General features: G+C 48.0%; 1 long non-coding RNA gene across 1 annotated transcript; it reads left to right on the top strand.

Annotated features, from left to right (window-relative positions):
• Positions 1 to 16,223: 16,223 nt before the first annotated feature.
• Positions 16,224 to 54,298, top strand: LOC102962453. Its single transcript, XR_001510914.2, has 4 exons — positions 16,224 to 16,310; positions 19,687 to 19,817; positions 53,260 to 53,357; positions 54,222 to 54,298. It is a non-coding gene; the product is annotated as an uncharacterized LOC102962453 (long non-coding RNA).
• The last annotated feature ends 2,521 nt before the right edge of the window (positions 54,299 to 56,819 follow it).

Here is a 56,819-nt window from a genome sequence, read left to right as displayed (position 1 = left end):
GATGCAGAGAAAGAGGATCTCTTTTGCGTTGTTGATGGGAATGCAAGCTGGTGCAGCCACTCTGGAAAACAGTATGGAGGTTTCTCAAAACACTAAAAATAGAACTACCCTATGACCCAGCAATTGCATTACTCAGCATTTGTCCAAGGGATACAGGTGTGCTGTTTTGAAGGGACACATGCACCCCCATGTTTATAGCAGCACTATCGACAATAGCCAAAGTATGGAAAGAGCCCAAATGTCCATCGATGGATGAATGGATAAAGAAGATGTGGCATATATATATACAATGGAGTATAACTCGGGAATCAAAAAATGAAATCTTGCCATTTGCAACTATGTGGATGGAACTAGAGGGTATTATGCTAAGTGAAATTAGTCAGAAAAAGACAAAAACCATATGACTTCACTCATATGAGGACTTTAAGAGACAAAACAAATGAACATAAAGGAAGGGAAACAAAAATAATATAAAAACAGGGAGGGGGACAAAACAGAAGAGACTCATAAATATGGAGAACAAACTGAGGGTTGCTGGAGGGGTTGTGGGGGGGGGGGGCTAAATGGGTAAGGGGCATTAAGGAATCTATTCCTGAAATCATTGCTTCATTATATACTAACTAATTTGGATGTAAATTTTTAAAAATAAAAAATAAAGTTAAATTAAAAAAATTTTGTTTTTGTTTTAAATTGCAGTGCAGTGACTCATGGGAGAGGCACAGCCTTGCTGTGGGTCTTATCAAGGAGGACCCTGATTCTCACAAACTACCAGTCTAAAGAAGCAACAGGAAACAAGAACAGAGCTGTGGGCACCATGCTGTGGGAACAGAAGAAGGCAGTTTCTCTGGAGCCACGCTGCCCTCTGTGGGGCCGAGGCAACCAGCGGAACCACAAGCAAAGATTCACCAATAGGAACTTGTGTGCGGGGCTGCTGTTGGTGAGATGATGTAAGTTATAATGATGTTGCTAAGCTTTTTTACAATGTGTGCAAAATTGGGATAAATGATGGGCACACGTTGGAAATGTTGTGGATCTGGTTCCAGTCCATTGGGATAAAGTGAATATTGAAATAAAGAGAGTGAAGTAAACTTTTTGCTTTCCTGGTGCACATAAAGTTATGTTTACACCGTACTGTAGTCTGTGAAATGGGCAATAGCATTATGTCTAACGACACAGTGTTCATAGCTTAATTTAAAAATATTCCAAAAAATAAAAAACAAGTAAAAATAAATTTAAAAATAAAAAATAAAAATAATCCATTGTTGGGGCGCCTGGGTGGTTCAGTTGGTTAAGTGTCCAACTCTTGATCTCGGCTCAGGTCTTGATCCCGGGATTGTGAGTTCAAGCCCCATGTTGGGCCCTGTGTAAGGCCCCACACTGGGCGTGAAGCCTACTTAAAAAAAAAAACAAACAAACAGGGGCGCCTGGGTGGCTCAGTCAGTTGAGCGTCCGACTTCGGCTCAGGTCATGATCTCATGGTTCCTGGGTTCAAGCCCTGCGTCGGGCTCTGTGCTGCCAGCTCGGAGCCTGGAACCTGCTTCGGATTCTGCGTCTCCCTCTCTCTCTGCCCCTAACCTACTTGCATTCTGTCTATGTCTCTTTCAAAAATAAATAAACATTTTTTAACAAATTAAAAAAAAAAACATTTAAAAATACTCTATTGTTGGGCCGCCTGGGTGGCTCAGTCGGTTGAGCATCTGACTCTTGATTTCGTCTCAGGTCATGATCTCACAGTTGTGGGATTGAGCCCCAATTTGGGCTCTGTGCTGACAGGGCAGAGCCTGCTTGGAATTCTCTCTCTGCCTCTCTCTCTCTCTCTCTCTCTCTCTCAAAAATAAATAAATACACTTAAAAAAACAAAAATAAATAAATACTCTACTGTTAAGAAGGACTAGCCATCATCTGTCTGGGTTTTCAGCGAGCCACGATCTTTTTGCTGGTGGAGGGTCTTCCCTCAGTGTTGAAGGCTGCTGACCCCTCAGGGCAGTGGCGGCTGTGGCCATCTCTGGAAATAAGACAACTGTGACGTTTGCCACGTTGACTGACTCTTCTCTCAGAACGATTTCTCTGTAGCACGTGATGCTGTTTGGTAGCATTTTACACACAGAACTTCTTTCAAACCCGGAGTCTATCCTGTCACACCCTGTCCGCTGCTCTGTCAGCTAAGTTCGTGTGATATTCTCAATTCTGTGTTGTCATTTTGACACTCTTCACAGCATCGTCACCAGGAGCACACTCCGTCTCAGGAAACCACTTTCTTTGTTCATCCACGGGAAGCAAGTCCCCATCCGTTGGAGTTCTATCCTGAGGTGGCCCAGCTCCCTGCCGTCTTCAGGCCCCCCTTCTGCTTCCGGCTCTCCTGTTGCCACACGTCTGCCGTCAGAACACACACGCATTTATCCACCCGCTTTGCTGTCACACGTGCATACTTTGTGATGCCCCCAAAACACCTGCAGTGATAACATCGAAGATTCCTGATCACAGATCCTTACGCCAAATATAGCGAGAGCGAGAACCTTTGGGATATTGTGAGAATTACCACGATGTGACACAGACACACGAAGTGAGCAGACGCTGTTGGAAAAAATGGTGCCAACAGACTTGTTGGACTCAGGGTTGCCACAAACCTGCGATTTGTAAAAAGCACGTGCTCCGCCAAGCACAATAAGGCGAAGCCATAAAACGAGGTGTGCCTGAACGAGCGCAGAGCGTCATCATCGTGTGATGTTGGGAAATGAGAGCGAATCTACTCGGTGGCACATCTGTATTTTGTGAGTGTCGGGGTTTCAGGAATGCGGGGTGATGCTCTGGGACACTCAGCAATCGCTTTCAGAAACAAGATTCTAATGAGTATGTTTCCTGGTACCAATTCGTTACACGCTCTGCAAATATTGTTTGGAGTGTAATAAATAAGGCAGGACTTAACAGAAAACTGTGCACATGACAGGCGACCATATGGAGGTTACAAGACAGAATTTAAAATTTTAAAGGACAAAGCCCTCACGCTTGTGTACAGCAATTAACTGCAGGACTGAGAACCATCTGCCATGACTCACTCGTCTGCCCAGATGCATATACAATCCTCGATCTCCCCTTGGTTTTTCTCGGTTCCCTATTCCAAGGAGAGGAGCATCTCTTCCATAATTTTCTCATTATGTGTTAATGTTACCATAATGTTCTCACCACGTCGCTGTGTTTCCGTATTTGGCTCAAAGATGGTGTGGTGGGTGTGTATGTATCTCAGCCTGCTTTCGGATTCTCTTCCTCTGAGTGTTAGTTTCTCTGTTCGGGCAGGGAGCCAAGTGTCTTTCCCCTTTTGTCTGTTCTAGCATCACTGCATCTCCCTCGGGAGGAGGCCGGGGACGCAAGGAGAACCACGAACCATCTCATGGTCGGCACAGCTTTCTTTGGACACAGGGCACAAGCGCACACGTGCCAAAAAGATGCTAGAATTTCTGTCCCCGCCCAGCGCTTCCTGGGCAAGTTGGATGAGTCCCTTCATCTACTGAGAACGGGTCTCAACAAGTCCCAAGCATTTAGCATTTCGTGTTAATCTCCCTAATGCCACATTGTTCTCCTCAGAGGGAGACTTAAGCTAAAAACACTAAGTCAAAGCCAAAAGGGAGTGTGTGTGGGGGAGAGGGGTCGGCCAGCAATTACCTAAGACATCTGCTCCCACATAGGAGACCACCCATCGGGCTCACTCAGTGAGGGGAGATGTTCATCTTAACCTCAGCCAACTGAGTGTGGGCTTCTGCTTCATTTTACTTGCATGGCTTAAAACAATTTTCTAAGGCACCACCTTCCTGTGATATTCTAACAAACACAACTGATAAACTTCCACTGACATCTAAAGAAAGGGTTTGAGCTAATTTACATGTCAGGCCACAGACAAGAAGTCTGGGACCCTGGTTAAGGGTAATTCCAAACGTTTATTTATTTTAAAAAATGTTTTTTTTAACGTTTATTCATTTTTTTGAGAGAGAGTGAGCAGGGGAGGGGCAGAAAGAGAGAGAGACACGGAATCCAAAGCAGGCTCCGGGCTCTGAGCCATCAGCACAGAGCCCGACGCAGGACTTGAACTCATGAACCATGAGATCATGACCTGAGCCGAAGTCGGAGGCTTAACCAACTGAGCCACCCAGGTGCCCCTATTTATGTATTTATTTAAATGTTTTATTTGTTTTTGAGAGACAGAGAGACAGAGAGACAGAGACAGAGCACCAGTGGGTGAGGGGCAGAGAGAGAGAGGGAGACACAGAATCTGAAGCAGGCTCCAGGCTCTGAGCTGTTAGCACAGAGCCTGACGCGGGGCTCGAACTCACAAACCGTGAGATCATGACCTGAGTGGAAGTCTGGACACTTAAGCAAGTGAGCCACCCAGGTGCTCCAAGGGTAATTGCAGACCATTGTCCATTTCCTGGTGACCAGTGACTGTCCAGCTCACGCTCTGTCCTTGATGCGTGGCCGGGCAGTGCTTGCTGCTACAGCGGCTGAACGGCAGTGAACAGGTGTGGCCCCACAGTCTGGAGCACCTCCTACTTAACCTCCTACAGGACACGTTTGCAGCTACTGCCCGTTAGGATCGGTTGAGAAATTGGAAATTCCCTTATTGAGTGAGAACTCCAGGTCCAAGACCCTTTATCTCCTATACGTATTTATCTTTCTTAATGTGCCCAAAATTTTCCATTTGAATTCAAATTCTCTCACCCTCGTTTGCAGCTAAGGAAACTAAAGTCTGGAGAGACTTTCATGAGACCACTCCTACCAAAAATGATCGTACCTTCCTTTTATGCAGCTTCAAACCTGCAAGAATTAGCCCGTCCAATGAAATTCAGGGCAACATTTCAAACTAATGCCTTAGGACTGGACACCTGCCACCAGGAGGGGAGCTAAGATACAGCCCAGCCTGGCAGGACTTTGCCTGTGAGTGTCCTGTCCACTTTAGCACACCATGGCTTCCTCCTCTAGACACGCGAATGACCGTTAGTGCCCTGCCTTCATTCGGACATTTGACTATTTCTAATCAATCAGGTGTTACTAATAAATTTTTTTCCAAAATTTTTGAGGCTCATGAGAAATAATGTCATTAAGTGGAGCCTGAGATGTTTCTGTAGCACACACGCGCACGCCCCCCCCCCCACGCACATATTTTCAATTAGTGGGCACTATTTTTTAAGGCAGTTGTAAGTTTACCAGAAAAATTGAGCAGAGAGTACAGAGAGTTCCTATATATTCCCTTTATTCCCTGCCCTCTGTCCGTGTAGTTAGCATCTTGCTCTGGCATGGTACATTTGTTACAACTGATGAGCTAATATTGGCACATTATTATTAAAATCTGCAGTTTACATTAGGGTTTGCTCTTTGTATGGGACACTTCTTTGGGTTCTGCCAAATGTATAATGTCACCATTACATATCACAGGATGGTGTCACTGCCCTAAAAGTCCTCTGCACAATACCTACTCATGCCCACCCCCAAATCCCTGGCGACCACTGATCCTTTTACTGTCTCCATAGTTTTGCCTTTTCCAGAATGTCATAGACTTGGAATTCTACAGTATGTCACCTTTTAAGAGTGGTTTCTTTTGGGGCGCCTGGGTGGCTCAGTCAGTTAAGCGTCTGACTTCAACTCAGGTCATGATCTCACCATTCACGAGTTTCAGCCCCAGGTTGGGTTCAGTGCCGACAGCTCAGAGCCTGGAGCCTGCTTCGGTTTCTGTGTCTCCCTCTCTCTCTGCCCCTCCCCTACTCACATTCTGTCTCTCTCTCTCTCTCTCTCTCTCTCTCTCAAAAATAAATAAACATTTTTTAAAAAGAGTGGTTTCTCTCACTTAGTAATATGCATTTAAGGTTCCTCCGTTTCCTCTTAACTGTGTCTTTCACAGATCAGAAGGGTTTTTTTTTTAATTATTTATTTTTTAATTTACATCCAAGTTACTTAGCATATGGTGCAACAATTTCAGGAGTAGATTCCTTAATGCCCCTTACCCATTTAGCCCATCCCCTTCCCACAACCCCTCCAGTGACCCTGTTCTCTATATTTAAGAGTCTTTTATGTTTTGTCCCCCTCCCTGTTTTTATATATTCCCTTCCCTTATGTTCATCTGTTTTGTATCTTGAGGTCCTCATATAAGTGAATTCATATGATATTTGTCTTTCTCTGGCTAATTTCACTTAGCATCATACCCTCCAGTTCCATCCACGTAGTTGCAAATGGCAAGATTTCTTTCTTTTTGATTGCCAAGTAATACTCCATTGGATATATAAACCACATCTTCTTTAAAAAAATTTTTTTAGCTCTGTCTCTCTCTGTCTCAAAAATAAATAAAAGTTAAAAAAAAAATTTTAAAAAAGGGGCGCCTGGGTGGCTCAGTCGGTTAAGCGTCCGACTTCAGCTCAGGTCATGTTCTCGCAGTCTGCGAGTTCGAGCCCCACATCGGGCTCTGGGCTGATGGCTCAGAGCCTGGAGCCTGCTTCCGATTCTGTGTCTCCCTCTCTCTGCCCCTCCCCCGTTCATGCTCTGTCTCTCTTTGTCTCAAAAATAAATGTTAAAAAAAAATTTTTTTTAATTTTTTTAATGTTTATTTATTTTTGAGAGAGACAGAGACAGAGTGCGAGTGGGTTAGGGGTAGAAAGAGAGGGAGACACAGAAACGGAAGCAGGCTCCAGGCTCTGAGCTGTCAGCACAGAGCCCAACATGGGCTCAAACTCACGAGCCGTGAGATCATGACCTGAGCCAAAGTCGGACACTCAACCAACTGAGCCACCCAGGCACCCCTAAACCACATCTTCTTTATCCATTCATCTTTTGACGGACATTTGGGCTCTTTGGAAGGTTTGTTTTCTTAAGTCCTTCTTACCAAATTTTCCCTTCATGGATCGTGCTTTTAATGTCTTAAAACTCATCACCAAATCCATAGGTCCCCAAGATTTTCTCCTATGGTTTCTTTTCCAAGTCTTACAGTTCTGTGTGTTACATTTAGGTCTGCAATCCACCTTGAGTTAGTTTTGTGAAGGGGTAAGATCTGTGTCTACATTTGTTTTGCATCTGGACGTCCAGTTGTTCCCGTACCGTTTGTTATAATGTCTGTGTCTAGGTTCAATTTTTTTAAGGGTTTAAATTTTGTTTTAATGTTTATTTTTGAGAGAGAGGAGAAACAGAGCATGAGTGTGGGAGGGGCAGAGAGAAAGGGAGACACAGAATCTGAAGCAGGATCCAGGCTCCGAGCTGTCAGCACCGAGCCTGATGCGGGGCTTGAACCCGCGAACCGTGAGATCATAACCTGAGCTGAAGTTTGCTGTTTAACCGAGTGAGCCACCCAGGTGCCCCTAGGTTCTTTTTTTTTTTTTTTTAATGTGGTTCTCCAGTTGTTTGAGTACCATTTGTTAAAAAGACTCTTTTTTCCTCTTCTCCACTGAATTGCCTTTGCTCCTTCGTCCCAGGTCAAATGACTCTGTCTGTGAGGGTCTATTTCTGGTCTCTTTTTCTGTTCCACTGATCTATGTGTCTGTCACAAAGACCACACTGTCTTCATTCCTGCAGCCTTACAGTAACACTTGAAATTGGGGTGATTTCAGCCTTCTGACTTTGTTTTTCTTCTTTAATACTGTTTTGGCTATTCCGGGTCTTTTTGTCTCTTCATATAAACTTTAGAATCAGGAGCTCAGTCGGTTGGGTGGCTCAGTCGGTGGAGCCTCGGACTCTCGATTTGGACTCAGGGCATGACCCCAGGTCAAGTCCCACGTGAAGCCCTGCACTGAGCCTGCATCAAACCCCACATCCAGCGCCATGTTGAGCATGGAGCCTGCTTAAGATTCTCTCTCCCTCCCTCCCTCTGCCCCTCTCCCCAGCTCGAGCACTCTTTCTCTAAAATAAAAAAATAAAACAAAATAAACGTTAGGACCAGTTTGTGGATGACTACAAGGTAGCTTGCTGGAATTTTTATTGAGATGGCATTGCATCCACAGATCAACTTGGGAAGAACTGACATCTTTCCGATATTGAATGTTCTTGTTCACCAACACGGATTATCTTTCCATTTATTTAAATTTCCTTTGATTTCTTCCACTGGAGATTTGTAGTTTTTCTTGCATAGACCTTGTACAGATTTTGTTAGATTTGTATCTAAGTATGTCTCTTTTTTCAGTGCTGATGTTAATGGTGTTGTGGTTCACCTCCTCCCAGCTTTAGTGAGGTATAATTGAAAAAAACTATATATTTAAGGTAAACAACTTGATGTTCTGACATGTTTACATTATGAAGTAATCATCACAAGCTAAATAATATAACCATCACTCGCATAATTACCATTTTCTTTTCTAAAAATGGTTTTTTGGGGTTTTTAGAAAAAATTTTTTAACATTTATTCATCTTTGAGAGACAGAGAGAGAGAGAAAGAGAGAGTGTGAGTGGGGGAGGAGCAGAGAGAAAGGGAGGCACAGAATCTGAAGCAGGTCCCAGGCTCTGAGCTGTCAGCACAGAGCCTGATGCGGGACCTGAACTCACCGGCTGCGAGATCATGACCTGAGCTGAAGTCGGACACTCACCCGACTGAGCCACCCAGGCACCCTGGTTTTGTGTTTTTAACTTCAAATTCCAATGCTTCATTGTTGGTATATGGGAGAGCATTGAATCTTACATAGCATCCTTGTATCCTGCAATCTTGCAGCCTTCTTTAATCACCCAACAGCTCCAGAAGTTTGTCATTTTTCTTGGTCAATTCTTTAGAATTTTCTACATAGACAACCATGTCATCGTGAACAGACACAGTTGTATTTCTTCCTTCCGATCTGTATACCTTACCCCCCACCCCCGGCCCCGGCTTTTTTTTGTCTCATTGTCTATGAGATATTTTCAGACCATTATATAACAACAGATAGGATTATAGCTAACAATGTGAATCCTTTATGGCAAGATCTATGCCGTTTGAATATAAGTTCTAAATGCATCTTCTACACATTAGTTAAAATTCTTAAAAACAGAATTTCTTAGAATTTATGTATCCCTACAGCCTACCACAGAGCCTGCTAATGGTAAGCACTCAATGAGGGTTTAGTGGGAATGAATTGAGGAATTAAAAATATTAATGTCTATATCCAGGATCCCAGCAGAAAATAGAATTTACATCTGATGGTTCAAATCTAAAGACTTGAACACAGTGGCTCTTGACCATGGCTGTCTATTAGAGTCACCGGGGAGCGTTCACATTCCCGGTGCTTGGGGGAGGGGCCAGGCTTTCCAGGTGATTCCAATGGCCAGTGAAGGCTAAGCATCAGTACAGTAATGACAAGTCTACTTGTGGAAATGTAGGCAGGGCTAAGGAAGCCAAACCAGATATCGACACACTTATTTTCTAGGTGGAGACACAGAAGCTTGGTGAGAAGTCTCGAGCTCAAGGTGATAGAGGTAGTAAGTGTTCAAATGGAGATTCAAGCCCGGAGATGTCTTATTCTCAACACCAAATAAAATAAATATTTTGCCATCCAAAATGAGTTTTTCTCTGGAACAAAACAAGCCCGAAGTTTAAAAACCCCTTCGAAGAAAGCACAAGAGCTCCTCCCCTTAAAACCAGACCAAATGGCTAAAGGTCAAAGTTCTCTTTGTGTTCTCAAATGACTTATGGCCTGAAATAAAACCTGTCTAGTTTCTGTGAACAATACAAGACATATGATGCTTTCCCCTCTCCTCCGCAGTTTGCAAATACAATTGTATCTGGACTTTTCTAGAAACAAATTAAACGGAAGCCAGAATGACAGACACTAAATCTGTGGGCTGGTGCCCTGGGAGAGAGGCCCCAGTGTGGCTGGGGGAGAGGGTCCGCAGGGTGGGAGAAGACGCTGACCTTCGATTAGAGCAAAAAGCCTGAGCGACACAGACGTGCAAACTTGGTTTCTTTCCACACTGCTGGAGATCATCAGTTCACCCTAGCTGTACCTCGTAGCGAAGGACATAATGCAGATATATTTTCAATTCATTTGCTACTCATTGTTGATTAGACTACATAACCTCTAAATCTTCTGGGACTGCCAGATGCCTCTTAAAGTGAAGCGGCCTTCTCGGGCGCCTGGGTGGCTCGGTCGGTTAGGCATCTGACTTCGGCTCAGGTCATGACCACACAGTTCACGAGCTCGAGTCCCGTGTCGGGCTCTGTGCTGACAGCTCGGAGCCTGGAACCTGCTTCAGATTCTGTGTCTCCCTCTCTCTCTGCCCCTTCCCTGCTCGTGTTCTGTCTCTCTCTGTCTCAAAAATAAATAATAAACATTAAAACAAAAAAGTTATAAAGTGAAGAGCCCTTCTGGTTTTGTGTAACAGTGATAGTGTTCGTTTTTAAAATCTTCACGCTTCTCAGAATTCCCTCTCAACTCCCACAGTCGTTCCATTTTGTACATGCTGTGTGTCCCTGAGCTGTTCATGCTGGGGCCTCTTCCCGTGGCAGAAGGAAAGATACAACTGCTAAGGTTTTAGGTGCAGCGCGCACCCCACAGCTCACACGGTGCCCGTAACTGCCGGCTAACACTTGGTCAGTTGGGTTACCCGCCTGGACGCCACAGGCACCTGAGTGGACATGTCCTGTCCTGCCTCAGCCAGCTCCCGGGGACAGAGAACGGAAGCAGAAGTGTTTGCGAGCACACGTGTGCTTTGGCTGGGGGTTTATTGTTTTGTTTTCCATGCAAAATATTTTCTAAAAATGACTCTGAATATTTGTACTTTTATAAGCATAGCTTTATAGCCCAGTTCTTACCCTCTAGATTGTGTGGTTAAATATTATAATATTTCATAATCATAAATGAAATTCAAGTGTGACACTTTATATGGAAAATTCTAAAATGTACCTAAATTAGATGGGTTGGGACAGTTTAGTATGTGGGAAATATCATACAGTTACATAGATTGAAAACTATATCACATCAGTCGGTTAAGCGTCCGACTTTAGCTCGGGTCATGATCTCGCAGTTTGTGGGTTCAAGCCCCTCATCGGGCTCTGTGCTGACAGCTCAGAGCCTGGAGCCTGCTTCCGATTCTGTGTCTCCCTCTCTCTCTGTCCCTCCCCCACTTGTGCTCTCTCTCTGTTCTCAAAAATAAACATTAAACAAATTTTAATAAAAAAAGCTACATCGCAGATACTAAAAATGTTTATTTAACTTTGATCAATAGATGGACCAAAATCAAATGGAAAAGAAATGGATTTCACATTAAAGCAGCATCCAGGCTGAAGATAAGGAAAACTTTTTTTCAGTACCATGCAATTGGTGAAGGAACCAAGTTAAATATATATATGCCTTCCCTGCCTCAAGTTATTTATTAAGAAAATATATCCAAGTATTGATCTACATCCTGTTATGTTATGTGAGTTTAAATTGAATAAAATTCGGGATACAACTTAGTAGAGAAAAGTAGACTATGATTTAAAAGCACTGAAGAAATGTGTGGAGACAAAAAAGAAGGAAGGAAAGGAGGGTTGCATGAAAGAAGGAGGGAAGGGGCACCTGGGTGGCTAAGTTAAGCATCCAACTCTTGATTTCGGCTTAGGTCATGACCTCACAGTTTGTGAATTTGACCCCCACATCACTCTCTGCACAGACAGTGCAGAGCCTGCTTGAGATTCTCTGCCTCCCTCTCTCTCTCTACCCCTCCCCTGCTCGCTCTCTCTCCCAAAGTAAATGAATGAACATTTTTTTTAAAGTTTAAAAAAAAAAGAAAGAAAGCGGGAAGGTGGGGAGGGAGGGAGGGAGGGAGGAAGGGAGGAATGAGGGAGGGAAGGAGTGTGATGGCTAATTTTGTGTGTCAACGTGGCTGGGCCAAAGGGTGCCTAGATATTGGGGCAAACATTACCCTGGGTATTTCTGTGAGGGTGTTTTTGGATAAGATTAACATTTAAATTTATAGGTGAAGAAAGACTCCTTAACATGGGTGGGCCTTATCTAATCAGTTGAAGGCCTGAATAGAACAAAAAGACCAGCCTCCCCCGAGCAAGAGGGAATTTTCTAGTAGATGGCTTTCCACGTCACTGGCACCACCAGCTCCCCTGGGTCTCCAGCCTGCCGGCCCCCAGTGCAGATGGAGACTTGTCAGACTCCATAATCGCCCGAGCCATGTCCTTACAATAACTCTCCGCACACACATCCTGTTGGTTCTGTTTCTCTGAGAACCCTAATACCCCATCATTCTCATTTGGAAAAAAACACACAAAGTCGTCCTGAGATCCTCGAAAGCGAAGCTTTTGCAAAAACCTCGTCCCAAACACACATGCCTTCACTTTACCCCCGAGAGAGAGGCAGCCATAAAAAGAGAAGTTTTAAAAACCAAATGGAGGGGCACCTGGGTGGCTCAGTCGGTTAAGCATCCGACTTCAGCTCAGGTCATGATCTCGCGGTCTGTGAGTTGGAGCCCTGCGTTGGGCTCTGTGCTGACAGCTCAAGCCTGTTTCAGATTCTGGGTGTCCCTCTCTCTCTCTGACCCTCCCCCATTCATGCTCTATCTCTCTCTGTCTCAAAAATTAATCAATGTTAAATTTTTTTAAAGAAATAAATAAATAAAATAAATAAAAACCGAATAAGACGTTAGGAAATGACTCTAAGACGCTAAGCTGTACGGAAGCCTCCGCCGCCCGCTCCCTGCGCCCACGGTCCCACACAGGCCTTGTAGGGTGCCCAAGGCAGCCGCCTCGAACGTGCTGGATCTCTCCTGACAGAGCATCCGGGCCAGGAGGTGGGTGATGCCCGGAGCGTCCCCCCTCTCCCCGAGGCTGGCACCTGCTTCTCGGCCGCCCTGGGCACCGGCACCCCACCTTCCGCGAGGATTTCCTGCGGGTCTGCGGCCGGAGACAGAGGCTGAGCGTGGCCCAACAGCAGGCACCCCTTGCTTTTCACGAACCCGCAGTCCGTCCAGACTCTCAGTCGTGTCCGGCATGTGGTCATCCTCCTTTCTGTTTTGTTCTGTAATTAATAAACTATTTTTTAGAGCAGTTTTGGGTTCACACAGCGCCCTCTGCTGCGGCCTCCAAGCACTGCGCCCCCTTGTATTTGCCGGGCCCACACCTGGCGGCGATGGGGGAGGGGGAGGGAAGGGGAAAGGCCTTGTCTCCCTAAAGCAGGTATGAAGCGAGATCTACTCTACATCAGGCACCCTTCAGGCACTGCGGAAATCGCAAAGTTAAACAGAAAAGTATTTTTTGACCCTATATTCTCGTTTAACAATCTATAGTAAATAATGTCAGGGATGATAGCAAAGAAAAATAGAGCAGAAAAAAGTGAGAGCGACTGAGGGCCCAGCTGGTCACCGAGGGCCTCTCTCTGTTAGTGTGTTTCCGAAGCTGGTGTCGGCACCGGCCCCCGTTGACGTCGAACAGATCAGAGAGAACAGCATATGCGAGGGTCCTGAGGCAGAGGCACAGGATAGTGAGTGAGTGAGGCCTGGGTGAAGGAGTCTCGGGGGAGGCCGGGCCCCCTCAAGAGCATTGTGCTGCCCACAGGGAGGCCCCGCTTGATTCTGGGTGGGGCGGGAAGCGTGGGCTTCCACACGGTCCCCTCACTGCGTCTCCGGAGCCTCAGCTCCCTTCCCTCGGGTTTGTGGGTGTCCTGGGACATTTGCGAGGCCGGGATGGGTGAGGCCGCCATGCCTGAGGGAAGCCTCTGTTTCAGGAACATGTTTCCTTCCTTCTTGGTTCCCTCAGGGCCTTCTACCGCACCAACTGAAACTCTAATTCTCCCTAATTGTAAAAGACTTTCTATGACCTAGGAAATCCACTTCCATTCTTCTGGGTGGTGGCAAACACTTTATTTTCTCATCCTCCCAGGATGCAAGAGAAAATATTTACATTCCCTTTTTGCTGAAGCAGCAAAGCCATCAGGTTTCCCAATCTGGAAAGTCCCGATGTGCACGTTTGGGCCTATGCTGGAGACGCCAAAGTGAGAAGCGTGGCCGGCGTCAGAGCAGAGTTTCCAGTGCCATAGCCGGTGTGGCACGTCTGGGACATGTCTGAGCCCCGGCCGCCCTGGCTCTGAAAGGCCTAGAAGGAGCTGGAGGCGGCTCAGGAATGCTGAGATCCGGAGCTCCTCTGCACACTCACTGACCTGTTGCTACGGTGACGGTGACGTGCAGAAGCAGTGACACCCGCCTGAGCTGCAGCCCTGTCCACAGAAGGCAGAGAAGAGAGAGCTCACCCCCGAGAGCCAAGAGCCGGATGGGAAGTCACCTCGTGTCCATGGACAGGTAAGAGGATGGAGATGATGTGGGATCTTCGTGCAGCACAGTGTTGTTCGGCCTTGAAAAATCAGGAAATCCTGCCATATGCTGCAGCATTTAAGAACGAGGTTTTCACTGGGAAATTTACACCACGTGTTACTGGTCCCACATATGCCCCAGTGCACAGAGGCCTGAGTGCCCCCAGACCCCTCGTGCTCTGAGCCTCCGAGCCCAGAGTCTGTGTCCCCGTCAGACACATGGATGCCAAGGTAAGCTCACTGATATGACACTTGGGTCACTTTAGTCTAGAAGCCAACCAATTTCTAGGCCAGCAGGTTGAATTTTTAAAATTTATTTGTTCAGTTGACCGGTTGTATCTTCACCTAACTTTTCGAATTTATTGATGGCGCCAACTTCATCTCTTCTGAGGCAAATTACGTGTTTTTTGTCATTTGGTAATGAGAACAGTGTGGCTTATAACACTTCTGGCCTGAATGCTTACCAGAAGGATACAAACTGAGTTCAGCCCCAGTAATTAGGTCAGCCTTTACGGTTGCTGCGTTTGCCTGCTCCTCTTTGCTCGGCTCAATTTGATACTTTCGAATTTGTCTACGTTATTCAACATACGTTCTAAAAAAGCTATCCGTGTGTTTTTAAAATTTTTTTAATGCTTATTTTTGAGAGAAAGAGAGACAGAGTCTGAGCGGGGAGGGGCAGAGAGAGAGAGAGGGAGACACAGAACCCGAAGCAGGCTCCAGGCTCTGAGCTGTCAGCACAGAGCCGGATGCGGGGCTTGAACCCATGAACCCCAAGATCATGACCTGAGGGGAAGTCTGACACTCCACCGAGCCACCCAGACGCCCCAAGGCTGTAATCTTTTAAACCAGTTCTTGAAATCATCCACTCTTGTTATATCTGTAGGTTCAAATCTTCCAATAAAAAGTGTAGAATTTAGGGGTGCCTGGGTGGCTCAGTCGGTTGAACGTCAGACTTCAGCTCAGGTTATGATCTCACAGTCCGTGAGTTCGAGCCCCGCGTCGGGCTCTGTGCTGACAGCTCAGAGCCTGGAGCCTGTTTCAGATTCTGTGTGTGTGTGTCTCTCTCTCTCTCTCTGACCCTCCCCTTCTCATACTCTGTCTCTCTCTCTGTCAAAAGTAAAATAAAATAAACATTTAAAAAAGTATAGAATTTATATTCTTTTTATTACAGGAGTATGGGGCCCAGAGTCCTTGGAAGCCTGTATCTGAGAACCATCTGGATCATATTATACATTGATTTGTTCTTGGCTTTGAAGATGGTTTTAGTGTTGATGCAACCTCATTAAAAGTATCTGCTAAAACACTCTGGTACAGTCTATGTGCCCGGCTTTTGAAACCCGCCCCAGCAACAAAAATGCCCTTTGCATAATGCCCCCATCAGCTTATGGTGCACAAAAATGTAATCACAGGCTCGAGTGGCAAATCATTCATTGTAGCACCCGAACTCTTGGAAAGAGATGAAGAAAATAAGAATGTTTACTTCCTTGGCTATTTAAACTCACTGGTCCTTTGGAATGGATTTCCCCAACAGGACTCAGGGGACCGCAGCCCACCGGTTTGCTTGGTGATGTGAAGGGGAGAGTTCCTGCCTAGCTCTGGCCCTTCGGGGGGGGACGACCCAGCCGGCAGACTGCGTCCCAGAGCCGGGCTCCTACGTTAGCTTCAGTGGCAAGTGCCCCGTTATGCCGAATGCCCTTGTAAAGGGAGGCTCCCCAAGTGCACGTAACACAAGTCTTCACAGCAAGGCGGCGTGCAAGGGTTCGTCTCATCGGAGGATCTTCGCGCTGTCCTTCCGGAGTAAAAGAGCTGCAGGCACTTGGGTGGCAGTTAAGCACGAACGCGCTCGTTTCCCGACGGGCCAAGCGTGCGACTCTCCCCCAGGGAAGTCTCGCCCGGCGTCAGCGCTGCCCGGACAGGCAATCGGAGCTTCCGCGGCGCCCGCCGTGGGCTTGACCGGCAGGCACATTTCTCGGGAGGATGAGGACGAAAGGCCGCCGGCCCCAGCCCGACGTTTTGTCGGACACTGTAACGGGTTTCACTTCGAGCAGTTCGGAGGTTTCCAATCGGTGGAAGCGCTGAGAAAGGGTAGGTGTTGGGGGTGCGAGGGGAGGAGAGGCCATTCTTCACCGAGGCTTGTTTGCCGCCTCCCGACATTCCCCGCGCCTGGCCGCCCGCGGGCCCCGGACCGGAAGTGAGGTTGCCGGGCGGGCCCTCGAGGCTCCAGACGCCCACGTGGGGAGAGGGGTCCCCTCTGCGAGGGTCCCTGTCGGTGAGCGTCCCCGTCTGGGAGGCTCTCTGTTGGTAAAAGTTTCGTCACCCGAGCCCGGGAATGATGGTGAAAATACTTTGCACGCATGCAAACGGGAGGCCATCCGCCTGCTTGCCTGCTTTCTCCTGTCCCCGTGGAACCCGCAACGGGAACCTCTGAGGCCTGTGCAAGCCCGCGGAAGCAGTTGTTCGACGAAGGGGCCTCACGGACCTTCCCTGACTTACACTTGCACAGGTTGGGGTTGTACGAACCACTCCTCTGCCTGAATCACCTGTTTCTCTGAAGCCCATCCCGTGAGGAGTGTGCCCAGTACCACGGCTGGTGTCCCTCTCTGTCATTTTTCCAGCCCGCCAGGGTTCCGCGCCTGCCCCGCGTCTGGCGGGTGGGTGGTGCCGCCCGGGCGGGGCGCCCTTCCTTCTGTGCCGTGTCCACTACACTGCCAACCAGTGGCTACCAGGAGCGCGTGTGTTGAAGCCTGAGGCCCAAAAGTAGCCTCACACTTTTTTTTGGCCCACACCGTGCTTTCAAAGAAAATGTAAATAGTTCTAACGTGTAAAATTTGAGAGATGTTCACATTAAAAACGTCTGGATTCTGGCTTCTCCAGAAGGAAAATCAGTAGCTCCAGCCCTCCGGCATGGCAGGAGCTGCCTGGGCGGAAAAATGATGACCTGATGGGTTGGTCATGAGCTCTCTGTGCACCCAGGCCTTTCCAGGCCCGTCCACGGGCTCACCACCCAGGTCGCAGGAGGCGGGCACGTGGCCACCCTGCTCTAGAGAAAGGAGGTGGCCTGATTCTCAGAGCAACGCCCGAGTCTTGGTGAACCTGGACCATTGTGCTGCCTGAGCGTGGAGCTCCCACTCTTCCGTGAGTCCCCAAGCTTCACAGACAGAGCCTTTGGCTCCCTATTATTTTCTTAATTTAAAAGGTCAGTGTTGGAGGAATTTCTCCCAGAGGCGAGCCCAGCCAAGGATACAGGACAACAGAGAGGCGGGGCCTGGGACAGGAGATGCAACAACTTCAGGGTCATGTTGTCTGGGGTAACATGTCAGCTCCTAGAAAGTTCTCCCATAAATTTAATGGGGGGCATGCGCGTTTCGAGAAAACAGTATTTACTGACATCACTTCAGCTAAGCGTTAGGAAAAAGTAAGAAATACAGTTTCTTATAAGATATTCGTACATTGAGCAACGGGCTTGAATATTATAAGAATTTAGAATTAAAGTTATTCCTTGTGTGTAAAGTAATATAAATGATGACCATTAAAAAAAATTAGAGGCATTGATTAAATTATGTTATTTTATAGGATTTATTCAGCACATTAAAGGGTTTGAAAGACCAATATATTTTTGCTGTTGACCTAAAGAGAAAAGACAAACGTTAATAATGATTCACTTTTTGAAATGAATCTGTTTTGTTCTTTTTTTTTTTTTTTTTTTCAAATTTTTATTTAAATTCCATTTTGTTGGGGCGCCTGGGTGGCTCAGTCGGTTAAGCGTCCGACTTCGGCTCAGGTCATGATCTCACAGTTCGTGAGTTTAAGCCCCGCGTCGGGCTCTGTGCTGACAGCTCAGAGCCTGGAGCCTGCTTCCCATTCTGTGTCTCCCCCTCTCTCTGCCCCTTCCCTGCTCATGCTGTGTCTCTCTCTGTCTCAAAAATAAATAAACATTTAAAAAAGAAAAAAAAAGAAATTCCATTTAGTTGACAGACAGTGTGATAACTGGTTTCAGGAGTAGAATTCAGTGATTCATCACTTACATACAACACCCAGTGCTCATCTCAACAAGTGCCCTCCTTAGTACCTATCCCCCATCCATCCCACCCCCCCCACCCTCCTCCCTCCCATCAACCCTCAGTTTGTTCTCTATCTTTAAGAGTCTCTCATGGTTTGTGTCTGTTTTGTTCTTAATTAAAATTGTTTCCTTTGTGACACCAAAAACAGGTAACAAAAGCAAAATTTTTTAAAGAGTGGGATTATAGCAAACTACAGATCTTCGGCACAGCAAAGGAAACTGTCAACAAAATGAAAAGGCAACCTATTGAATGGGAGAAAATAGTTGCAAATCATACAAGGATTTAATATACAAAATATATGAAGAACCATACAACCCAGTAGAAAAAAATCCAATTAAAAAATGAGCAAAGGACCTGAATAAACATTTTTCTCTGTAAAAAAAATTTTTTTTAATGTTTATTCATTTTGAGAGTGTGAGTGGGGGAGGAACAGAGAAAGCGGGAGACACAGAATCCAAGGCAGGTTCCAGGTTCTGAGCTGTCAGCACAGAGCCTGACATGGGATTCGAGCCCGTGAACAGTGAGATCATGACTTGAGCCAAAGTCAGATGCTTAACCCACTGAGCCACCCAGAAGTCCTCACCGGGAAGATGGGCTCTGCCAGAACCCTGTGTGGACCTCCTTGTCCCAGGGTTTCCCGCCTTCCCTTTCCATATGACTATCCATATTCAAGAAGAGAAAATAAGCAATTTAATAACTGCTTTGGTGGACGCTGGTGTACTGCCCAATCTCCCTCCCAATCTGGCCATCACTCCCCAGCTGCTGAGAGTACCTCCCTGCTGTCCACGGCTCCCAGACAGGTCCCTCCTCAGGAACTGCCCTCTGCAAAGGACACTTCCCCATCTGAGGTCACCACCACTCCTCCCTGGAAGGTGCAAGTCCCAGATCCCTTACCTCATGGCATGTCATCTCAGAAAGGCCATCCCTGCTCAGAACTGGGCTCACTGAGGCTGCTGCTGCACCAGCATCACAGCCAACTCTGCCCTCACTCCCCTAAAAGGTGTCTCCCCAGAGGGCACCTTAAAAGATCTCACTGGCAAATCTCCCTTCGGACTCTGTTCTCTATGGAATCCCAACAACAGCTTGGCTTCTGCCACCTCATTTTTTACAAGAGTGATGCAAATCTATCAAAATGTCTTGTCATAAACACTCGTGATGGTGGCGAGATTTTCTCTTACAGGGTGGTATTAACTGACATTGACAGAGGGAAGCTATTTTTGTTCAACGGTGACAAAATTCACGAGATATCCAAACAGCAGTCAATTTCCTGGAAACAAAAATTATAAAATTAATTATTTTGAAGCATAATTGTCTGTTTTTGTCAGGTTCTTAATTACTTGAAATTTATGGCCATTAAATTCAAGGGGCTTGATTTTGACAAGTCACGTTTCCCTTTCCAGGGTGCTCGGAATGAAGAGCAATCTTGCCCTCACGTGCACTGTGAGTGGTCTTCGTCCAAGCCAGGCTGTGTCCACAAGCTTCCAGCTGACATTTGGAAGAAAGATACGCTCCTTCTGAGCTGATTTTGGAGGTAAGGCATTCTGGGTGCATCTGAGCGGCCCGGGCAGGGAGTGGGGTGAGGGACGGATGCAGAGACAACCTGGTCCCCATCTGCGCCTGACGACATCCTCCATGCCGCACTCATTCTAGAATCCATTTCAAAGTAGTGCCACTGGAGATCCAAAGGCAAGCTGAGGGAATGAGTCAAAGTGCAGTGATTTGGTGAAGACGATGCATTTTCTATTCTTCTGGCTGGCCAAAGCTGCACACCCTGGCAAAGCTGTGTCCCCAGGGCCCCGAGTGGAGTGTGCTCCCTTCTCAGAGTGGCACCTGCTGAACTAGAGACAGAGGCGATCGTCACCACTGGTCTGACAGGCACTTCTCCAGACCAGACTTTCCTGACCTCCGCTAGTCTAAGTAAATGATGCGGGTCACAGTAAGGGTTTCCGACAGTGCATGGGCTTCCTCCAGGAATGTGGCAGGGAGTTCGGCATTTCTTTACCCCGAACCCCTTGAAGAAAGTCACCAGTGGGTCAGCGAGAGCCATGTGACCCGCTCACACTCTGCAAAAGAAGCCAGGAGGGCAGAAAGCAAGCGATGTATCAGTGGCACAGAGTCACAGTGAGTGGAGACAGGCTGTTGTGTGAGCCAGTCCAGATCAGCAGAACTCTGCTGTGAAAGAAGGAGGGAGGCAGGGAAGGAGGGCTGAAGGAAGGAAGGAAGAAGGAGGGAAGAAAGGAAGGAAGGGAGAGAAGGAGGGAGGGAGGGCAGAAGGAAGGAAGGAAGAAGGAGAGAAAGGAGGAGGAAAGAAAGGAAGGAAGGGAGGGAAGGAGGAAGAGAAGGGAAGAAAGGGCAAACCATTGCCAGTATTAAAAAAAAAAAAAATCCTGCATTTTGCCACCTATAGGAGGCATACTTGAAGTAAAAATTGTAAGTGTAAAAGAACAAACTGAGGGTTGCTGGAGGGGACGCTGGGGGAGGGGATTGGCTAAAGGGGGGATGGGCACTAAGGAGGACACTTGTTGGGATGAGCACTGGGTGTTGTATGTGATGTTTAGTGTTTAGTGATGAATCACTAAATTCTGTTCCTGAAACCGTTATTACACTATATGTTAACTAACTTGGATGTAAATTAAAAAAACAATCATTAAAAAAAAATTGTAAGTGTAGGGGCACCTGGATGGCTCAGTCGCTTAAGCATCCCACTCTTGATTTCAGCTCAGGACATGATTTCACAGTTCGTGAGTTTGAGCCCCACGTTAGTCTCTGTGCTGACTGTGCAGAGCCTGCTTGGGACTCTCCTTCTCTCCCTCTCTCTGCCTCTCGCCTGCTCCTGCGCGCACATGCGCTCTCTCTCTCTCTCTCTCTCTCTCTCTCTCTCTCCCTCAAATAAAGAAATAAACTTCAAAAAATTTGTAAGTGTAATAGAAAGGAAATGTGCCCTGCGGGTGCTGACGGAAAGCACCAGGGAAGATGTATTCTTACAAGGGTCCCTGAGAGACAATGGGCATCCATGATGATGCAGACGGATGGAATACCTGAAATGATACTGAATTCTTTTGGCCTCAGAGACATGAACGGGCCACTGAATAATGATGCTACCTATTGTACCGTCCCGATGACAGGAGACCCAGACTTGGTGCGGAGGTGATCCCCCAGAATAAGCCCATAAGCCAAGGTAGATTTTAGTGTCAGGCCAAGGACGCTGGTGGGAATCCGAGATGTGCGGGTCTCACAGGAAGCCGGCAAGCTTCACCCTGCCTGACCCAGCCTCTGGGCATAAGCTTAACTTGCAACAGGCCCGGACATTCCGCAGATGGGAACGGAAACGTTTCCCGTGGTGTGTGATCTACTTTACCAAGTGTGCCGACGGCCAGGTGCACACAGCGAGGTGCATCCATGATGGGCTTCCTCTTTCTCCCCGTGCCCACTCTTGTCCCCTCCCTGATTTAGCCCCGGCTCAATACAGACATTCCCTCTGAGGATTTATTTTTTTTATTTATTTTTTTTTTTAATTTTTTTCAACGTTTTTTATTTATTTTTGGGACAGAGAGAGACAGAGCATGAACGGGGGAGGGGCAGAGAGAGAGGGAGACACAGAATCGGAAACAGGCTCCAGGCTCCGAGCCATCAGCCCAGAGCCTGACGCGGGGCTCGAACTCACGGACCGCGAGATCGTGACCTGGCTGAAGTCGGACGCTTAACCGACTGCGCCACCCAGGCGCCCCAATTTATTTTTAAACTGATACTATTATGTCCCCAAAAGACAACTGCAGAAAGATCAGCAGTATACCGAGAATAAACTGGCAGATTCCCTGATGACAGCTAGCTTCCATGATACAAAAAGTAAAGATATAGCTACGTAAGATAAATTGTCCACACAACTTAGAGATGAGGTCTCCTAAAAGTGCCATTGTAACCACCCTAACCCATCACCTGTAACCGCGTAGCTGTAGGCATTCGGGAATGTCCAGGTGTGTCCAAACGGCATAAATCCCGTGGAAGAGAAGCAGATGGCTTGGGCTCAAAGGTGATTGTCACTCAGGGACGCTGAAATCACATGTATGTGCATCCTGTCTGAAGAGCCAGGATTAGGCAACGAGAAATAACTACCAGAACTGTAGACGGAGGGCCAACAAAGTCAGAACTTGCCCAAGTTCCAACCACATACGGAGCGAGGCTGTCCTGCCGGCAGGCACTTGAGGGCCCGGCACAGGAATGACGTACGCATCAGCCTCCGCAGGGCAGGGCTCTCAGCTTCTGGTTCAGAGTTGCGTCCTAAGGCTGCTTGCCACCTGGCAAGATGCCATCCGAGCATCTTACATGCATTTGTTTGCTACCCAAAACAGTCTCCTAAGAATAACTGGCTTCCAGTACTGAAGGGAGAATGTGTTGAAGAGAAGAACTGAACTTCTGTCCCTTACTCACTGGGACAGTAATAAACTGGTGTTTTGGTTTATACATCAGTCTCCTGAGAGTTTGGTTAACTTGAGTTTAACTATAGATGCAATCCTGGAGTAGAGGCCCTACCAGGGAGCCAGTTCCTAGGAGAACACTGTCTGCACTCACCTTCTTTGGCATCAGAGAGGGGCCGAGACTTTAACACTGATGAAAATGACAGAAAATTCAGAATCAGCCCTCCATCAATACCCCGAAGATCCTCCCTGTATATCATTTTCCATCAGAAACTGTTTTCTCCAAGGAAGAAAGTTCCTACATGTTTTGTTTTCTGGGTCACCCTCAGCACAAGCCTCTCCTTCAGAACTAGATATCCCGGAGGGAGGATTTAGTAATACACAGAGGCCCTCATTCCCCTTGAAAAACACTGTCACTTATTTTATTGTAAATTATCTAAATCATAGTTTAATTTATTTCAAGTCGCCAGTAACAGTATTGCAAACTATTCTGCCTGAGCGAGTATATACACAAAGTATGGATTTGTGAGTTCATCAAGATAAGCTTCAGGATCAGTAATCATACCAGAAATAAGGAACTTATTTTAAATAATGACCATAGTTTCTGGAACTCTCCTCACCTTGTATTTGTCTAAAAAGCTTTTATTTCCACCCACTGAATTTTTAATACTCAACATTGGTACAAAACAGTTCTTCCAGATATGGTTCTTTCAAAATGATTTTATTATACTTTTAGTTCTCCTAAAATGTGCCCAATTGACAAACTACAGATGTCTCAACTCTAAATGTGTAAAGTTGAAAGTTTATTAGGAAATTAAGTTTGGGGGCACCTGGGTGGCTGAGTCAGTTAAGTGTCTGACTCCAGCTCAGGTCATGATCTCGTGGTTCATGAGTTCGAGCCCTGCATCTGGCTCTGTGCTGACAGCTCAGAACCTGGAGCCTGCTTCGGATTCTGTGTCTCTCTCTCTCTCTGTCCCTCTCCCTCTCATTCATTCTCTCTCTCTCTCTCTCTTTCAAAACTCAATTAACATTAAAAAATTAAAAAATAAAAATAAATAGGGGTACCTGGATGGCTCAGTCAGTTAAGCATCCGACTTCAGCTCAGGTGGTTAAGCCTCAGACTTGGGCTGAGATCATGATCTCACGGTTCATGGGTTCGAGCACCGCACTGGGCTCTGTGCTGACAGCTCAGAGCCCAAAACCCGCTTCAGATTCTGTGTCTCCCTCTCTCTCTGCCCCTCCCCAGCTCGAGTTCTGTCTCCCACCCCCTTAAAAATAAATAAACATTTAAAAATAAAGGGAAAAAAAGGAGATAGGTTTAGGCAGATCATTAGCCCTGAGGGCCTGGGTCAGAGCTACAAGCCTTGGAAGGACTGTGAAACCATGAGATTTGAAAAAAGGAAGGAAAACAAAATGTGCATTCCAGAGCTTATCTGTTCAACTGTTTACAAATATAGCCTTGGATCATGAACTTGACTGCAGCTTTGTCTGGTAGAGTTGTATGCACTCAACGAATGTTCATTGGGCATCTGGGGGGTGGGGGGCCCACAGGCCAGTCTCAGTCCTTGCCTTCCCCATGCTTTAACTTTAGGGGAAGAGACAAAAAATGACAAACATGAAGTCGTATAAGGCCAGAGCTGTGAACAGAAATCTGGCAGGTAGGAAAACCCAGGAGTCAGGCGGAGGTGACCTCTGGCAGAGAGCTAAGTGAGGAGCGCCCCCACATCGAGCAGAAGAGGAACAAATCACAGACGTAATTCTAGATTTTCTAGTTACTACATTATGAAACTAAAAAGAAACAGGTGGGCTTAGTTTTAATACTGTAGAGACACCTGGGGGGGGGGCTCAGTGGGTTAAGCAGCCAACTCTTGATTTCGGCTCAGGTCATGATTTCACGTGGGATTGAGCCCCATATCGGGTTCTGCGCTGACAACGTGGAGCCTGCTTGGGATTTTCTTTCTCCCCCCACCTCTCTCCTCCCCTCCCCCACTCACTTTTTCTCTCTCAAAATAAATACATAAACTTAAAATTTTTTTATTTAATACTGTATTCTATTTAACCCAATATACCAAAATGTTGTTGTTTTAACATGTAATTGACATAGACAATTTTATTGAGATTTTTGCTAAGTGGACATGATTGCAACTGATCGAAATGGACCACAGCATAGCATTAATCCAGGGGAAGTGGGTTTTATCGGTGCTTTTGGCCAGTTAGGATTTGGAGAAACCATTCCTCTTTCTTTTGAGACTCTTTTCCTAAGGTGCAGGGCAGAAGGATTCCTGATTAGGATATTTGGGAATATCTTGCATGAATTATTTTAGAATTACTTTTTTGGAAACTTGTAATTTCTAGAATTAATAAACAAAGCCTGCATTATGTCCCTCCCCCCCGCCCCCGAGAATTTGTGCTCATAAAATATGTGTACACTGGAAAGGAAGTAGGAAGCAGAACATTAGATGCTGTGGGACAGATGGGCCATGTACAACTAACAGTACACACAGGTCCCGTCTTCTGTGAATGCCCATCAGTAGTTCAACAGAGCATCTTCAGAAGAGGTGGCTGATGGACTTGGTGGCTGCCACTAACCGTGGACACAGAGGACCATAGCACGTGTGCTAAATGGCACTAAGTCACACTGCCAAGAGACCAGGTAGCCCATCTCCCTGGGAATCCGCCCTGTGACAGACGAGTAAGTGACACGCAGGAGCACTAGAAGGCACTGTTTCCCAAATAGAAGGAGACAAATGACCTGGACCCTTGCTGAAATTACAGATTTGGGGCCGAAGCCAGCGAAATCTTGCTTGAGCAGCCACTTTGGATTGAAGTGAAAATTTTAGTGCCAAGAAGGAAGAGAAGAAACCTGGGGTTCTAGGTGCTGCCCTCCCCGCCCTCCTCCCTCTGCCCCTTGCACCTTCCAGCTGCTTCCCGTTTGCAGCACAGGAGACATGGGGACATCTTGGCCAGGGCAGATGCTTCTTCTGTTTCTTGGCTACAAGGGATCCTGACCCCAGATTTCAGAGTCCACCTTCTGTTGATAAAGAAAACTACTTTCTCGCTGGCTGTATGTCAGCGATTATTAAAGTGAGTGCCTTGGGACACTGTGAAATGCTTCAACAGGAAGAGTTGCCACGGCTCTTAGTTTCTGTGAGATGGTCATGTATGTAGCAGGCTCTCTGGGATCCAGGACGTGCTGCACTCCTCTGTCTCATGTGTTGAAACATGGTGTAATTAGAAAATGGAAAAGACACGAGCAGACACGTCCTGAGGATGAAAGCAAGACAACGAATAAGCCCAACACCATTCATCATGAGGGAAATGCAAATTAATACCATGTGGGCTATCACTACAGACCTAACAGAGAGGCTGAAAGGACAAACACCACCGACACCAAATGCTGGTAAAGATGCAGAGAATCACTTGTATATGCTGGGGGGATGTGAATTTATGCAGTCTCTCTGGAAAAGTGTGGGAGCTTTTACGTAACTAAACACACGATCCCCACATGACCCAAGCAAGCAAACCCTTGGACATTTATCCCAGAGAAATGCAGGTTTATGTCCACACAGAATTCTTTATGTACATGTTCAGAGCAGCTTTATTCATAACAGCCAAAAAGTATAAACGCACCAAATGTCCTTCGGTGGGTGTCAAGTCACACAGACTCTGGGAGGTCCATACCATGAAATTATACTCAGCAACCAAAAGAACTATTTATTTATGCAACAGATTACAAGGAGTTCTGAGCGGGAAAACATCCATTCCCAAAAGGTTACTGTTAAAAGACAACTGAGTAAATTTTAAAGATCTTATTGGCTTTATTCAGTGATTCATGAATTGACCAGCATCCCATTGAGCAGATACAAAGGAGATCCATGGCAGACGGGGTACAAAATGGAAGACTTTTACAAACAAGTTACTAGTGGACTGTTTTAGGCAAGGCCACCTTCCTTTGGGGGAAGGCTAAGGGTCTATCAGGCAGATGACCTCACTAGTGCTGACCAGGTAATCCCAGACTGACTGGTTAAGATTACACTCCTGGGGGCTGCCAGGGTGGCTCAGTCAGTTAAGCCTCCAACTCTTGGTTTTGGCCCAGGTCATGATCTTATGGTTTTGGGAGTTCGAGCCCCGTGTCAGTCTCTGCGCTGATAGCATGGACCCTGCTTGGGATTCTTTCCCCCTCTCTCTCTGCCCCTTCCTCACTTGTGTTGTCTCTGTCTCTCTCAAATAAATAAACTTAAAAAAAAAAAAAAAGATTACACCCCTGGGAGAGGCTGAAACCTGTTATGTTAGGTATTAAGTCTTCGTTTGGTGACTCCATTTTGGGCCTGTTTTCTCTTTTTAATAATACCTTATGATTCCATTTATATATCATTCTTAAATTGTCAAAACTATAGAGACAGAGAAAAGACTGGTGAAGAGGAGTGATTGCCCAGGTTAGGGATGGGGTGGGGAGGACAGGGAGGACCCAAGAGGGTCTTGTGGTGATGCAAACGCTATGTCCTGACTCAATGTCAATGTCCTGGTTAACATTGTCCTGTACTTTTGGATGATGTTACCCCCCAGGGAAATTGGGTGATGGGTGCTCAAGATGTCTCTGTACTATTTCGTACAACTGCATGTGTAGAGTTTTCTTTACTTTAATGAGATGCTGTGTAACTGTAGATGTCTTATGCACCCCAGCCCGTCCGCACACGTGTCTGCTTATCCTCATAGACATTCCAATTTCTGAACTCTTCTACATGACAATTAAATGACCCAATGATTAATTCACCACTTAAAAGTTGTTACTAACTGCTGTTTGTCAAAAAATCTATCATTTTTATTCATTGCCGCTTATGCATGTCACCAAGGGCACACAGCCAAAAGTTCTGTCTAACCTATTTTAGTTCTATCTAAGCAACATTTATGGTGGGAAATGAGGGTTCTGAGATGGCTTTGCTGAAACGTGTAGGATACAGTAAGTAGAAGACGTAGGTGGTGCTGTGGGCAAAGAGACTCAGAGGCTGGGAAATGGTTGCCCCCAAAGCAATGACAGTAAATGAGATATTTCAAGTAGACAAGATTGCTTCAGTGAGAGTGTCTACAATTTGCAAGCCAGTGCAACCAGGGAACCAAGGATTGAGCAGTCTGGAGGCTCACGCATGTGAGCGATAAAGAATAAGGCCCCATGTGTAAGCGAGGAGAACCACGGCATAAATGCTATCTTCCACTTCATCTTTCCCGGAAACACAAAAGACCCAAGTCAAAAACGAATGTACAGCCAGTGCACTGAGCAAGCTGGCTCTGTAGCTGAACAGGCCGTAGGTGCTCCCGGTGAGTCACAAATGAATAATGGAACACTTGAAAGGCTAAGACATTTGTATAATTATGGAGCCTGCTGAGGAAGGAGCAGCTGTAATGAAAGCCACAGGGAAAATGCAAAACACAGCATTCTGGGTAATCCTCTAATCACATTTTTTAACAAGAGAAAAGCCCTTTCAGGCATGTACCTTTCATTCCCCTAGAAGCTCATCCCTGGATTTCCAAAGAACAAAATTAAATCCAATGAATATTCTTTAGAATTTTTCTTTACTCGTTTAGAAAAACAAAGAATAAATACTCCAGAAAAAAAAACAAAAACAAAAAAAACATCAAGTTCTACAGTTTCCCGTAAAAGACTCTTTTCTTTATCCTGAGCTCAGAGCTTTCTGATCTAGAAACCAGTATGATTGTCCTCTCCAAGGCAGACCAGGCCCAGTGGCCTTGGACACCCACTGCTCTGGGACAGCACACCCCACGCTTGCTCCATGGCCACCATTTCCACTCAGCACTAGCTGGGCAGAGTCACTCCATTCACAACTTTGGATAATATGCAAATCATGTGTCACTTAATGCAAAGCACAGTATGGGCTCCTGATTTCTCACATTCATTCTCGACATCCCGTGGAAACAATTTTAACTGAAAGGAACAACATTGCAAACATGCACCATCTTCTCTGTGAGTTACCCCAGTACTTCCCCCATCTTTCTCCTTGACCCAGTTATGGATTGCTGCAAAACTTACTGTGATAAAACAACATCCTCTCTATTATGCCCCTTGGATTCTGCACTGAGGAATTTAGCCAGACCCCAACAGGATGGTTTGATTGCTCCCTGGAGTCTGGAATCCCCAGCTAAGAGGACCGAAACGACAGAGGCTTCTTTCCTAACTTATCCGGCACCTAACCTGGGATGACCCAAAGGCGGGCTCACCCAGGCCTGGAGCTCTTGCACGTGGCTTCTCTGTGAGGCTTGAGTTTTCTCCCAGCATGGCTGCTTCAGGTCGGGTAATCTTCCTACCCAGGATCCCCCTTTCAGCGGGGTGGTCTACGTTCCCCCTTTGCTCATGGCTGCTTTGACCAACAGAATGTGGTGGAAGAGACCCTGTCAGGAGGCCATCCTGCATCAGCCGGCTTCCACACTACCCTCTAACTGACCACACATACAGGGACCAAACAAGCTGGCCCAGACTGGATGGCCAGTCCAGATGACACAGTAATCAGATGTATGATAATCAGGTGGTTGTGGTTTGAAGCCACCATTCGCTGGTGGAAGCTAATGGATATGCATATGTGTGGGTCGGTACTTTATGGTGTCAATGGCTTTTCCAGAGTTTAAGCATCATGCAGGCAGGCACCAGGTGCACTGTGCTCGCCATCTTGTTGCTGGTGTTTATTTTTTTATTTAAAAAAAAATTTTTTTTTTAACGTTTATTTATTTTTGAGACAGAGAGAGACAGAGCATGAACAGGGGAGGGGCAGAGAGAGAGGGAGACACAGAATCGGAAGCAGGCTCCAGGCTTTGGGCCATCAGCCCAGAGCCCGACGCGGGGATCGAACTCACGGACCGTGAGATCGTGACCTGAGCTGAAGTCGGACACCTAACCGACTGAGCCACCCAGGCGCCCCTTGTTGCTGGTGTTTAAAACAGCACCTGACACAAGTGGATTCTCAGTAATGATTTATTGTTGAGTGAATTAAGTAAACAGTCATGAGTCTGCTCCGGGCCTGTCCCTATACTGTCGTAATCATGGCTATACGTGGTGTATTGACCTGACTTCTAGATGAAACCCAGAAAATCCATATATGGCCAGGGGACCAAACTCAATGACATTTACTTTGACAATATAAAAATAAGTACATACTTATGTTGAGAATGTTCTGGAACAGAGCTAGTGGATCTTACACAGCTATAGATTTATAAACATCAGTGAGTTGTACCCTGGAGGTGGGTGAGTTTTATGGTATGTAAACCATACCAGCTGCTAAAAATGGGGCAAAAAATCTATCACTAAAAAAATAAATGCTATTTGGAAGAATGTGGGACACACAAGGCCGGGAGAAAGATGGAGGGAAAGGCAGGGTTTGGAGACGAGCTTGTCTCAGCAATTCCTACCATCTAAAGTTGATCCAATAAGAAATTCAAGTTCAAGCAACCACTTAAAGCTAAATATGAACCTATAAGAGCACTGACTGTGATAATGTACCTAAAATAATCCAGAGGAAGGAGAGAGGAGTACATGTTAGCTAAACCTCCATCTTCCATAACAGAAGGTCATCACAAAACAAATCAAGGTCGAAAAATGGAGAAACTTTAAAATTTGAAATTTTGTTTAAAAATTTTTTTTAATGTTTATTCATTTCTAAGAGAGAGAGAGAGAGAGAGACAGAGCACAAGCAGGGGAGGGGCAGAGAGAGAGGGAGATTCAGAATCCAAAGCAGGTTCCAGCTTCTGAGCTGTCAGCACAGAGCCTGACACAAGGCTCGAACTCATGAAGGGCGAGATTATGACCTGAGCCTAAGTCAGACACTTAACCACTGAGCCACCCAGCTCCCCAATATAATTTGGAATTTGGAAGTAACCACCGAGAAACTAAAAACAGTAATGGTTAAATTTCTGCCTTTAGGAAATTTCCCACAATTCCTGGACTAAATAATAGTTGGTACTTTTGTGGCAGAAAAGATGCTGAAAATTCTATATCACAGAGGTGCCTGGGTGGCTCAGTCAGTGAAGCGTACGACTTCAGCTCAGGTCATGATCTCACAGTTTGTGGGTTTGAGCCCCGTGTCAGGCTCTGTGCTGACAGCTCGGAGCCTGGAGCCTGCTTCGGATTCTGTGTCTCCTTCTCTCTCTGCCCCTGCCCTGCTGGCGCTCTGTCTCTCTCTCTCTCTCTCTTAAAAATAAACACTAAAAAAAGGAAGAAGATGACGCATCCTATTCTTACTGCCCTGTGTGCGCACACGCTTGTCCATGTGTGTGCTTGATGTTTTAAGTAATTCATAATATCAAAAGGAAAACTCGCCTTGAGGAAAAAACCACAAAGAATCCCCTCATATATTTATTGTGACCCATTAATTCTCAGCACCAAAATTCAAAACTAAAACATTTGTCACAAGCAAGTTTTCCACCAGGACAGTGGGCCCTTTCCAGGAGGCAAGTTGTCGTAGAAAGTACAGCACTTTAAAAAAAAAAAAAAGAAGTACAGCACAGCCACTACATCTGCAGGTGCGTGTACGGCCAGCTTCACACACAGACTCAGGAAGAAGCAGTCTAGGAGTTAGGATGTGTTCAAGAAAAAATATTGACTTTTCCATCTGTCTGGGAATCTGGAATTGTATTGGCTGAATAACAAGTATCTAGTCTCAGGAAAACGAAAGCCATGTTGCTGCACTGTTTAAAATGTGTCGCGTTCAACCCAGGTGTCTGTGGTCCTCGAAATATTACCAAAACCAGACCCGATGGCAAGGCATCTGGTGAGAAAAGATAGATGGCTTGAATTTAATTCCAAACATGGGGAATCCCCAAGGGACCCCGTATAAAAGAAAGCAGTAGTGTTACAAAATCTAATAAAACGATTTGGTTTCAGGAAACGTGCAAAAATGTGAATTGTGCCTAAGATAGCCTTCCTCAGCAGTGTCCTAGAAGATGAGACACCCTGGAATACTCTTTATTTTATTTTATTTTATTTTATTTTATTTTATTTTATTTTATTTTATTTTAATGTTTATTGATTTATTTATTTATTTTTTGAGAGGGAGAGACAGAATGCGAGCAGGGGAGGGGCAGAGAGAGAGGGAGACACAGAATCCGAAGCAGGCTCCAGGCTCTGAGCTGTCAGCATAGAGCCCAACATGGGGCTTGAACTCACGAACTGTGAGATCATGACCTGAGCCAAAGTGGGACATTTAACCAACCGAGCCACCCAGGCGCCCCCCCTGGAATACTCTTTAAAGGCAGCCCTTCCGTAAGACAGTGGCCCCAGGATGTGTAAATCATTCCTCCACGGGTCACACCTTAAACTCAAATTTCTGGGCCTTCAGTGTCAATTTTATGTTAATGAGCTGGGAGTAAGATTTTAAGCCCTTCAAGTATATATAAAATGCATTGCGATTATATACGTGTTGCAATAAAGATGCCCTGATTAAAAAAAAAAAAAGTCCACCTGCCCTTGCCTGGCACCCAAGGGAAACAGAGGAATGGAGCTGCCAACCCGGGAGCAAAAGGTCAGCCGATCCGTACTTGCCTCTTGGGTTCAAATTCTCCGTCCTTTGCCTGCTGTGTGGTGTTGCATGGGTTACGTGGCCTCTCTGCCCTTCACCTTCCCGTCTGTAAAGAAGAACGACAGCCCTCCTTGCAGCCATGGTGGGGAGGAGTGAGATGCGGGCATAGTACTGGGTTCACAGGACACGCTGTGAACAGAGCTACGGTCATTAAAGCAGTGGCTCCTGGGGGCCCAAAGCTCTCTCCCTCATCACCTACGATGCCCAATACCCTCCGTGCAGCACAAAGGAGCAAAGTCATTCAGAGTATTTGCTGATGTCCTGGGGAAGGTCTCCACAGGCCCGCACCACGTGCAGAACCGAGCCAGTAAGCAGCCAATGGACGCTCCTTTTGAAAGATCACCCTGCGTCTCTGCCTTCAATGGCCTTAATAATTATTATTTTTTCATTATAAGGAGTGTGATAGTTAATTTTATCTGTCAATTCCACTGGAGTGTCCAGATATTTGGTTAAACATGATTCTGGGCATTTTCTGGGTGAGATAAACATTTAAATCAACAGACTAATAAGGCAGAGTGCCTTTCCCACTGAGGGCATCTAGTCGACGGAGGCCCGAATAGAGCACAGGGCCAAGGAAGGGAGAATTCCGTCTCTCCGCCCATCTTCCAGCTGGACACAGTCTTCTGCCTTCAGATGTGGACTCAGATGGGCACCAGCACCATCAGCTCCTGGGCCTCCAGTGTGCCAATCACAGATCTGGGGACTTCTCAGCCTCCACAGTCACATGAGCCAAATCCTTATAATAAATCTCTATTTGTATATCCTGTTGACCCTGTTTCTCTGGAGAACCCCGAGTAATACAGAGAAATAATACATATTAATGTTAAATATTTAACATATCAAAAAAAGCTATGGAAAAAAAACCCTGTAATCTCAATTCTCACAAATCACTAGGGACCTTTTGAGGTACTCTTTCCCAGCCCTTCTCCTATACAATGTCATGATACACAGCTTTGTGATCCCTGTTTTTGCATGTTGTTACATTTTTGAGAGTATGCTTTTTATTTATTTATTTATTTATTTATTTATTTATTTTTAATTTTTTTTTCAAGGGTTATTTTTGAGAGACAGAACACGAGCAGGGGAGGGGCACAGAGAGAGGGAGACACAGAATCCAAAGCAGGTTCCAGTCTCAACTGTCAGCACAGAGACCAACGTGGGGCTAGAATTCATGAACCGTGAGATCATGACCTGAGCCAAAGTCAAATGCTCAACCGACTGAGCCACCCAGGTGCCCCATGAGAATATGCTTTTTAAAACATTATTTTTTCCAAACAATAACTGATTCTTGTTATTTAAAAAAGTGATACAGAAAAAAAAAAAACAAAGAATGTAAATATCATCCTGACTCCAATCAGCTCAAAGCAACACTAGGCAGCACCTAGAGAGTAACTTTCTACATGTGCCGAAAGGTAAACCAAAGGATGGGGAAAGAATTACAAACATGGCATTATATTATACATGTAGGGGCGCCTGGGTGGCTCAGTCGGTTAAGCGTCCGATTTCAGCTCAGGTCGTGATCTCACGGTTCGTGAGTTCGAGCCCCATGTCTGGCTCTGTGCTGACAGCTCGGAGCCTGGAGCCTGTTTCGGATCCTGTGTCTCCCTCTCTCTCTGCCCGTCCCCTGCTCACACTCTCTCTCTCTCTCTCTCTCTCTCTGTTTCTCTCTCTCTCTCATAATAAATAAACATTAAAAAAACATTATGCATGCAATTTTTAAGTAAAATCAAACTAAGTTTTCTGGAATTTAATGGAAGAAGATGAAACTGAAGTCAGGAGTTTCTGTGGGTTGAATAAATTTTCTTCACAAGAGAAATTCATTTCTTTTTAAAAAATTTTTTAATGTCTATTTATTTTTGTGAGAGAGAGACAGATCATGAACGGGGGAGGGTCAGAGAGAGGGGGAGACACAGATTTCGAAGCAGGTTCCAGGCTCTGAGCTGTCAGCACAGAGTCCGATGCGGGGGTCAAACCCACGGACCATGAGATCATGACCTGAGCCAAAATTGGACGCTCAACCGAATGAGCCACCCAGGGGCCCCTTATGGATTTTTTAAAAACTTTTTTTCAATGTTTATTTTTTTGATAGACAGAGACAGAGTGTGAGCAGAGAAGGGGCAGAGAGAGGGAGACACAGAATCCGAAACAGGCTTCAGGCTCCGAGCTGTCAGCACAGAGCCTGATGTAGGGTTCGAACCCACTAAGGAGCTGAGGGAAGCCCTCACCTGGGGCTCTAGTCACAGCGAGGGGGACGGGGGCGGGGGGCGGGGGGATGTGGGAAGGCCACCGGAACTGCCACAGACAGCAGGTTAGTGTCCTCTTGTTTTCTCTGTCACTGCAGAGAAGCCTACTCTCCGGGGAGGCGCTCTTGCAAGGTGTCTGGTCCCCTTGGCACCCAGCTGGCCACCTCATCCCGTGGCCAGGAGAGGCCCCAGCCCCCCGGGAGAGCTCAAGGAGCAGGCTCACGGTTGGGGAGGGTGCGGGGAACGCACAGCAGCTCTCATCCACTTGCCACACTTCCTGCTCATCATGCTGCCTCGAGATGCACTTTGTGAAGGGAGCTAGAAATGGAAGCCTCTGAGAAAACCCGCTGGGCTCCTGACAGGAGAGGCCCCAGGTGACTGCAGACCCCACAGACACCAGCAGGTGGGCCTCGTTCACACCCCCTTTCTGGAGATTTCTCTTCGAGGCCTCTGAACCAGCCACTTTGTAATCCTTGAGGAGGTTCCCAGTACACCCTGGGCTTTGGGCTCCCATTCTTTTTTTTTTTTTTTTTTATGTTTAGTTTTGAGAGAAAGAGAGACCGAGTGCAAGCAGGGGAGGGGCAGAGAGAGAGGGAGACACAGGATCTGAAGCAGGCTCCAGGCTGTGAGCTGTCAGCACAGAGCCCAACGTGGGCCTCGAACTCACTGACTGTGAGATCATGACCTGAGCTGAAGTCGGACGCTTAACTGATTGAGCCCCCCAGGCGCCCCTGGGCTCCCATTCCGAAGCCGTGTGCCTTTTGTGGCAGCCAAACGGCAGTCGTTTTGTGCTCTATTCTAAGTGCTGAATGGCAACTGCTCACAAGTTGGGTCCAAAGAAGACACTGTAGAAGTTCCTGGAAAATTTTGCATTAATTCTGGTACAGGGGAGCCTAGGTGGCTCAGTCGAGTGTCTGACTCTTGATTTTGGATCAGGTCATGATCCCAGGGTTGTGGGATTGAGCCCTGAGTAGGACTCTGTGCTGAGTATGGAGCCTGCTTGAAATTCTCTCTCTCTCTCTCTCTCTCTCTCTCTCTCTCTCTCTCTCTCTTTCTCCTTCTGCCCTTCTTCTCCCTCTCCCCTGCTCACACTCTCTCTCTGTAAAATAAAATAATAACAACAAATTAAATAAATAAATAAATAAAACTAGCAGACTTCAAAGTAGATGGCCCTCCATAATGTGGGTGGGCCTCGTCTGATCAGTTTTAGGTCTTAAAGACTAAAGTTCCCCAAGGAAGAGGGAGTTCTGCCTTCAGACTCAAGATTGCAGCAGTCTTCCCCGGGTCTCCAGCCTGCCGCTGCCCCGCAGATCTTAGACCTGCCAGCCAATTCCTCAAATACATCTCTTCCACTCTCTCTCTCCCTCCTCACCTCACCCCCTGTCGTTTTACGTATACGCGCAGTGTTGTTTCTGTTTCTCTGGAGAACCTCAGCTAACACAGCTTTCCTCAGCCAACTCATCTGAACACAGTGGTCGACACAGAGGTCTTTGCAGATGTCCTCCTGGGACGTTTCCATGGCCCGGGTCTCGGCGTGCATGTGCTCCCGACTGGCCGGAGCTGGGGCAGGATCAGGGGGCTCCGGGAGGCGGGGGCCCAGACGGGCGTTTACAGCCCCCAGGGCAAGCACAGAACGCCTGCCAGGCAGAAGGCAGGTGACATATTCTTTTTGCAACCACACATCCACTCTGAGGTAATATGATTTTAAAGCATAATAATATTTGGAAGTTAATTCCCACATGACTGTTTTGGGGAACTTGAGCAGGAGTTACGGGAACCATCTCGTGAATAATTGAGAACTCCTGCTCCTGCCATCAGTCATCAATGCATTAAAAACTATGACATGAAAACCTTGTAAATGACTGGAGTTACTGCTTGGAATCAAGCCCCAGCAGCACCGCCCGTGCTGTCTGTCCTGCCTTGCCAACCTCACCGGCCGCCCCTCCTGGCTCTGCGCACCCACACCCCATCTGCAGCCACACTGGAGAGGTCCGCCTGTTTGTCCAGATGCTGAATCTACGTGGTGGAAATCAGCGCACGGCGATGGCGTCGACTATGTGAGAAGGACCCCAGAGCGGGGATCATCGAGTGTCTGTGTCATGACAGGGACATCGCCCCCTAGTTGGCAACAGGGCTGAAATCTCAGTTGTTCAGGTCCTGGAATGATCTTTTGTGACTACAACTCCGGTCGATACTAAGGCCACACAGGCAGTCACCAGCCTAAGCTGTCCCGACCTCACTGCCGCAGTTCAAACCCACCTGATAGAAACATGTGAACAGCCTATGTCTTGACTACCACATGCCCTCTTCCTAAGTATAAAATGCACTGTTTTCTTGCTATACTGAATCATTGGGCAAATCTGCTCGAGGAAAAGAAAACCCAATGTTAAAAAGCTTCCATCAACCCTGGGGGCTGCAACTTTCTGTCTGTAATCACATGTGTCACCACCAAGAGTGACATATTTACCTCCGTTTCTTGAACGCATTTGCCAAATATTATCATATGACCTTCCTAGGCCCTCAGCCGACAAACACCCTGCATTCAACCAGCCCTGGTTGGTCAGTTACTGTCTGTCATAAACAACAACACGTGCTGTATTAAAGGATTTGCCTTTTAACTATCAATAGTTCCATACAGCTCAGTGTCCAACCCAGAATCAAAACAAGAGCTCCATCCACAATGATTTTTAAGAATGGTGTTCTCTTGGGGTGCCTGGGTGGCTCAGTCGGTTAAGCATCCAACTTTGGCTCAGGTCACGATCTCACAGTTCATGGATTCAAGCCCCATGTTGGGCTCTGCATTAACAGCATGGAACCTGCTTGGGACTGTCTCCTCTCTGCCCCTCCCCCACGTGTGTGCTCACTCGCTCTCAAAAATAAATAAACACTTAGGAAAAAAAACATGGAGTTCTCTTTTCCTCTATATTTAATGGCTGTGACCTAGTAACATGCACGTGTGGAGGCACGAGCCAGATGCAGAATAAGGACATGACTTCTGAGGGTCTTACGAACGCACTTGTGGATGTGGGCAGGTGTGCTGATCAGAGGGTGCACAGTCTAACCCCTTTCCGGTTAGCCACAAGCCACAAACAGCATGTAGTAGGTCCATGCAGTTTGGGCGGGGGGGAGGGTGACATTTAAAAACCATCCCTGACCAAACTGAGGAGCAAAAGGCAGAGGAAACAAGGGAGAGAACAGAGAATCAGACATGAAGGGAAGAGGGACAGGTACCCAGGGCGACAACTGTGGGGACAGAAGGCTCTTCAGCTGTCTGAAACAAAGCTATGTGGTCAGTAACTGTGATGTGTCTGCCTTCCAGAGTTCTACAAATATGCCTCATGGCCCCGTTCTCGGACCTCTGACCCCACTCCCACGTGAGGGCCAGGACGGATCAGCGCAGCCCTGTGAGTGGTTCATGTCTAACAAGGTTCACATCAGCTCCTCCAAGAGCTTCATACCTCCGTGACCACGAATGTCACTTGGACATAAAGGGGGTGAGTGTATGATGCTTGGCCGCCATTCCCGTATTCCCGAAACGTGCTGTTTCATGGACTGTCTGGTGCGTTTCGACAAGAATGATCTGGGAGAGGACCATGCACCTGATGCTCCTGCTCTCTCTGGAGAAGCCTGTGGGGGAGGAGGTGGGGTCGGGGGAGGCCCTCGAATCTACAGTGGGAGCAAACGGTAAGGCTGTCGGGTAACCGTGCAAATATCAGAACAAATCTTAATGCGACCTGTAAGCGTAAGGACAGAGATGAGAAGAAGCCGAGGGCAGTTCCGCCTGGCATGGCTGCTGGGGTCATGTCCTTCTCCCCAGTAATGACTACATTCCAAGTCCCTTGTGGTGAAAACGAAAAATACGACCACATTCTGGGTGTCTGCTTGGCTTGGATAAGCTAGACCCAGATTCAGGAAAAGAAGTCTGTAGAACATGGAGTCATTAGTTACAAAAGGAGCAGAGAAAGATAAAAGTCAGGAGGAATCTAATGAAAACCCGTTGAAGTTCATCATGGAAAGTGCCAGATCAGGGCAAATCTCTATACCAGTGATTCCCAAACTTTAGCATCGGAATCTCCTGAGGTTGGAGCTGCCAGAGGAAAGGCAGAAGCCCAGTTAAATCTGTATTTCAGAGAAACAATGAATCATTTTTAGTATAAGCATGTCCCATGCAAAAATCGGGTTTCTCTAAAATTCAAATTTAACTGTGTGCCTTTATTTTATTCACCATGCCTGGCAGCCTTACCTAGACCGCCTGTTCAGACGCTGGTTTCTGGGCTACACACTCGGAGGTCGTGGCTCAGCAGATCCGGGTGGGGCCCAGGAATCTGCATTTCCAACCCTCTCGCTGGGGATGCTGACCTGCTGGTCTGAGGATACACTTGGAGAATCACAGCCCCCAAAGCCCTCCCTGTGTGATGATGGCTCTGCACGTCTCTGGCCACCAGCTACAGGAGGGACGCTCTGGGGACATGGGCTGTGCATCCTCTGGTGCGTCATCTCCCACCTCCCCGGGAAGTGTGCGGCCCTCCGTGTTCAGGCAGGAGCGCTGGGCGCTCCCGTGAACCAAGAGGCAGGCCGGTTTTCTTACCCTGGGCCTTGGCCCATCCACACCTGCTCTGCTTGGAGTGCTCAGTAGAGAAGCACGGGGCAGGCAGGGTGACTGGCCGAGTCGTGGCCAGCGAGACACTGGTTCCGCATGCACCACAGGCGATGGTTCTCTCCCGCTGCCTTCCGCGGGGTTTACCACATGCCAGCCATTCTCATGTTGCAGGAAACACACTGTGCTTTTTACTGAGAGGCATTAGTAGCATTAGTACTTCATCCACAGAGTGATTTAGTTATTGCTGAACATTTTATAATTTTTTTTAAGTTTACCTATTTATTTTGAGAGAGAGAAAGAGAGCATACGCCGGGGAGGGGCAGAAAGAGAGGAGAGAGAGGGAGACAGAGAATCCCAAACAGGCTTCACGTTCAGCAGTGAGCCCAACTTGGGGCTCGAACTCATGACCGCAAGATCGTGACCTGAGCTGATATTGAGTGGGACGCTTACCCGACTGAGCCACCCAGGTGCCCCTTACTGCTGAACATTTTAAATTGCAGCATGAAATTATGAAATTAATATTTCATTTTAAATGTATCGACATCTTGCTTGTTGGAAGTAGAAGCTGACCACCAGACCCCCATTGCCCTCAGTAACCACGGCACGCCACGCGGTGGTTAGGAACTGGGTGGAATCTGTGCCCTCTGGAGCGGGACTCACCTGGCAGAGTTGCTGAGCCATGGACTCACTTCTGACAAGGCTTCTCTAGGGTCTCCCGTCCAGAAGCCAACTGCTGCCATAACACTCTGTGCTCAGGGCTCCCAAAATTCATATGATAGAGTTCCGATCCCCAGTGCCCCAGAATGAGACTGTGTATGCACAGACGGCCTTTATATTTTAGAGTAAAATGAGGTCATTAAGGTAGCCATCATCCAACGTGACTTGTGTCCTTATAAACAGAAGAGATCAGGACACAGACACACAGAGAGGGACAAGCACGTGCAGACATGGGGAGAGGATGGTGTCTACATGCCAGGAGAGAGACCTCGGAAAGAATCAAGCCTGCTGACACGCTGATCTCAGCCTTCCAGGCTCCAGGATGGAGAGAAAGAAATGTCTGCTGTTTAGGCCGCCTGGCCATGGTGTTTGCGCCACTGCCCAAGCTGACTGAGACACCATGTGAGCACAGATTTTCCTTTACAAGGAAGAAGAATGGACAGAGAACACGCCCCAGATGTGACGATTAAGCTGTAGGATTCCATCTGAAATTCACCTTGAACTGACCTGTGATTGAGGATCTCACAGTCCCCTCCCAGCAGATTGTACTGTCTTATCCTTCAATCCCTCGGCGCCCCCGACCAGAGGCCTAAAACGTGCACACATCTGAGGGGTGGGCCCGGGGCACTTCGTGTACGCAGACTGACTTACCCCTTGCTCCTTCCGGCTCTAACTGTGCCAAGAATCATCATTAAAGATGATCTACTTACTCCTTTTCTTCTCTTTGCAACATGCAAATCTTGGCCTTGATAAAGGCAATATTCTTTGCTAATTTGAAGTACAATGGAGGCATACAGAAAAAGAAAAAAGATTTCTGACACCCTCTGTTAATCAAGTGTTCAGAAACCTGCTTGTACTAAAATAACTTGACATTCTTCCCATGTCTTTTATTTCCTCTAATAGAGTTTGGGTTTTTTTTCTTTCCCCCTCCACAAAGGTGCATTCTTGATAATTACTTTCTCCTATCATTTGGAAAACTGCTAGAAATCATAGATCTAGTTCATAGTGTAATTAGATATAGCTTGCACTGAACATTTAAGACCCTTGAACACAAAGTCATAGAGTCTGCACATAACCAGGCTGAGTACAACTTTCTGACTACTTGGATCTTGCAGTCCCCCTGTAGTTAATAAATATCTTATTTATTCATGACTTTTGTTTTTAATCATCATGCTGACTTGTACCACTCAAAATGACAATTTCATTACAGTACTTTGCTCTCATATATACATGATTAGGCACATATTTAATTAGCTTCCCTTCACCCCAAATACTAATCACTTCCTTTGATTGACTGTCTGAGTCATACAAACACTTATGATTTCCTTGCTGTTGACTGCACGCACAGTTTAAACAGGAATAGCTCACGTTGCAAGTTAGGCTGAAGGGTAGCAGATGGTTAGGAAATTAACTTCACAAGTAAGTGGATCCCATTGACTCTGACAAACCAAATGTAAGAACAAAAGACAGTAAAAGCCGAAGACCCTTCCCTTCATCCTCCTCAGCTGGATTTTGCATATGCTGATTGTGCAGGCATGAAAAGTCCTGTATTAAAAAACACTTATAGCTCCTTACTGCTTTATTCGTTACCAGTTTGTGTCATTTAAATTGTTATTACTCTTGGGGCACCTGAGTGGCTCATTCGGTTAAGCCTCAGACTTCAGCTCAGGTCATGATCTCGTGGTTCGTGGGTTCAAGACCTACCTCAGGCTCTGTGCTGACTGCTCGGAGCCTGAAGCCTGCTTCGGATTCTGTGTCTCCCTCTGTATCTCTGCCCCTCTCCTGCTCGTGCTCTCTTTCTCTCTCAAAAATAAATAAACATTGGGGCGCCTGGGTGGCTCAGTCGGTTAAGCGGCTGACTTCGGCTCGGGTCATGATCTCGTGGTCTGTGAGTTCAGGCCCCACGTCGGGCTCTGTGCTGACAGCTCAGAGCCTGGAGCCTGTTTCGGATTCTGTGTCTCCCTCTGTCTCTGACCCTCCCCGGTTCATGCTCTGTCTCTCTCTGTCTCCAAAATAAATAAACGTTAAAAAAAAAAATTTTTTTTTAAATAATAAAATAAATAAATAAACATTAAAAATAAATAAATAAAATTTTTAAAAAATGTTATTACTTTTGAGGTCTGAAATGCCACAGCTGAAGCTGGGTCGCAACAATTTAGGGTAAAAGTCCTACAGGGGTGAGGGGACCCATGGCCTGTGGGGAGGGTCCCTGGTGCACAGGGGCCCACCGCCCACCTGGAGGGCCCGCTGGCTGTGATGGCCTGTCTGGAGGTGCTCCCACTGCGCCACCTGGTGGACCATGTCTGGAACACATGGGTGAGCACCCCAGCGGGGTTGGGAGGGCTTGTCAGAAATGCAAATCCTCAGGCCCCACCAGACCCCCTGGGTCAGACACTCCGGGGGTGGAGCCCAGTGATCTGTTTTTAACAAGCCCTCTGGGCGATTCTGATGACACTTGATGTGCTAAGAGCACTTTTGAGTAAAAATTAAAAGCCAGAATTTTTGGTTTTTATCACGTACCTTTCTGAAAATCGGGCCAAAAATCGAACTCTGGGCACAACGAATACATATAAATATAGTCACAAAATTCAAACTACCCATAAGGGAAAGTATGCTGGTCTTTTTAAAGAAAAAACTCTCGGGGCGCCTGGGTGGCTCAGTTGGTTAAGCGTCTGACTTTGGCTCAGGTCATGATCTCACGGTCTGTGAGTTCGAGCCCCGCGTCGGGCTCTGTGCTGACAGCTCAGAGCCTGGAGCCTGTTTCAGATTCTGTGTCTCCCTCTCTCTCTGACCCTCCCCCATTCATGCTCTGTCTCTCTTTGTCTCAAAAATAAATAAAAACGTTAACAAAAAAATAAAAATAAAGAAAAAACTCTCTAAACACAGGTCTGAAAGCCGATCTTTGGGAGTGTGGGTCCTACACCATGTCCTCATAAGAAGACGTGAGGACACAGACATGCATAGAGGGACACAGGGAGGAAGTGGCCATCTCCCAGGGCAGGGGAGAGGCCTCAGGGGAACCAGCCCTGCCCATGCTGGATCTCAGGCTTCCAGACTCCAGACTGGGAGACAATCCCTGTTGTTAGGTGTGTCTGTGGTCCTTGGCCACAGACAGCTGGAGCAGATAATGCATTCAGTCAAGAGCAACTCTCAACAAATGAAATAGTGATTTAAATGAGAGTTCATTAACCTCTCCTGGATATAGAGAGAGGCCACAGTATCTATGCGTTAACTGATGATGAATGCAGTCTGTTGGGGGTGGGAGGGCACCAGCTTCAAGCAAGTGGTTGCTGCAAGACCGTCTCTCCATTCCACACGTCCCTGTTCCAAAGGTGCGTACGGTATAGTTCGAGTTCGGGCAAGAGAGAAGGGCCCCCTCCTTCGTGTCACAGACCGATGGTGCCACTGGTTTTAGCAAGTACGGCACAGCTCGCAATACGCTACTCCGAATAGCTGTGATTCGGCCGTGTCCTTGTGCGGCAGTGAGTCGCCCCCGGACGCTGACCCGTGACCACCGGGGGAACGCCCGTGGAGAACTGGCTCACAGACGCTGACATGTGATCACGGGTGGACCAGCCGGAGGAGAACTGGCCCGTGGACGCTGACCCGTGATCGCGGGGGGCGGGGACCGGCCTGCAGAGAACCGGCCCCACCGATTAGGTGTGGTTGCATGCTAAATAGATGAAGGATATGAGACTGTCAAGGTGACCGTGAACTCTGAAGGCAGAACAGCAGCTTCCTGCGGGAGCGGGGGCTGGCCAGGTGCCTGAGGCCTGGCCCTCCGCAGGCACACTCCAGCTCCCTCCCAGGACTGGGCTTCTCCTCCCCCCAGCTCCTGGCTGTGCTGCCTGCTGAGGGCTCAGAAAGGAGTAGAGCCCTCCCCAGGAACTGCCCCCCCTCCCCCGCCAGCTTTTGACCCTGGTGACTGTCACTCGTGGGATACAAAGGGGCAGTTCTGCGCCACATCAGCCTCAGACCTCCCGAAGGATCAGATGACGCCTCTATGGCCACTGCCTTTTCGGCTGGCTCCCACTTCCCTCCCACATGTGGCTCCTGCCAGGGCTCCCGAGAAGCCCCCTGCAGGCAGTCTCACTCGGAATCCATTTCCAGAAGGACACGGTCTCGACAACTAGCCGTGAAGAGGGGGACACCAGGTTGGGGAACACTGGATGTCCTTGCTGGATGCTGCATGCTAGTGCCAGGACTCGGGGGCTGTGGCCATGCGGTAAGAGACCCCACAGTGTGTGCCCACACTCTGCTGCTGTTTTCATAGCATCTGGCAGGACACGTGTGGTCTGCTTTGGGGACAGAGAAAGAGATGCAGATTACTTCCTCGACGACTGACACCGGTGTGATTCTGTCACGAGCTAACAGGTGCCAGACCCAGACCGAATGTAGGAAAGCTGGAGAATCTTAACAATTTTCTTTCCCTTCCAATGTGAACCAGTTCCAATTAGACCTTCCTGCTCCCCACTTGTGTGTCTTCTCTCATACAAGGGGACCTGGAAATTACTGGTGTTAGGAAGGAAGACGGTTCACAGGGAAGATGGTACAGTAAACGTTTGGTAGACAGATGTGGGACACGGAGGAGTTAACAGGCAGACAGGTGCCTCCCAGTCCCCCTCCTGCTGTACTGGGGTCACTGACGGCGACAGCTGCCCCCCGAAGTGGCTTCTCTGCCTACGTTCTTCAGGCACCTGGGGGAGGTCAGGGTTCTTCCCGAGCCTTCTGTTTCATGAAAATAATCAGCCCAGAATACACACACATGCCGGAGAGGACACATTTGGGGATGACAGCTTTTCTCCCCTGCAGCCCCACCACACAACCCACGGCGGCCCCTTACCTGTCCCCAGGCAGCTGTCCCCTCACCCCACACGTGACCGCAGCTCTCCGTGTGCCTCCCACATCTCTACTGAACCTTTCTCGGAAGGTCAGAGACACAGAAGAGTCTTCCCAGGAAAGTGCCCAGCAGAAGAGAAACAACACTTAGATGTGTGTCTGAAGTGGAGAACCCCTCACACCAGCCCCCACCCAAGCTTCCAATCAGATGTTCTCTGCCTCGGTCTTAAACTTGAATGAATATTTGAGGATCGCCAAGTGTTGGGAAGAAGGTTGTAACACAAAAGACAGAAACCAACACAAATAAGGGGAAGAAAAGTACAAAGAGGGGAGCATTGTGGGAAAGCTGGTCAGATGTCAACTTCAGTTCCGGGAAGCCCGTACCTTCAGGCCACACCAGATGGCGGGCAGGGCCAGTCAGGTGTCGTCTTTGCACGTGTCCCGTGGATCCGAGAGTCTGTTCCCTGGACTGTGGCCGCACTTGCCGGCAAGGTTGAAGAGAGTCTTTCTGGAGGCATCTTTCCCGACAGACGAAGTCTCTGGGTTGCCAGGGGTGATGCAGGACGGCGTGTCCCGGGAGCACGCCACGCAAAGCTTGCTCTACCAAACCGTGGTTGTTTTTATAGGAGCAGCGAGCCTTGACACTACGGAAGGGACCTCCCTTTATGGACTGTGGGTGGAGGAGGCAGGGCCAAGCGGGCCGGACGTCCTGTGACTGTCTCAAAGGGTGAGGGTCCAGGAGTTCCCCGGAGAATGGATCTGAGATTTAGAAGGACCAGTGGCAGTCTCCACAAGTTTTTCCAGCTGAGACTTCACGATGCCACGAGTGAGTGTGACAAGTCTGAGGACTGAGCGTGGCGTGTGCACAGCGCAAGTGTGGTAACATCACACGGCCAAACAGTGCACGCCTAACTAACAAAGCACCTGAATGGTGAAGTGGGTTTCCCGACCACCGTGATGTGTGAGAGGGGCCCCCAGGTAGGAGTAATCTTCTTTAACAGAATTTTAGCCACAGAAGAAGCATTGGCCTGTCTACAAGGGGAAGCTTCGGTCCGGTGACAAAACATACAGACCACGACAAGAACATATTTCTTTCCCTGAGGTAGGGAAGCCGTATGAGATCCATTTACCAAACTTCTAATGGTCCGTTGGGTGGTTCAGAGTCTGGGAGAAGTGCGGTTTTCCCTGGATTATACCTTGGATGTGGGATGAGCAAAGTAGGCACTTTCTGTGGCCCTGTTATCTTTTCCACACCAGTATTGGTCCACGAATGCCATCACTGTGTCAGGAGACCAGTGGTTGAAAGCACGTACAGTGGTGAGCAGTGGGGATTTGGGAACTTCTGTGGGCAGATTGTTATTTGGTCCAAACCAGAGTTCTCTCTTACTACCAAACCAACAATGACTAGATTTCTAATACTGTTTTTCCTTTTCTGGGGCCAATTTTTAGGGTCTCTGGTCAATTTTTCCAAATTATCATTTGAGAGAACATCCCTTTGGACCAGGGCAGAGGTCTGGCTGTTGGCATCCGAGAGAACAGCATTTGGGGCAGAAATGTCAGTGAGGTGGTTTCTTTTGGCCTCCAGGGACTCACGTCTGGAATGCCCAGGAACCTTGGTAATGGCCAGAGCAGCCAACAAAAGTGTGGCCGTGTGATAAATTGTGAACATAGGAGCCATTTTTTTTTTATTATCTCCATTGGAGGTGAGGAAACCTCGCTGTATGCATAATCTTCTAAAGTCATGAACTCCTGGAAGGCGTACCAGCCATCTGTATAAAAGTTTGCAATTTTCCCTACAGCCACAATACAAGGATGGTTAGAGGGGACCCTGTGACTATTTCCGCAGTGGCCTCAACCAAGAAGGCAGTGGCAGGAATGGCTGGGAGGCAAGGGCGGGGGGGGGGGGTGGGGACATCCCTGAGCCACAGGTTCAAGTTGTTGGCTATAATGCCCTACGGGACAGCGATGGTGCCCGTGATTTTGGGGTGAGCGCTCCAAGGGCATTCCCTTCCCTCTCACATACCAAGAGGGAAAAGGGGAATTGAAAGGACGTCCAAAGGCAGGGGTCGTATTAGGCTTTTCCCTAAAGTCCCAAAAGCTGTGTCATCCTGATCTTTCCCTCGTAATTGGTGCTGGTTTTAGGTTTAGGGATGTTCAGGGTGCCCTGAAGTCGGCCTGGGTCCAAATCTAGCCCTGGTTCTGAGGTCAGGGGCCCTAAGTATCGAACCTGAGTTTGAGCAAACTGCAGTTTTCCTTTGGTGACTTTATGTCCGTTTAAGGCCAAAGCTTTGAACGGATGAACGTTGCCTTCCTGTGAAGAGATCTGAGAAGAGGGGCGGAAGGGCGAATCCTCTACGTATTGGAACGAAGTAGAGCCTGCAGAACACTTTCTGTCGTCTGAATCGGCTTTTAAGGTTTGTGAAAAGTAAGAAGGACTCTCTGTGTGTATAACTTCTGAATTGGTGGGGAGGGAGGATGGAATTTCAAGGGAAAGTTGGACAATACAAAGGAAGGCAGCAAAAGGGAGGGAGGAGGAACATCAGAGCAAGTAGGAAGCACAAAATAGAACGGCAGAAATAAACGCGGCTATATCCCCACATGTCCTGAAGACACAAAGTGGAGTTATGTGTTGTTTAGAGATATGCCTGCGGCACACAAAGGAAAGAAGTGGAAGATGGGCAGACGCACCCAACACACCCGGCCCCACCATTCCTATCAGACATGCTATCATTTTAAGGCAAAAAATATCAATAGCAGTTAAAAGTTCAAATTGTCGGGAAAATGTAACAATTTTAGAAGGTTTGTGCCCAATAACACATAAAATCTCAAAAAAATATAAAGCAGAAACTCCTAGAAATCCAAGGAGAAACTGAAAAATCTATGACCATGGTAAGATATTTCTCAACAATTTAGGAATTAAGTAACAGGAACTGGTAAATATTTGAACAACAAACCTGATCTCTATATAGACGTATATAGAACACTGCACCCTTAAATTAGAAAATGCACATTAAGGGGCACCTGGGTGGCTCAGTCAGTTGAGCATCTGACTTTGGTTCAGGTCATGATCTCAGGGCTTGTGGGTTCAAGCCCTGCATCGGGCTCTGTGTTGACAGTTTGGAGCCTGGAGCCTGCTTCAGATTCTGTGTCCTCCCCTCTCTCTCTGACCCTTCCCCTCTCCTCACACTCAGTCTCTCTCTCCCTCTCTCAAAAATAAACATTAAAAAAATACACATTATTTCCCAAACATTTAAGGGAAAACATACAAACATTGGCCATATCCTGGACCATAAAGCTAGCTTCAACAAATTTCAAAGAATTGGTTCACCTAGACTGCATCCTTTGACTATAACTCAATTAAAATAGGAACCAGTGGGGTACCTGGGTGGCTGAGTCGGTCGAGCACCCGACTTCGGCTCAGGTTATGATCTCGTGGTTCGTGAGTTCGAGTCCCGCATCGGGCTCACTGCTGTCAGCGCAGAGACTGCTTTGGATCCTCTGTCCCCCTGTCTCTCTGCCCCTTCCATGCTCACACTCTCTCTCTCAAAAATGAATACATGTTTATTAAAAAAATAAAATAAAATAGGAAACAGTAATAAAAGAAGATAGCATTAAGGGGGGAAAATGCCCATTTGCATAGAAACTAACCAGTCAACAATTCTAACTAACTCGTGGACTAAAGAAGAAATCATGATAGAAGTTGGGAAACACTGACCTTGAATCTCAGTGTATACTAGAGCTACATACTAAAAGCACCATATAGGTGTAAATATCCAACAAAAAAAATATATTCCCCCAAAAAGCAGAAGGCAGAACATAATAAAAATAATAGCAGAAGCGGATTAAAAAGGAAATAAAATATACCTAAAGGGGCCCCCAAAAAGTCTAAAATTGGTTCTTTTATATATAGATAGATTCTTTTAACATTTTATTTAGTTTTGAGAGACAGAGACAGAGTGCAAGTAGGGGAGGGACAGATAGAGAGGGAGACACAGAATCCAAAGCAGGCTCCAGGCTCTGAGCTGTCAGCACAGAGCCTGATGTGGGGCTTGAACCCACGAACAGTGAGATCATGACCTGAGCTGAAGTCGGACACTTAGCCACCCAGGTGCCCCTAAAATTGGTTCTTTGTGGGAGAACCAAAGAGATAAGTAAAATCAACCAGATGACCTCTGGCACAATTGTTCACGAGAAGAGGTAAGATACTGTAGGAGGTAAGACACTGCACTCTTACCACAGTAGGAGCCAAGAAAGAGGCAAGAATGAAGTTACCGAGATTCTTTCGTCATCATAGCAATAGTTAAAACAGAGGGCTGGCGCACCTGGGTGGCTCAGTCAGCTAAGCGTCCAACTTCAGCTCAGGTCATGATCTCACAGTTTGTGGGTTTGAGCCCCACGTCGGGCTCTGTGCTGACAGCTCGGAGCCTGGAGCCTGCTTCAGATCCTGTGTCTCCCTCTCTCTCTGCCCCTCCGCAGCTTGCTCTCTCTCTCTCTCTCTCTCTAAAATAAATAAAACATAAAAAAAAATCTTTTTTGATAAAAATAAAAAATAAAACAGAGGGCTTACCATGCACCAGATGTAACAAGATGCTCTGTGAATGTTGTACAGCAACAGTCCTATCGTTATCCTCCTATTTCAAATGAGAAAACTAAAGCACAGAGGCCAGTGATGCCCAAATTCAAACATCGTCTCAGTGTTGCAGTTGTGACTGACTGAACCCATCAGTCTACCCACACACTTTCAGCCACCAAAGTGTCAAAATCACGGTGAGAAGAGCACGTGAGGTTGGAGATACTGTGGTCATCATCTTTGGAGAATAAAACATGTCCTCAACAGCAAACCAGAAGACAGAAGCCAACTTTGGAAGCTGGAAAAATCAAGAGCAATAATTGATCTAGCCAACCCCAGAAAGCTGAATTCTAAGCCCCAAGTGACTTCATCTGAGAACCAAGCTAAGTTTAAGAAGCAGCTGGCTCACTAGACCCCTTTCCCCAGCCCACGGGGCTTCATGACAGCCAACAGCCCCATCTGTTCTCTGGAGAGGAGCTCTGGGCTGAGGACTGACTTCAGCAGCGGTGCGTGAGGACAAGATCATCTCACAGTGAAGGCAAGGTCAACAAGCCACACCCACTTATAGGGCTTCCAGTAAGCTTTTCCATTCCATATCGTTAACCATGAGCAGACAACCACGGATTACCAGACCCGCTTCTAAAACGGAAAATAAGACCAAAACAAGCAAAAACAATCAACATGGAGGAACAAAAACTATGTATAAAATAGAAAAAAAACCTTCAAAGTTATCACTATATCCACAGATACATAATCTCCAAGGATATTATGCATATACGTGTGTCTTTAGAGGAAATAAGAATATGGATATGGGTGCCTTTAAAAGGAGCATTCAGAACAAAAGAAAACGGGATGTGAGTAATTAAAAAGCCAATAGAACGGTTGGAAGAGAGAGTCAAGGAAATGTCACAAAGGAGAGTAAAGGTACACAGAGAGAAAGAAAAAGTTAAGGAAATCGGAGATTAGTTTCAGGAATCCCAATATCAAAGATGAGGATTTCCAGAGAGAACGGGCAGCAAAGTGTCGAGAAGAAGGGACAATGTAATGCGAGTACTTGCAAGATATGGTTGTGGAGTTTATATTAGCAACAATTATTTTTTGTTGGTGATATTATCCAAACTTTCTAAGTCCTTGTAAAATAGGGCCAGCGGGTTGTCCCCAAACACCTGCCCAGGGTGCTCCCCTCCGCGGAGACCCCTGCAGTGAAAATGGCACAAAATTGATTTAGCTCCTCAAAATCTGAGACGGCATGCGAGCCCTGTCACCCATCCCGTGCATCCCAAGGCCTTTGGGACAGGCCGGGCAGAGACTCGGGTCTCAGGGGAGGATGGACAGTGCAGCGACCCATCCACCACTCTGACCACCCGTCCCAGGTCCTGTCTCCCCAGACCTCCGTGGGTGAGGCGGGACAATGGGGACTGGAATCCTGGGAGGGTTTGTCTTTACTCAGAAGACACGGGGGTTAGGAGAGAAGGGAGAAAGAAAAATCCCCCTTTTCTGGAAGATAAATAAAGGAGAAAAGGCAGAGAAGAATTTAAAAAGACAAGGGAGATGGGGCACCTGGGTGGCTCAGTCGGTTAAGCGGCCAACTTCGGCTCAGGTCACGATCTCGCGGTCCGTGAGTTCGAGCCCCGCGTCGGGCTCTGTGCTGACGGCTCAGAGCCTGGAGCCTGTTTCAGATTCTGTGTCTCCCTCTCTCTGCCCCTCCCCTGTTCATGCTCTGTCTCTCTCTGTCTCAAAAATAAATAAACGTTAAAACAAATTTAAAAAGACAAGGGAGGACCCTCCAGCTGCTTCTGCACAGCCCAACGCCACAGAGGGACCTGGATCCCTGGCAGGTGAGAGGTAGGCCAACTCACACTTGCAGTCTGGGTTGCGCAGGTAGAGGGGGCTGGGGTCAGCTTGGTTTGTCGCTGGCACAGGGGCTGCCCCGCTGCCGCCTTCCGTTTGCTGATGCCCACACACCGACAGTTCTGCACGGGCCTTCTCAGCCCCGGCAAAACCGCGGGTGTCCCCCCCTGCCTTTCTAGAGCGACGGCCCCTGCTCCTTCCACACTCTCCTCTGTGGGGCAGGGGGGCAGCTGCACCCGTTAGACCCGACGTGCAAACGCAGGCTTCAGGTGGAGCACAGGGCGGTGGTGCCCCTTCCCGGCACCGTGCTCCCTGGACCGCCCGCGGGAGTCACGCTCAGTGTCCTGGGGCCGGTTCTCAGCTTCTGTCCCCTGCCCCATCTCCAGTCTCCTCCAGAACCTGACCGTGCGCAGGCGTGAGTGAGGCCCCCTGCCACCTCCTGCCTCTGCTCTTCAATCCCCTCACCCCCACCTTCCGGAAGGGGGGCTGCCCGGGGCACTGGCTGCTGTGAGGCCGGATGCGTAAAGGAGACACCAGAGGGGGGATGCATCCTGGGGCCTGGGACACGTTCCCTGGGGGTCTGAGAGGGGAAGGCTCCCCAGGACTTGATGCTCAGCCCACCGAACCCAAAGGCCACATTGCTTAGCAAATGTCTTTTCCCCCTTCTCTGCCCTGGACACGCCGAGCTGGGGTGGATGATTCTGCACGTGGTGGGCCAGACCAGGGCCAGGACCAGAACCAGGAGCATTTCGGAAGTTTCAAGTGGTTCACCTGAATGGTGCTGGTGCGCCTTTAAAGGCATTTATAATTAGGTGGAGAGATTTAATAAAAAAGAGAAGGAAGGAGGTTGAATTTGGCTAATTATCTGCTCAGATTCTTTCCTGTAGAGGATTTAATTAGCTGAATGGTTTTCACCCAGATGTTGAAAACAAGACTATATGTTGTTAAATATTCATTTAGGATGTTGTTTGAAATGGGTGCATAATAGTTCATGTTCTAGAAGATCTGTATAATTATCCATTCTACGGTCCTTAAACCTTGCAAATTTCTCCCAACTTTCTTTTTTCTTTTTTTTTTTTTTTCTTTTAGAGGGATAGCATGAGAAGGGGAGGGGCAGAGGGAGAGGAAGAAAGAGAAGCTTTGTCACAGGGCTTGATCCCATGACCCTGGGATCATGATTTGAGCTGAAATCAAGAGTCAGACGCTCAACCGACTGAGCCACCCCAGTGCCCCTCAGTTTTTACTATTACAAGCTCTTATGCATATCCTCAAATATTGCACTATGTGTGATGAATATTTTCATTTTTAACCCAATATACTGTGTAAAAAGTAGCATGGCACTATTTTAAGTTGCATTACTTTTTAAATTTTAGAATAACTTTTAAAATATGTTCATTGCCCATCTATAGGTACTTTCATTTTGGGAGGTGATAGTCGTCCTTATCTGGTGTTATTAGTTTCTCTGCTATTATAATTGCTCGTTTGGGGGCATCTGGGTGGCTCAGTTGGCTCAGCATCTGACCTCAGCTCAGGTCATGACCTCGCAGTTCACTAGTTTGAGCCCTGCATCCGGCTGTATGCTGACAGCTCGGAGCCTGGAGCCTGCTTTGGATTCTATGTCTCCCTATGTGGCCCTCCCCCGCTTGTTTTCTCTCTTTCTCTCTCAAAAATAAACATTAAAAATTTTTTTCTAATAAATTTTTTTTTAATCCTTAAAAAATAAATAAATCCTCATTTTGCTCCCAGTTTGTCGTTCGCCTTCTGAGTCTTGTCTGCGGTGACTCTGTCTCCTGAACTAAGGCAGAGCCATCTCTTACACGTTTATGTTTATGCTTGGAACCGCTCTTGGCCCAAACGAGCTCTCAAATGCTCCCCTGTAATTAAGGAAACTAGGTTGTAAGAGAAGAAATAGTGCCCAGACTCTACACCTAGAAGGAGTGGGGGCAGAACCGAACCCCGATCCTTCCTCAGACTCCTCCCCCTACTCCTCAGGCTCTCTCTGACCAGCTGCCTGGCAGATATGCACCTGGGCCGGGTGGAGAGGGAGGCAGGCAGCTGAGCAGCGAGCAGTGATCCGAGGAGACCTAGGGCCTCGGTAAGCCTGGCTTCCCCTCGTATATCCCCAAGCATTTCCTAACAAATACCAATCCTCTACAGGCCTTCCTCCCGTGAAGCCAGATTCCTTGCTAATAATAGAAGACAGAGAGAAAGGAAGGGACAGCTGACGCCTTTGGATCTTTCGCAGCCACGGGAAGGTAGGAATCGCCAAGGCCTCACTTCAGAGAAGGAACATCGCTCCCCGAGCTGCTCAGCACAGGCAGTTTCTGGGCCCGGCATCACCCTGGGTGTTTAAGAAACGGTTGGCAGGCATCTTGTCTCTCATCCCTACCAACGCCTGGCACGTGGTAAAGGGCCAGCTAATGTTTGCGGATCATTCCGTGTGGACTCGCACGCTGCAGGTTGTTCTAGATACAAAGGGCGTCAGAGGGAGAACCCACCCTGAGGTCAGCAATCAGCGCCATCCCAACAGGACGGCCGCTGGGTCCCCTGCCACGCAGCCCAGCTCTGGTCCCTTCTGGCTCCAGCCCTGGGAAATCCAGAACATTCTTCATGAGCAGATACGCAGGGCAGGTCCCCGACAGGGACCACATCGTACCAGGCAGCTGGGGCTCTGCCTGCCGGAGTCACGTCCCATCAGCTGGGACTGTCATCTGGGGAAGGGTAATGGGGGATGGGGACACTGGGACTGCTGGCTAGAAAGATGTCTACGTATCTACACACCTGAGTTGGCCTGGCTTGAGACCCAGGGTGCTGATGCAGACCCGGTTCTAGAGTGTTTGGCTGAAGCAGGAGGCCCCCCGGGCCTCAGCTGGCAAAGGAGGACAAGCAGGTGGACGTGGTTACACACAGGCCACGGCAACATCACTCACAGAAGCCCTGGAGATCTGTGTGTCCGCCTTTCCTCAGGGACATGAAGTGTGTGCCCGACAAGCCGCTGGGCTCAGCTCCTGGTTTCTCAGGGCCGCAGGGTGGTCGATCTCTGGCGTCCGTCTGACTTAACACCTGCCCCTACTTGTAAGTTGGGCACAACTAATGTTTCCTTCTGTGTAACCTCGAAGGTGTGGTTCCGGTGACCAAGAGGGGTCTTCATGACTTCCCCATCCTTGAAGGCAGGACCACCAGCTGTCCAGGCGAGGTGAGCACCCTCCCCCACACCCCTTCTCAGTGCAGATGGGTGGGTGTTGGGGGGCCCAGATTACACTGTGGACCGGAGAGAAGGGACGCAGCTCAGGCATCCTCCCTGCTTCTCTCTGCTGAGATCCAGCTACTTTATGCCACACTTTGCATTAGACCCATACGGCTCGTTTTCAAGAAATTTGTTTGCCCAGCACCAGGGACACGTCCAGTGTCCAGGAGGAAGCCACACTTGGCTGGACATGGGGACGGGGGGGGGGGGCGGTGGGGGAGGAATGAGTGTGGGACGCTTGTGAAGGCCAAGGCCAGGTGGAAGGAAGCAGACGCTGTGCATGCGAAGAGGGACGAGGTGCTCCTCGTTCTTTATTGACCCTTGTACAAGGCAGCCCCGCCCTGTCCCCAAGCCCCCTCTAAGAGTCTACAGGACATTGTAAGTGCTCTGAGTTTACCAGTGACTTGAAGGCAGGTCACATGGGTGGTAAAAACCAAAAAATCCCTTTCCTCCCATCTGAGAACATCCCCCTGGATCCTCTGCTTGCCTGTCCCTCTGCACCTTATGACAGACCCCACTCCTGAGAGGTATGTCCGGGACACCTCTCCACGCAAAGGACGCAAACCTTCATTCCCTGTATGAAGTGTGCAGGGGAACCGCTGCTCACTCACTATCTCCTACCATTGGAGCTTAAGTCATTTCAACGTTTCGCTGTAGCAGCAGCTCCCAGCGTGGCCCCACAGCTGCGGGATTGGGGGCCGGGGTGTGTGGGGGCCCCGGGGCCTCCCTCAAGCATCCCGTGTCCCAGGGGGGTGGGGAAACTGCTCCCGACGCCCAGGGGCACCTGCTCCAGTGAGGGCTGGGGCCAGGGCTCTGTGGGAGGCAGGGGCCATGCTGGCCGCTCCCAGGGCCCCGGGGGCTGGGGCTGTGGGGGCAACACGTCCGGCTCCAGTGAGGGCGAAGGCTGCCAGCCCCACCACGGCTGCGGCTGCGGCTCACTGGAGGCGGGAGGCTGTTCCCAGCCCTGCAGGGCACAGTCCCCGTAGGGCAGGAGCTGTCCCAGGTCCCCCCACTGAGCTCCGGTTTCTTCCGGCTGGGAGAGGGGCTGCAGGGAAGCAGGAAGCGGACACAGGGCTTCGGGGCTGAAGCCCAAGGGAGAGAGATAGAAATCTCCGGAAGGCTCGCCCAGTGCGCTGCCTGGAGTCTCCAGGTCATGCAAGGCCACGTTCTCGTCCACGACAGCAGCGTGCCCCGATGGGATGGCCTGACCAGAAGTGCCCTCCGACGCCAAGAAGTGGCCAGCGGTGCTCGGGGCCCCCACAAAGCTTGGCTGGCAGGCGCAGTGGGGGGCGCCCCCGCCGTGCTGACCGGACCCCGGCGCCTGGGCACCTGCCTCCACGCCTGGCCTCCTCTGGTTGCTCTTGGGGATTCGGGCTCTCCGGTTCTGAAACCAGACCTGCAGGGGCACGAAGAGGAGACACTGTAATAAAGCCAGTACAGTCATCATCACCGCGTAGCCAAGGTTAGACGGTCACCAAATGAAACTTGCAGAGTTTAGAACGAAAGCAAAATCCTTGGCTCGGCTGATCGAACCATTCCCTGTATGGCCCTCCCTACCTTCCAGGCACCTCTCCCCAAAGCACCCACCTTGTACCCGTGCACACACACACACTGACGGACACTCATGGACACACCAGTGCTACGGGAAGGCTGCCTCGGGGAAACACCGGGCTCTCTCCTGCCCGTGCTAGGGTAGGCGGTTATTATTAGGCCTTCACATGATGCCTGGAGGCTGGCAAAGGGGAGTCACTGCCTCGGAGGGGGCAGTTAGAGACCTGTCCTGGGAGCCTTCCAAGGCAAAGCCAAGGGAAGCTGGAAGAAACCAGCCCCTCCCACAACAAAGGCCAGAGACCCTGCCCAAATAAGGGAAAAAAGGCACAAAACCCTAGTCCCCTCCCCTAGTAATTAATATTCCACCCCCGGTTAACAACTATCAATATAAGACAGAGCCCCAAACCCCGTGCATCCTGGAGCTCGCTCACATCTCCAGAGTTTGCTCTTTTTTTTTAATTTTTTTTTAATGTTTATTTGTTTTTGAGACAGAGACAGAGCATGAATGGGGGAGGGTCAGAGAGAGAGGGAGACACAGAATCTGAAATAGGCTCCAGGCTCCGAGCAATCAGCACAGAGCCCGACGCGGGGCTCGAACTCACGGACCGCGAGATCACGACCTGAGCCGAAGTCGGACGTTTAACCGACTGAGCCACCCAGGCGCCCCTCAGAGTTTGCTCTTTAACAAACTTTCCTACTAGCACCGTTCAACCACTGTCTGGTCTGTCCTTGAATTCTTCATGGGGACGAGACCAGAGCGTCTGGTGTTGTCCAGGGGGCTCCACGGTCCACCAGGCAACACTCACACTCCGGCTCCTGCGCCCTCTCCCCGATCCTCCATTATCCGATAACCATGGGGGTGCTGGTCAGAGCGCACAGACTTGCAGTCTTGAGATGAACGAGTTCTGGAGGCCTCATA

The sequence above is a fragment of the Panthera tigris genome, chromosome D4 (genome assembly GCF_018350195.1).
Source record: "Panthera tigris isolate Pti1 chromosome D4, P.tigris_Pti1_mat1.1, whole genome shotgun sequence".
Taxonomy (NCBI): domain Eukaryota; kingdom Metazoa; phylum Chordata; class Mammalia; order Carnivora; family Felidae; genus Panthera; species Panthera tigris.
This window is presented reverse-complemented; position numbering and strand designations above follow the sequence as displayed.